This window comes from Eublepharis macularius, chromosome 11 (assembly GCF_028583425.1).
Source record: "Eublepharis macularius isolate TG4126 chromosome 11, MPM_Emac_v1.0, whole genome shotgun sequence".
In the NCBI taxonomy this organism is placed as follows: domain Eukaryota; kingdom Metazoa; phylum Chordata; class Lepidosauria; order Squamata; family Eublepharidae; genus Eublepharis; species Eublepharis macularius.
This window is the reverse complement of record NC_072800.1, coordinates 16,003,368-16,075,456: the sequence shown is the minus strand read 5'-3', so window position 1 is coordinate 16,075,456 and position 72,089 is coordinate 16,003,368. Positions and strand designations below refer to the sequence as shown.

At 43.0% G+C, this 72,089-nt stretch overlaps 1 long non-coding RNA gene across 2 annotated transcripts; it reads right to left on the bottom strand.

Moving 5' to 3' along the window:
* Positions 1-24,669: 24,669 nt before the first annotated feature.
* On the bottom strand, positions 24,670-56,112 carry LOC129337542 (uncharacterized). 2 transcript variants are annotated; one of them, XR_008597832.1, is made up of 4 exons: positions 55,998-56,112; positions 55,187-55,257; positions 27,149-27,206; positions 24,670-25,797 (listed from the first exon to the last, which is right to left on the bottom strand). It is a non-coding gene; the product is annotated as an uncharacterized LOC129337542 (long non-coding RNA). The 2 variants fall into 2 exon arrangements; XR_008597833.1 differs by having other exon boundaries at positions 24,670-25,794.
* Positions 56,113-72,089: the final 15,977 nt, after the last annotated feature.

The following is a 72,089-nucleotide window of genomic DNA, read 5'->3' as shown; positions in this document are numbered from 1 at the left end:
TTGAAGGGCAAGTGAACAGACTCACATGTATTCCTCCCTGTTCACTTGCGCTCCACTTGCGCTCCACTTGATCACTACGAGCCAAGCTACAAGTGACGAATGACACTTGAAGGGCAAGTGAACAGACTTACGTGTATTCCTCCCTGTTCACTTGTGCTCTTCTTGCGCTCCACTTGATCACTACGAGCCAAGCTACAAGTGACGAATGACACTTGAACGGCAAGTGAACAGACTCACGTGTATTCCTCCCTGTTCACTTGTGCTCCAGTTGCGCTCTACTTGAGCACTACGAGCCAAGCTACAAGTGACGAATGACACTTGAACAGCAAGTGAACAGACTCATGTGTATTCCTCCCTGTTCACTTGCGCTCCAATTGTGCTCCACTTTATCACGTAGTGGATCACTTGGAGCACAAGTGAACAGGGAGGAATACACATGACTCTGTTCACTTGCCATTCAAGTGCCATTCGTCACTTGTAGCTTAGCCCTGAGTCACTACAAAAACTCATCCTCCACAGGCAGTCCTCACAAGCATGTACCTTTCATTGTGAGGTCCCTGGACAGCCTCCAAACAGTCCTAAACAAAAGTGATTTTGGAGGGGAGGTCCAGTACTTTCGTCATCATAGCCTGAAATGGTATGCCTCCCTTTCAGTTTTTGTTGTTGGTGTTGTTGTTGCATTCTGCTGCTTTTGCAATGAGGCTTCTGCAGCTGAATGGATATCCAATAAGGAAGCTTTGGGAGAGGAACTGGGCACGGATAGGAGGAATCTTCAGAGCACTTTAACCGTTCATATGCCAAAGACGGGGGGAAGCCGCTTTGTCAACCTGCAGCAACAAAAAATACTAGAGAAATTGCTGCCCCTGTAAAGATGTGGAAAAGGTGATAATGAAACAGTATGCATAAGTTTTGTAAACGTAAACATGAGGAGGGTTGGGGGAAAGCCCTCAGAGTTCCAAGGGTGGACTGTGGACATGTGGAAACAGCCAAAGTCTGCCTCCATTTGGGATAAGTCTACCAATCGCTTTCCCTCAGCAGAGGGAGGAACCAGCTAGCAATTTTCTGTACCATTGATTTAACGTAATTTGTTTGAAATACTTTGATTTTATTGGCTGCCTCAAGCCTTCTAATGGAAAGACAAGATATAAAATAAATAAATAAATAAATTTTATTAAATGTGGTTTAGTGCCCTTCAAAACTTGTCAGCTGTTTTACCTGTGGAATTTGCTTTGAATTTTACTTTGTGTGAAGTCTGGAGATAACTGACGATGGATTCATCTCCTCCCCCTCCCTCTTAGTTTGTTTTATTGAAACTGTTTTTGGGTTTCCTTTGACATTTTTCAAATGTTCTTCCTCAAGAGAAGCCCTAATTTGCATGGAACGTTGCTTCAGGCAATTTCAGACAACGTAAGAGGCCCTTGCAATTCCTGAAACTCTTTATCCAAAGGAATCATAAACTACGGTAACTCAACACTTCTACGTGCCACTCAGCTCAACAATTCCAATTTCATTTTTCTCTGGTTTTGGATATATGGTTGCAGGTAGGGCCTGGTGTCCGTTATGCAGGGATCACATGGTAGAAATTGCATGCCCACCAAAGATAATATAAATAAAGTTGACAAGCGTATAAACTGTAAGATATAAGTGTCTAAATATGTGTACTGATACAGATGATATCCAGTTGCAGAATTCTTTGGAATTAGACTTGTTCTGACAGATAGGGACAGCTGGTCTCATTTGAAAAAGGTAACCACATATTGATATAAGATAGGTCACATTAGGGATTTCAGGTCCCCTGGTGGGGGTGGAGGCTCCCCTGCACCCACCCTCTGCCTCCAGCCACCACTCACCTGGCCGGCAGGGGGGAAAGGTGAGGGAACAGGCCTCCTGGGCGCGCTCCTGGTGAGGTGTGATGATGTCACTCCCAGGACTGACGTCATTGTGCTGCCCCAAGAGCACTCCCATGCTTCACAATGGGTCGATTTAGGCCCCAGGAAGTGACATCATCATGCAGGCCCAGGAGTGCATGCAAGAAAAGGTGAGTGCCAGATTCCCCCTCCTGCTGAGAAGGTAAGAGGATCTGGCAATCCTAGGCCATGGAGAGAACTGTATGCAAGAACGTCTTCATTCTTTTGTTTGTTGGGCCTAACATTGCAAAGTTGTATACAAATGGCCTGATTTGGGCACTGCTCATTCACAGGCGCTTTTCTGCTCCTATGAATGTCTAAGCCTCTCTGTATCCATTGAACAAAATGGTGAATATTGTTTCGCCTTCTGATGAAAAACCCTTGTGCTTCATGGGGTGATACTCTAGAGGGCCTCTGACTTTTAGAGGAGTTGAGGCCTACCACAGAAGCAAGGGGGTGAAAACCCCTACCACGTGTCACAGAGTTCTGAATCGTGGCCATGCCCCTCTTCCACAGTTAGCATGTGAGAGAGATCAGACTGAGTGACTCTCTCAAGATCACTCTGGGAGCTTCAAGACTAATGGATTGAACAGGGACTAGACGGAGAACTTCTTAGTTCAATTAACACTCTATACACTGTACCATTTTTCAGGTCCCCTGAACTTTGTCACCACCTGTCAAACAGAGTGGGTGAAAACGTTGCCAACTACAAGCATTAAAAAACAGATTTGGAAGTTACCAAGCCACCTGTGAAATTCTTATCCCTGTTCTTCAATGCTAGAACCTCCCATTTAGGGTTAGCAACCTCCAGGTGAGGTGCAGGATATCTCCTAGAATTACAACTGATTTCCAAACTACAGAGATTAGTTCCCCTAGAGAAAATGACTGCTTTGGAAGGCAGACTCTATGCCATTATAACCTCCTCTTCCAAATCCCTGCCCTCCCCAGGTTTCACCCCCCTAAATCTCCAGAAAATTCCCCAAATAGAGTTTGCAACCCTAATCCAACTTCACTTTGAAGCTGGCTTTAAGTGAAATTCAGTAGCCATTTGAGATATGAAAAACTTCCTGAAATGGCTGTCTGATCTTAGTGATATTCTTTTTTACTCCCTTCAGCATTCTGTATATTTTTTTACCTGCGCTGGACTGTCCAAATTCCCTTCGGATCACTTTTTTCAGTCCATAATCAAGAAAGAACATTACACCGCACGCCTTCTGAATAAAAAATAATGTAGGTCACTGTAGTCATCATTTAAGCTTTCCTAAGTACTTTCCCCTCCTGCTCTGGGGAAACCCCTCATGTGAACAAAGAAAGCCCACAGAAGGAAATTTAGATGACTCGTATCTCTGGGTTTTTTGTTACCTCAGCGAGTTATCTCAGGCAAATAACTTGAAAAGTCCCTGCAGTCAAAAATTTGAAATAAAAAATGATTAAGAATAAAGGCTTTAAAAATAATTAGTGATCAAGTTTCCATTTTAAGCCTTCCTCCTAATCATATTGGGAACATCTAAAGATGACTAAAAAAATATTGCAAAGCAGAAGTACACAAAGATTGATTCAGTGAGACGAGAACTATATTCTCATGGGTTGATTGCTTGCAGACTAGACTTGCCAACCATGATGACTGAGGCCCTAGATGGATGCTTTAGATATATGATCACAGCTCCTGTCTTTTGGTACTTGAGGAGGGAATTTTCATCTTCTCCCCTTACCACTTTTCCTACATGACTTTCCCTCCACACTAGGTTGGCCTCTGGGCTTGGAATTTCCATGAGATTTGGGGGTTGAACCAAGTAGGGCAAAGTTTGGAGAGGGAAGAGACCTCAGCAGGATATAATGTTATAGAGTCTACTCTCTAAAGCAGCTATTTTTTCAAAGGAACTGATCCCTGTAATCTGGAGATCAATTTTAATTCTAAGAGATCCCCTGGCTCTGCTTGGAAGTTTGTAACTCTACACCACTCACATTCCTGACAAATGTACACAAATGCTAGTTGCTTTCATAGGAAAAATATCTAGGTATAGATAAGTTATCTGTTGGTGAAAATACCAGTCCGAGTGGGAAGGAATTGTAGTATGAAAACTTAAGCTCCTGCACATCTAGGAACCTGATCCCAGTCCAAAGCTCTCTCCTCTGTTCGGTGCTATCAATACCAGTATAAAGATACAGAGGAGTTAGCCGTGTTAGTCTGTAGTAGCAAAATCAAAAAGAGTCCAGTAGCACCTTTAAGACTAACCAACTTTATTGTAGCATAAGCTTTCGAGAATCACAGTTCTCTTTGTCAGATCTGACAAAGAGAACTGTGATTCTCGAAAGCTTATGCTACAATAAAGTTGGTTAGTCTTAAAGGTGCTACTGGACTCTTTTTGAGTATAAAGAAAGAGACTAAATTGGAAGCGCCATCTCAGGAACATGATGAACATGAATATCTATGGCAGAGGGACTCATTGGTTGGTTGGTTGATCAGCTGTTTAGAATATTTAGATGCCACTTCTCCAGAGATCTGCTCAAGGTAAAAACAGCACTATTTTTAAAAAATCATCAAACCACAACTATAAAAACTGCTGTTACAACCAGCAACACAACAAGCAATAAGCCTGCTAGAGCCGTTAAAAGCAACCCAAACCAACATTTATCAGCATAAAATAATATGCATAAAACAACCCTCAGGCTAGGGGGAGGTTATAAAAAGATAGAAACCTGTTGTCTAAAGCTTGGTTAAGAGGAAATGCTTTGGCCTGACACTTAAAAACCAGTAAAGCAGGGGGCAGGTAAGCCTCAATGGGGAGAACTCAAAAGCATTATGTTACTTACGTTGCTCTTTGTCAAAGTCATTGCATGGCTTTTTTAAAAAATTGGTAGAAGAAACACACAAATATAGTAAGCATTAGTAGAAGACTGTGAGAGGTCTGGCTGTTTTGGACCCAACACCCGACATCACCTATCCTGGCTGTTTGGGACCCAATCCTGGCCATTCAGGGCCAAAATTGGGCCCAAAATGGCAAAAGGGGGCTGAAAATGGCAAAAAGGGGCCCGAAATGGTCAGAATCAGGCCACTGCTGAGTGGGAGAGTGATCCACCACCCATCAGCGGCCCAATCCGGGCTGTTTTGGCCCCAATCTAGGCCAAAACAGGCCCCAAATGGCAGAGAGTTAGGTGGGCGGGGCCACTTGTCATGTGACCTCTTTGGGGAACTGCTGGAACTGCGTTCCTGCGCATTACCCCTCAAAATGAGCCCTGGTGAGCCTTAGTAGAAGACTGTGAGGGGTCTCGTCTCAATCTGGCTTCAAGGTAGGCTTATGTGTCATCCCACCAAATCTTTCGGCCTTTAAAATAGATCTTCTGAATATTCCATTTACCGCAGGCACAATTTTCATTATACTTTTTTTTTCTTGTCAGCTGCCTTGAATCTGTAGGAGAAAGAATCGCTGTATCCTTTTACGAAATTACCCATCTCTGCCTTTCTGCCTCTATGATGCTTGCAACCAAGCTGCAGGTGTGTAGCAAAAGTCATATGTTGCATTATGAACTGTTTGACCTTCCAGATGCCTCTGGCTCCTTGTGGGGTGGCACACAGCCGTTTATTTGTTTCAGAATAATTATGCCCATTCATTTATGAAAGCCCCAAAGATGAGTCACAAAGCAATGAGTCACTTTTCTTATGAATCTACCAGCTACTCTTTCTGACAGATGGAGCTCTTACATAATAAAAGCTCCATCAGTTGACATGGAAAACACTCCCAGGTAAAATGGACAGTTCATTGAGAGAATTTCTGAAGCTTTGGTTGAGGGAGGTCCAACTATACAGATGAGATCTTAGGGGTGGAGGTGGAGGACCCCCCGCCTTCTCCCCTCCCCCCAGCAGGAGGGGGAAAGGGAGGAGGTAGGTTGGGAGCTTGGGAGCATGTGGCAGAATGGTGCAGAGACGTGCTCCGGAGGCCTTCCAAAGGCTGTATTTGGGGTCAGTTTCACCCCCAAAGAGACACTGTTGCTTCCAGTTTCAACTGGAAGTGACATCATCAGAGGGTCTCCATAGTGCACACAAGAGATGCATGCATCAGGGCCTGCCCGCTGCCTCCCATCCCCCAGTTTCCAGGTAAGGGCGGCTGGTACCACTAAGAGATCTAGAGATGGGGTTATGGATACTCGGAGCTAAAAAAAAGGTCACAGTTTTGCATCTTGACAAGCAAAATGCACCTCAAGAGAAACTGGGTTCTGCAACTTGCCTAAATTATGCAAATGACCAGTATTTCTCCTGTTTTGTATAAATTATTATGCTTTGGCTAGTCGTGGGGAGGGCTAAAGAGTTATGCAAGAATCTCAGATCCCCCACCCACTCATCTGCAGAAATCTAGAGCCAGGAAGTGTGGCTCAAAGAATGAGTTATGAACTGAGGAAGTGTCAGTCTCAAGATGTAGTCCTTCACAAATCATTCTGGTCAATCCTTGCCTTAGCCGGGTGCTTACAAATATGCTGTTAACCAGTCTGGGAGCCATTTTTTTGGGCAGAGGGATAGGGTAGAAAAACACCCACACAGATAACTAATTAATATGTGGCCTTAGTCAAGTCAGCCATCTGTCCCGTTTTCAATAGGAGGATAATTCCAGCATGTAACTCGCTGTACGGAATGTTGAGCACCTGAGAGAGAATTGAACTCAGGGCCAAGCTACAAGTGATGAATGACACTTGAATGGCAAGTGGATTGAGTGGAGGGCAAGTGAACAGGGAGAAATACACTTGCCATTCAAGTGTCATTCGTCACTTGTAGCTTAGCCCACAGGATTCTGTAAATTCTGGATTTTGTCATTCCTGCTGACTTCTATCACCAGGCATTTCTGGCATAGGTTCATGCACTCCTTTGAAGCTACAAGGGGAGAGGGGGTAGAAAAACTGAGATTTTCTGAGAGCTGAATTCTTTGTTTACAATCCATGCTTTTTCTGCACATTTTTCTGTACAGATTTTCATCAGTCATACAGCCCTGCTTGATACAAAATGGATCCTCACAAGTAAATGGCATGTTCATAGCTGCTCATTCAATTGTTTCTTCAGGTGCTAGCTAGGTACCCAAAGAGGACCAATAGTCATAAATAGAGATGGGCACGAACCGCATTACGAACTTCAAAAACCCATGAAATTAGTGATCACGCGATCGCGATCCGGTGGTTCGTGATTGTCCACGGCCAACGCACCAGCATTTAGGAGAGGCCTGGTTTGGTGCATTCGGCTGTGGTTTGGGAAGCCAGACACTCAGGCGCCAGCAATCAATTCCCCTGGCAACGGAGCTGGGGGAATGCCTGAACTCTATGTGCACTCCTTCTGTTGCCCTGGAAACCCGAATGGAAGCCCAGCTTACCTTGATCATCAGGTCTTCCTTCCAACCATGGAGCTGCAAAGTGGTTACAAGTTGGGAGAAGGGGAGGGAGGGGGAGGGGGTGTCCTGTAGCCACGGGCACTCCAATCTCATCCCTGCAAACCCTGATAGGCAGCTCTGATGGCCAAACACAGACCTCCTGCGTTGCTCAACGGGACCTGTGCTTATAAATAACCATGGGCTCCCAGGCTGGGTTTCACTTTCAGTGAGCAGTGGAGTGAGACAGAGCTCTTGCTTGCCACTTGCTAGCCTTTGGGGAGAGAGACTGAGAGTATAATTGAGCTTGGATTTTTGTGGGAGTTTCCTGGGGGCCTTGGATTGGAGAGGGTATAACTCCAAGATCCCTTTTGCAATCTGGTCCAAACTTGGGTGATGCTGTATCAAGAGGGCATGGTCTTCAGTTGAATAACATCAAAGAAAAGGAGAATCCACTCCAAGAAGACAATATAAGATCATTTATATCAACCAATGTACAGTCCGAGAATCTTTCTCAACAATTAAATTGCAACCCTAGAAATTACATTGTATTCCATTCTATTTTTGTGCACACGATCTTCATTACCGCAACACCCCTTCGGTGCAGTTTCCCAACTGTTGAGCTACCCCTGAGGGGGTGAGCTCCCGGCGGGAAGATGGCAATGGGTTTGCCGGCCTTGGTGTTTTCCCGTTTCGCAGCACCTTGCTTCTTCACCAGCCTTTACTGTGTGCAGTATCCTCGTTTCCTTTCAAATTCATTGTGTCCTTTTTTGCATTATTTCACAGTGGTGAAATAAGAAAAAGTACAGCTGCATACAGTTTGATGGCTATAGGAGAGCCTGCAAAAGACTCCCCGGGAATATGGGCTCTCTAAGTGCCACAGGGGCTGTTCCGCTCCCCACGAACCGTGAACTGTGAACCAGTTCAGCAACAGAAAATGTTCATTGCAGTTCGCAACTTCGGGATCGTCGTTGGTACTGAACCGTGAACTGCTGGTTCATTAAATTTTTTTTGGTTCGTGCCCATGTCTAGTCATAAATACTATATAATGAAAATAAAGGAGTTTCAATGACTAAATGCCCAAAGAGGGAGAGGGACAATCAATAATTAAAGCATGCAAGAACACACGGTATGCAATCAAAGAGTATATTGCCTACACACTTATAACATGCCCTCAGAGTTCTGCAATGCAGTGCTGGCCTAATAACTGATTTCAATGTAAAATTCAAGGAATAGCAGAATTAAAATGGCAAATGATCCTGTACAGAAGATGTCTGTAGAAGGGAGCTCTGACTCGCAAAAGCTTACACTCTGAAAATCTTCTTGGTCTCTAAGGTGCTACTAGATTCAAAGCTTGCTGAGCTACTGCAGACCAACCTACTTAAATTGTAACAGCAGAGAATAAGCTTGCCATTCCCCTACCCAGGGCGGGGGATCACCTTCTCCCACTTCCCACCTCCTGTCCCTACTTACCAGGCCAGCAGGGGGGGCAGGCCCCCCCTGGGTGACCCCTGGGGGGGGCAGCACACCCCGAGGCGGCTCTGTGTGCTCCTGCACCATGCAGCAGCACACTCCTGCATCATGCAGTGGGCCCATTTGGGGGGGGGGCATTCAGCCCTTTGGCGAGTGCAGGAGCACTCCTGGGCCACTCCTTGACCCATGTGTTGATGTCACTTCCTGGAAGTGACATCATCGTGCCAGCCAGGAGCATGCACGCACAAGAAGGAGATGAGGGGAAGAAGGGGAGGTAAGAGCCAGCGTCTCCTGCCGGGATAGTGACGGGACATGGCAACCCTAGCAGAGAATGTGATTGTGCTTGGAACAAGATTTTAAACAAGCATAAGGAGGGATCCATGTTCCTGGACGAGGTGGCAGATATGGACCAATTTGCATATAAGCACAGGATGCTCAGAAGGAAAACATATTCTTGAAGACGGAAAAATGCTCATGGAGAAAAGCTCAGCCCCAAAGAAAAGGGACATTCATGCCATGGCTCAGTGGTAGAACATCTGCTCTGCATGTCGAAGGACCCAGTTTCAATCCCAGGCATCTCCAGTAAAACGGATCAGATGCTATGTGATGTGAAAGACTGTGGGGAGCTCCTGTCCATAGGAGTAGACAATAATGTCCTTGATATACGCAAGCATAGATAATGGCTGCTTCCACACACGTTGGGTAATCCACTTTCAATACTCTTTAGTGAACATTTGAAACTGATTTTCCATGTGTGAAACAAAAAATCCATGTCCAAAGGATTGCTAAAGTGCATTGAAAGTGCATTATTCAACGTGTGTGGAAATGGCCAATGTTTTGTTTCCATAACAATGGAAATCAACGGTATACCGACCGATTATTAACACAGTTTTGGACTCAGCAATGGCTGAAGGACCAGCTGCAGGAGCTCCTCCCACTGACTCAATCGCGCACAAACACACTGTCAATTGTTTCGAGTTTTAGAGCAAAAAATATTGTCCAGGGACATGAGTAAAGACAATCCTACAATACCAAAGATAGAAAGCCCGCTTAGGAAGAGACAGTTTATAGAGAGAGATTTTTCTCCCATCCCAGTCAAGAAGGACAATCGTGAAGGTAAGTTTAGCAGTCTCAAAGGATTGGTACTTCGTTGCAAATTTATCAGAGCCATTCTTGAACACACTTACTTTTCAGTGGTGCGACTTTTTTTCGAGCTATTTAGGAGGCTCTGCTGGGGCGACCGGTGGATGTGTGAGGTCCCCTGATAGCAATTCTATTAGTTACCTTTCTTGTTCTGTGTTCTTTCTGAAGGAGGTTAGGGATGGAGACTTACATGAACCAATATGGCCACATTTCCTAAGCTGTCTTTCACAGCCTATGGCTACTTTAGTATATCATAAGAACGTTTCTTAAGAAAAGGCAACCTTCCATCCCGTTTTGATGAGAACTTCGTTGATGAAGCTCCAGCTGTCCATGGAACTATACAGCTTGGCTGGATTCAGAAAGCAGAGAGGATGAGGGAGAAAATCTGTTGCCGATGGCAGGTTGACTACTGGATCACCGAAATGCTCTCTAGGTCCAATGTAGTACGTTACAGAGCTCTTTAAATGTCAGCAATCAAGCAGAACTTTTTGGCCAGTTTAAGCAGATTCCAGATGACCTTGTTATGATGGAGGGAAAAAATGAAATGTGCAATCCCACCGGGCAGAGAATCACATGCTAGATACTCAGTTATGAATCATGCAACTTGATTTAATAGACAAACGATTTAGATTTCATAAGTTTCCACACACAAAAAGAGGTTTTGTGATATTTATGATCCAACAAAACACTAAATTTTCGGCTGCATGATTGACTTGCCGATCAACCAGGCAGCTGTTAGGCCAACACACTGTTTGCCAAAGCGCTCTCCAGCCAGTGACATTTGCACTCGCGGAATTTGTGTGCCGGAGTTTCCAAGAGAGCTCAACAGGCACTCATTTGCTGGCATCCACTCGTCATCCCAGAGCCCTCTGAGCCATTTGGAAGAGACCTCATGTTTTCCCTCTTGCCTATCAATCCAGCCTTTCAGACAATGAGTAAACACACTTCCTCTATTTTTAGCTTTGTTTTAGACTCCATTATAGGGGAAACATTTCTCAAGCACTGTACCAACTCGGTGAAAATGCACATGAATGGCATGCATTCTTTCAGCAACACTCTTAAGAGTGATGTTTGATTCTCACAAATGTCGTGATAGACCTGAAAAGAATACAAGAGCTGATAATCTCATTTGAGTGGGCATAAACATCCCCAAACCAGAGCAAAACCCTTTGGCAAGAATGATGTACGGGTATGTCTTTCCTTGAAGCTACTTCACCGTTCTCCACTAGGAATTCCAAGGTTGCATATTTATTTATTTACATTATTTATAGTCCATTTTTCTCACAGAGACTCAAGGTTTATTACACAATGTAAGTCAATACAATCAACAGGATGAGAGTTCTGGACTGTAATAGGATTAGGACTGCAGAAATCTGAAACAAAGTGTTAAGTATTAAACATAACATGTTAACCAATTCAGAAAATGGCATTACATAAGCAGAGACAATGCAGTGAGAGCAAGATTATACATACAGCAATAGATAATACGTACTATATGTAGTAGTATTGTCCACAGTCTTGTTCCCTTGATTAAAGCATTTTTCTGATCCATTCCATTATAATATAGGCCTATTGTATGCCCAAGTGAGCCTGATCTCGTCAGATCTCGGAAGCTAAGCAGAGTCCGCCTTGGTTAGTAATTGGATGGGAGACCTCCAAAGAAGACCAGGGTTGCAGAGGCAGGAAATGGCAAACCACATTTGTTAGTCTCTTGCTATGAAAATCCCACCAGGGGTTGCCATAAGTCAACTATGACTTGAAGGCAGGATTTCATTTTCATTGCATTTATAAAATTGCCCTCCTGAACAATTCTGTTTATATAGTTTGTGGAATGCCCGAAGCGTGGGAACCTTTCTGATCTCCACAGGCATTTCACAAGGTGGGGGGCACTACAGAGAATGCATGAGTATGAGCAGTAGTTGACCTTGCCCATTTGCAAAGTAGCACTTGAGGAATGTTCTCTTCAGATGAACAAGGCTGCTGTGAGTGAAGCACAGGGAGAGAGGCGATTCTGCAGATACAAATTTCCGAGGCCACAAAGAGCTTTGTATGTGATAGACTGTAGAGATGGTCACGAACCAGAAAAAAACTGAACCGTGCTGTTCATGAACCACGAACTTTCTCGAACTTGCCCTGGTTCATGAATCGGTTCATTTTGGTTCGTGAAGATGTAACTTCCGGGCCAGCAAATCACCACTTCCGGGCCAGCAGAAGGTCTGCAGGAAGTCCATCCCCTGTTGCCTAGGAAACTGATTGATCGGTGCCAGGCTGTCTGCAGTGATGAACCAAAAAATGAACCAAACGAACCAGCCTAAAGTTTGTGGTGGTTCATCAGAAATGGGCTCTGACGAACCGCTGGTTCGTGAACCATGAACTGGCCTGGTTCATGCTGAATTTTGTTCATATTTCAGTTCGTGCCCATCTCTAATAGACAGTACCTCGAAATGAACCCAGTAATTGTGATATGCATTAACATCCCATACTCTCTTTTCACATTATATTCATATTTATTGACTGATGTCCAGTGTTTGTGTGCTAATTAATGTCTTCTGTTTGATAGCTGATATTTGACTATTGACTTGCAATGGTACTCAACATCTGACACCTTTTGCAAATAAGACAAAGCTTAAGTATGATGGGGAAAAAAGAGGCTGCAAAGTTACCTTGTTTCCCCGTGGCAGTTCTGATCATATCGTTGCTATACCAAGCTAAGCTTGTACTGTGAAAAAATATTTTACCCACTGATTGCCCATTGAAGATAACAAAATAACATTTTATGCATGCCTTTAGGGAGCATGAAAATTCAGAACAGCTCCACTGAAGCTGATTATTGCACTGTGGAGAAGGTTGCTTGGAGATGCGTAGCGCTTGTTGGTTCATGTCTTTCATGGCTACGAGTGGAGGCATTCCAGTCCTGCATTAATGACATTCTGGACTAGTCCAAACACTTCAATACCCACTTAAAACTATATTAAGGTGTGCATCGAACTGTATGCAGCTGTACTTTTTCTTATTGCTTAATCAGCACATAGACAGAAATGGAGAGAAAGTGGGCACTTAGTTCTGCTTAGAGGGCAGATTTTCTGCAAATGGAAACCTGACATCTACATTTTTCCATCCCGGCCTTCATATTTATACATTTCAGGGCTTTGTATTAAGATAAATGATGACACATTTTAGATTTAAAAGATAGTTTAAAGGTAGGGGAAGATCACGGGAAAGGCTTCCTTCACTGGAGGAAAGCTCCTTTACTAGTGGAACAGATCTGTTGGCTCCAGCCCTTGCTTATTGTTTAATTTACCTTCTACTTACATTGTACAAATTTTGGGACGCACGTACAAATTTAAAAAAGAGGAATATGTACCATTTTATTGGCATCTGTTTCTGAAAAGGGGCATAGAAATCATGCTCCTAAAAATCTGGATCAACATTTTTAGAACTGTTGAAAGTGTGACTTATTTATTCTTGGAATATGTGAGTATAAAGTGCCATCAAGTCACAGCCAATGTATGGTAATGATTTTCAAGGCAAGAGGTGAGCAGAGCTGGTTTGCCATTGGCTGCCTCTATGTAGTGACCCTGGACTCCGTTGGTGGTTTCCCTTCCAATTACTAACCAGGGTTGACCCTGCTTAGCTTCCAAGATCTGACTAGACCTAGATAGCCCGTGCTGCAATCAATTCATTTTCAACAGAATTAATCAGCAATTGATAGAGGCTTTGATAAAATAAAGAATAACCCCTTCTCTTTCCTGTCAGCATACATTGTTTCATTTGGAAAGGTGTTCATAATTTTTTCATGCATAAAGGACAATTATAATGATTGTGGCAAACAAAAATTAAACCGGTATATGACACATCCAAGATTCTTTGTGTCTTGGGCCTTAGGAAACTGGTTCCAAATTTTAGAACAGCTATGGAATAACTACGAGCTTTGTGCAAGATATTATCCTTTTGTATCAGTTTTTCATGTTTAAAATGAAAGTAGTAATTACTTACCTCGGAGTGATGTTTTGAGGATGACTGAAGAAAGGATCTACTGGTAGGACCCATGCTATTGGGATCAGATAAACCACAACATCAAGTACTACAGCATCAAGTATTACAAGTAATACAACATCAAGTATTACAAGAAGGTCATAATAGCTAGTAGTGTCCCCTCTTCTCCGCTGCTTACAATGTAATGCTGTGTGCATCAGATGCTGCTCTGACTGCCTACCCCCACAACTTGCACAACATGCTTCTGTCACATCCTGGTTTTCAGGTGGATGTGACATCACATGTCACAGAACCTTTTTTTCAGCCAAGGGATTTTCTCCTGCTGCTCAGAGGAGCAGGGGTGGGAGTGAGGGCCCAGACATTGGGAAACCTTCCACTATAAGCAGGCAAATGGTTTGCAATCCCTGGTTTGCATTTGGGTATTAAAAGTGGTGTTAATATGCCCTGACCTGGATAGCCCAGATGAGCCTGATCTCATCAGATCTCAGAAGCTAAGCAGGGTTGGCTTTGGTTAGTACTTGGATGGGAGACCTCCAAGGAAGACCAGGGTTGCTGAGGCAGGCAATGGCAAACCATCTCTGTTAGTCTCTTGCCATGAAAACTCCACCAGGGGTCGCCATAAGTCATCTATGACTTGATGGCATTCTCTACTACTAGTAGTACGTTATAGATGAGCAAATCAAAAACATCAGATTTGGATTTGGTACTATCATGTTAGAAACTTACAGTGAGTACTTTAATATCACAATAAATGCTAATTGAATTCATTGTGCACTTCTCCCTAGGAAGCCTCCCTCCCATACTGCAGGCATGTGAGCCCTTGTAGAAGCCATTAATATTCTCACTTGCAAAGTATGCTTGTAATCGGCATGTAAGTGAGCATTCCCCCCCCCCTTTTCCAGGATCCTCATGCAAAAAGCAGGGTTCCCGAGTTTCTTTATAAAAGCAGAGCTTGTGAACAAAAAGAACGACACCTTACCTCCTCTTGTGCCATATTTCCTAGCACTTTTCTTCCACCGCTGCTGACTTCCTATTTCAGGCCCTCACTGGGACAAGATATTCTTCAAACAGCAGAGTGCAGCAACTGAAGCTGGAGTGTCCTATCACTCATACTGCAAGTGTATACATCTCACATGAGTAGATAGATTCAGGGATTCCTGAATGAAGCAGATTTTTGAGACCCAATCTGTTTTCAGGCTTGGTCATCATGGGCCTGGAACTGGTGGATGACCAGCACTGGGAGATGGGCAGGGGGAGTTTGACCCACTTTAATTCTCCTCAACCTCCTGTTTTTGATACCATTGATCATTATATCCAGGGCTTTTTTTCTGGGAAAAGAGGTGGTGGAACTCAGTGGGTTGCCCTCGGAGAAAATGGTCATGTGGCTGGTGGCCCCGCCCCCTAATCTCCAGACAGAGGGGAGTTTAGATTGCCCTCCACACTGCTCCAGTGGTGCAGAGGGCAATCTAAACTCCCCTCTGTCTGGAGATCAGGGGGTGGGGCCACTGACCATGTGACCATTTTCAAGAGGTTCCGGAAATCCGTTCCACTGTGTTCCAGCTGAAAAAAAGCCCTGGTTATATCCTTTTGGACTAAGAGGAACTGTTTTGCAGTAGTTTTGGACCTACCTTGAAGGTAGTTTTCAGATTGTGGCTCTGGAGGACAGCTGCCCATCCCTTGACTTCTTGCCTGTGGGGTCCCGCAAGGCCCTGTCTTGTCTCTCATGCTTTTTAACAACTACGTAAAGCCACTGAGAGATGTCATCTGGAGATTTGAGTTGTCACCAATATGTGGATGACACTCATCTATATCTCACACTTCCAACAGATTCCAGGGATGTTGAGGAAACCGTGGACAGACGCTTGGAGGCAATTATGGGATGGATGAAGACTGAGAACCTGAAACTTAATCCTGGCAAAACGGAGGAGCTACTGGTGGTGGAAAGGGGTTGTTTTTTGGGGGGGGGGTAGCTATACTGGCTCCCAGTTTGCTTTCAGGCCCAGTACAAGGTGCTGGTATTGAACTTTAAAACTCTACATGGCTTGGGACCAGCTTACCTTAAGGACCACCTTCTCCCATCTGAACCTACCCGTTCATTCCAGTCATCTTCAGGGGCCCTGCTTCACATGTCCCTGCCATCTGAGTCTAGATGTGTGGCTATCTGAGAAAGGGCCTTCTTGGTTGTGGCACCAAAGCTTTGAAACTCCCGTCCCCAAGAGATTTGCCTCAGTCATTGTCTTTTCACAGCAGGTGAAGACTTTTTTTTTTGTTTCATTTGGCACGCCCCCAGTAAACTCTTATTGTCCCTCCTCTTTGCTTTTCTATGTGTTGGTTTATATGTCTATGTTTTTATTATATTTATATATACATTTTAAATATTATTTTAATATTTTAAATGTTTTAATATCTGTTGTTCATTGCTTTGGAGAACCTATTTTGGTGGAAAGGTGGCATATAATTAGACAGACAGACAGAGACAGGGCTTTTTTTCTGGGAAAAGAGGTGGTGGAACTCAGCGGGTTGCCAGCACAGGGGGCAACTCTTGGCAGGAGGTGGTGCCCCTGGTACCACATGTGTGCACGCAAAGTGCACACGTGATCCTGGGGCCAATGATGTCACTTTGGGTAAGCTGGAACAAGGGGGGAGTTTTTAAAAGTTTAAATCACCCTCGGTGAAAATGGTCACATGGCTGGTGGCCCCACCCCCTGATCTCCAGACAGAAGGGAGTTTAGATTGCCTTCGGCACGGAGGGCAATCTAAACTCCCCTCTGTCTGGAGATCAGGGGGCGGGGCCACCAGGCATGAGACCATTTTCAAGAGGTTCTGGAACTCCATTCCACCGTGTTCTAGATGAAAAAAAGCCCTGGATAGAGGGACGACAAATTTTACCCCTCCCATGGCTATAATGCCATAACTATAATGCTTTTTAATGCAAAGAAAATATTTGAGAGGTCTCAGAACTTGATTCTGCACTTGTCTGTCATATAGAGAGAGGGTCTGAACCTTTACTGATCACTCTCATATCTCCCAGAAGTGTGTGTATATATGGTTTTTCCTTTAGTATTACAGTGGAGGCAGCTGTAGCCTCTACATCTATCTTCTCCCAGTCTGCAGGGCAGATAGACTATCCATTGGCTCTCTTGGATCCTCAGGGGGATCATGAAACACAAAGGAGATGCCTGCTGCCTTCTCAGTAGCTGGATGCAACGGGTAGGCAGCTTTGGACCAGCTGAAGTAAATGTATTGTTGAGTCTTATCAGTATGAAGATATGAAGAAAAAATCTATACCAGTCTTGCAATCCTCATCCCTTCCCCCCCCCAAAAATCCTGAGAAGGAACCTCCACATTCGTCTGTATCTTTCTTGTAAATTTATCCCACCTTCATCAAAGAAGCTCAGAATGGATTCCCCCTCTGCCACTCTATCCTCATAACACTCAGAGTGGGATTAGGATGAGAGAGTAACTCAGGCTACTTCCGCACACATTGGATAATACACTTTCAATGCTCTGTAGCGATCATTTGGAACTAGGTTTTTGTGCGTGAAACAAAAAATCCACTTCCAAAGGATTGCTAAAGTGCATTGAAAGTGCATTATCCAACGTGTGTGGAAACAGCCTCAATGAAAGTCACCAATGAGGTAATTGGCTAAATGGGATTTAAATCCAAGTCTTCTTGGTCTTAGTTCAGCACTCTAACCAAAGGTACAAAAAGCTGCTATCACATGTAGCCAAAGGCCATTATAAACAGACAGCACAGAAAATAAGACGTAAAATCACTGCACCTCACTGACTATCAAATTCGGTCTTCACTTTTGGCACCAACTAGAGGCAACCAGAAATATACTCTCCCTTTCCTCCATCTAAGAAATTGTTGCTAATCTTCTCAAAATTGCTCAGATGTTTGCCAGATGTTTGCTTCAGGTGAAATTTCAGTCGTAACTCTCACCAGAATATGGGAATCAAATGTTTGTTGTTGCCTGCATCTTACCTGCCAAGACTTGTCCCAAGTATAAAATCATTATCACAGCAAGAATGAGTCTGTGAGAAACACAGATCATAAGGTATGCAAAACCTGCTGTTCTATCCACATGCATTTACATTAAATGAGGGATTGATTTTAACTGAGCAATTTCCATTGGGGATTGTCCCTGGGAGCTTATGTATGCAAAGCCGAGTTGTGGCCTCTCCCCATCTGATGAAATTAGAACTCAAGCTTGGAAGTGGTGAAGAGAGACCTCAGGTCAGAGTTGACTTATTGGCAACCCTTGGTGGGACTTCAGGGCAAGAGAATAGCAAAGGTGGCTTGCCATTGCCTGCCTCTGCAACCTTGGTCTTCCTTGGAGGTCTCCCATCCAATTACTATCCAAGGCCGACCCTGCTTAGCTTCTGAGATCTTATGAGATCAGGCTAACTTGGGCTATTTAGGTCAGGGCAGAAATCAAGCTTACATGGCAATTACTAATGGTGTGCAGCAAGAAAAATATCCATATAATTTCAGATTTGAACTAAGGTGGAGGGGAGATTTTTACCATGATTGCTTATGTCTAGGTAGGATATTACCAGTTTGGGAGCCAAGTCCATGTAGTTTTTCAGGTTCTGGAATTTTGGGACCATTATGTTCAATGGAGAATCTATTCAAGGATCTGGAGCAGCTGTTAATAATAATAATGGTACCAAATTTGCACAGAACACAGTCCCACCTCTAATCTAAAGACCCCTTAAGTTTCAAGCAGATTGAACAAAGGGGGGGGGGAGATTTTACTGGGCCCCCAAATAGGTTCATTTCTGCTCAACTATGCTTCTCTCTACTGATTCCTAAAAAGGTGGCAGCCGAGCAGGAGAGCTCCAACCAGCCATCATTTAAAAAAAAACCTGTCTGCATTAATTTCATTTTCCTACTCATACAGTGACTGATTGAGAATAAAACTTTTTTTGCCTTTCTGCTGAAAATTCTGCATTTGCCATGCTTCCTTTTTATGGCTGTTTGTTTACTAAAGTGATGAAAGAGATTGGCAACTTTCCCACTATTTCCTAAGGAGGAATGGGGGGGGGTTGCTGGGGAGGCTTTTTTTAAACCAAATCACACTAACATTTCAGGGGAGTGACTACTGCCAGTCCACGGAAGACCAACCCATTTTCAAGCAAATTATACAAAATATTCCAATTCTACAGACCACTGAACAAGGTTCCCCTAGGCTTTCTACTTTCAGATGGAGAACTCCACAAAGAAGAGGGGAAGGAGAAGGCAGCTCTCCACATATCATGACTGGCTGGGATTGACTGGGAATGCTCTGTGCTCCTCCATTGTAAGGATCTGATTGGAAGAGAGAAAAGCCATTGTCCAAGAAATCACTAGAATCAAAGAAAACACCAATCTCATGCTTCATGATAGGCAAGCATCTGAATTTTTTTTTTAAAAAAAATGGATGAGCGGGTGGGAGGAGTCTTTCATAATTCTCAAGCATCCTGGATTTGTGTTACTATTCTAGAAAATGACAATAATGACCTGAAACAGATCTTTCTATGTATATCTTCAGCTTGGGAATTTCACAATGCACACCCCTAGAAGTTAGCTACCAACACCATAGGACCCACAAGGCACTTTATTAATAGGGAAACTTGCAAACACTGTATGCCTAGGATACTGGAATATTTATTCATTTATTTATTTATTTGTTTCAAATTTCTATTCCACCTTCCCTGCGAGTGGGCTCAGGGCAGATAACAACATATTAAAATACAATAAAAATTCATCTACATTAAAACATCAGTGTATTAATACACATTTAATATGTTGGCAAGTTGCTGAGTAATATATAAGGAGAGCTTCCATTTTTTTCCAAAAATTAAGTACTCCATTGTTGAAAAAGCTCATTTCTGAATCCAAACAAATGTTATCCATTCAAAAAAAAAATCTAAGTACTACCCAAGCAGCCCTTTAAAAAAAAATCCAAATTTAATACAAGAAATGATAAAACCATACTGTACAAACAAGAAAGGGATTAAAACTAAGCCATAAAAGACATTATCAAAACCACTCTTGGCAAATTTTTAAAAAGCAGCCCTTGGGGGAAATGGCAATAATGGAGAAAAACAGCCATCCATTCAATGACAAAAAGGTTTTATAAGAATTTTTATCATAATTAGCGTCATAATTTTATAAGGATGCCAAGGTCACTGAGACCTTGAGTTATCTGCGACAACTTGGGTGTGACTTTACAAATTATTGATAACAAATGCAGTTTATTTTGTTCTCTAGACAATTCCCACATTTGAGTCAGGACATTTTCTTCTGTTTTCATTGCTTTTGGCAGGTCAAGTTTCATGCATCATGCATTGATTCACAGGTCTCATCTGGTGGTTTCAGTTGGGAGAGAATTAGTTTTCTTAAACAATAATTAATGCAGGGGCAACCCAATATTTCCAGGCAATGTGGAATCCATGTTTTGAGCTGCATCTTTCAATGAAGCTTACAGGTTAATTAATTTTTGCATTAAGATATGATCTCTAAAATGAAAACTGTACACAGCATCTCCAACTACAGCTTTGAAAATTCCCAGAGATGCAGGGAAGGTGCTTGGGAAAGAGAGTAGTTTGGGGATGAAGCCTAATCAGTATGTGGTGCCAGAGAGTCCATCTTTTAAAGCTGCCATTTCCACCAGGGGGACAGATCTCTGTAAAGTGGAGATCAGTTGCAATTCCAGGGCATCTCCTGGTCCTACCTGAAGATGGCTACCCAATCTCCTATATACAAGGGGGGGGAAGGGGGGGAACTCAACCCAGAAAAGTGAGTAGGATGAGAGGGTCAAAATGGCACTACAAAAGTATAACAAAATTACATATATGTATTATAGAGTGTACACAAAACCAACGATTAAAAATTTTAAAAAGATAAAAGTCTGAATGTCAGACCGCAAGTAAGTACATACACAATTATAGTATTTCATACATGAAGATGGACTGCCCAATGACCAATAACAGTTACACCCAAATAAATAGTATCTCATTGACACTTGATGGACTACCTGAAAACAAATGGAACATATACGTTTCAGCTCCTAGAAGGCCTTCCTCAGAGGTCAATGTATTATTGCGATAAGCCACACACATCCAGGAGTAAATACATCCAATAATAGTTATACTAAAATCAAAAATTAAAAGCCAGGTGTTGCTGTCTGCAACTGTCAAAGAGAGGAAAACAAAATTATTATATATTCAAAACCTGTTAACATGTTTTTTTATGGAATTTATAAGCCAAAGTTTTAACCATTATTACCTTACATGATGTTTGGTTACTAGGATTTATACACAGAATCATGAATTGTTTCTCATAGTTACTATGAGAAACGCGTATGGTCCATTTGTTTTTAGGTAGTCCATCAAGTGTCTATGAGATACTATTTATTTGGATGTAACCAGGGCTTTTTTTCTGGGAAAAGAGGTGGTGGAACTCTCAAGAAGGAAAAGAGGGAGAAACACATGGAAAAAAAGTGTTGCTGCTTTCAAATGCCCCACTGCTTTTTTCAGCTGAGGGGGAGGAGGAGGAGCTGTCCCGCCTCCCTTTCCCCTCGGCTGGAAAAGCTGCCATCATTTTAAAACACCTTTTTCAGCTGATGGGAGGGTCCCTCCTCCCCTTCCCCTCAGCTGAAAAAAGCAAGCAGGCGTTTGAAAGCAGTGTTTCTGCTTTCAAGGCCCACTGCTTTTTTCAGCTGACGGGGGATCTCCTCCCATCAGCTGAAAGCAGCAGGATTTGAAAGCAACACTTTTCTTGCCACTTGCAAGTGACAAGAAAAGTGTTGCTCTTTGTACGAAGCTAAAGAACTGGATGCCTTGGGCTGCGCATGGGAGGAAGCAGAATCAGGGGGTAGGGCCATTGGACATGTGATTACTTTGAAGAGGTGCCGGAAGTGCATTCCACTGTGTTCCTGCTGAAAAAAAGCCCTGGATGTAACTGTTATTGGTCATTGGGCAATCCATTTTTGTGTATGAAATATTACAATTGTGTGTGTACTTACCTGCGGTCTGATATTCAGACTTTTATCTTTTTAAAAATGTTAATTGTTGTTTTTGTGTACACTTTATAATAAATATATGTAATATTGTTATACCCTATCTCCTATACCAACTATCTGTGCTGGAGGCAGGGCACCATTGGTCTGGAAAGCCTTTGTGTTGTTTGCCCTCTGACATAACTGTGATGTACTATCATCACTGGAATGGTGCTGAATTCATAAACAGGGGAGCTGTAGCTGTGAGAGCCAGTTTGATGTAGTGGTTAAGAGCGGCAGGACTTTAATCTAGAGAACCAGGTTTGATCCCTCACTGCTCCACTTGAATCCAGCTGGGTGACCTTGGGTCAATCACAGCTCTCTCAGAGCTCTCCCACCTCACAGGGTGATTGTCATGCTGATAATAATAACATACTTTGTAAACCACTCTGAGTGAGCATTAAGTTGTCCTTAAGGGCGGTATATAAATACAATATTGTTGTTGTTGTTTTTGTTGTTGTTGTTCCTTTTCTAATATTCAGTACCAGGTCTGTGTTTTGAGGGCATGTGTACACCTCCTCCTTTTTCAGTTTATGAAGACATGGAACACTATTTAAGTTGTCCATGAGTCGCTGCTCCTCACCTCATGGTCGCCTGGTCAAGAAATGCCGCATTACTAATGCTCCTCCCTATGAAAATCTCTTGCAAATAAAACAGTTCATCAAGAATAGAGAAAATATTAAAGATGGGTAGTTGTATTAGTCTGTCAGTAGCAGTAGAAAAGAGCAAGAACATCAGAAGAAGTGAGCTGTGACTCACGAAAGCTCCTACCCTCCCATAAATTTTGTTAGTCTTATAGGTGCTACTGGACACTTTCTTTTTTCTAGAGGAAATATTGTGTAGCATGACTTACCTGAAAGCTATATTTTAAATGTTATATGGTTATCTCATTTTGATAGTCCTTGTAGAGTGTATCTTTAATTTTCTTTTAATTGTAACTTTTGGTCCCCTCCTCCTATTTCTTTCTGTACCCCTACATGTTTGAAAAAATAAAAATAAAAAAGAATAAAGTTTCTATTATGGGCCTTTGTATATTGTGCTAGTTTTCCACTGACAGGAAATCATAAGTGACCTTTAAAAAATAATCCTCCTCCTGGCAGTTTGAAGGGGTGCAGCCCATTCTACCACTTCGGCACTCACCAGGTTCCCACTTCATTCTGCCTCGTTGGTAAACTGGGCATCAGTTTCCAAATAAGTGTTGGATTGATAAAATGATCCGATGGTAGGCGTGCTTTGTGTGTCTTCATAATACTGTACCGAATGCAACCATAAAGGTAAATTTCAAAGCGCTGTGTATTGTGAAAACAAGAACAAAACATTTTTATCTTTTTAAAATTTTAAAATAGCAAAATTTAAATTTAAAAAATTTAAAATAGCAGATGGACAGATGCTACCACCTATCACAGTCATTTTGGGTTGGAACTCACAATTGCAGTAGAACTACGGCTGCCACCAAAAAGGATGTCTTTAAGATCAAACCTTAAGACCGTGGCCTGAGATTTCTGCCCTCCGCCCTTCTGTCTTTTCCGATTTTTGTACATTTCTGCTTGGTGAACTGCTCTGGTAAACTTGAGAGTTTGCACAATATTTTTGTGCTAATTTGTTTGGTTCCATAGAAAGAGTGTTACATGGATTTTGTTCTTGGTTTTGGATTCTGTGAGGACCAATGTGGCTGTACAACTTTTTCTATATATTATGAACAGTCACATTTATAAGACTAACAAAATTAGTGGTAGGGTATGAGATTTCATGAGCCACAGCTGTGCTGTGTCTTTGCCCTTCCAGTGTTCCCTTCCTTCTCTCTCTTCCTTCCCCATCTCCCCTCCACCTCCTTTGAGAGCATATCTTATCACATGGGGGACATTGCATCACCCTTCTACCTTCTCATATAGCTGAACCTTCTTAGGTTAAACTGCCTTTTATCTTTACTGCAGATTGATGTAACATTGGAAACCAAGCCTCAAGTTGGTTTGTGATTGGGTTTGGAGAACCTGGAGGGTCAATTAAAAGCATGTTAGGGTATAATTTTCTAATTTGGTACATTTTTTCCTTAGAATGCAACAATAAACAAAGAGCAGAGTATGGATGCAGTCCTGGATCTACTGCAATATTTGTAGTTTATCACACAATACTAGAGGTAAATTCTGATCCAGTATTTTACCTAGAATAATTCTAGCACTGAATAATGGACTATATTATATTACAAATTTTCCTCCCCCCTTCTTCTTTTGTTACAGATCTAGATAAAACTCTTAATAGTAACTCTTCAACATTTCAAGTAAGAGCTCTTTTTAACAGGATGCCTTTTAAGCTCAACAGCCAATCAGAAGACTCCCCTCCTGGCCCTGCTCTCTTTCTCAAAAAAACTTGGCAGGTACCAGGAAAGGTGAAGGTGGGTGCCATGACACCCATGGGCACCATGTTGGGGACTTCTACCATAACAGAAAGGTTTTTTAAACAATATAGTTACATGTTTTTAATCTGCTTTCCTGTCAGGAAACAGGGTAGCAACCAAAGGAGCTTTACTTTTCCAACAATCCTGCTGAGATGGCAGCATGACCAAGATCATCCTGAGAAAGTCATAACTGAGAGCCAAGCTACAAGTGACGCCTGACACCGGTTGAACACTTGTCAGCTTCCCTCAAGTTTTGATGGGAAATGTAGGCGTCCTGGTTTTACAGCTTGGCTCTCCATTACAGCTGCAAGACCAGGATGCCTACATTTCCCATCAAAACTTGAGGGAAGCTGACAAGTGTCCAACCTGTGTCAGGCGTCACTTGTAGCTTGGCTCTGAGAAGGTATTTGGGTGCAGTTGTCCCAGATCTAAATCCAGCAAGCAGCTCTTCTCATTACACGGCCATACAGCCCCTAAAATTCCTCCAGGAGTATGAAACCAGCTTAAATTTAAATCTAATATAGACGTGAATAAACCGTCTTAAAATTAAATCTATAATATGGATGTGAATAGTCCAAACTGCTTATTTACAGAGTGTAATCCTTAATTTAGCAGGCAGGCTGGTATAAATGTGGTTCTATGAAAAGTGTACAAATTCCCAAGTTGAACACAGAGAATTTACTCCTGTCATGAAAACCATTTTGTTTACAGTAGCAAAAGGCTTGAGGAATGCTTGGCCTTGCTCGGCTAGCCAATCAAGTGATAAGGCTTCATTTGTATTCTATTTTGAGTCATGTTTAAGAGGAAAAACACAAAAATAATCATCCAGATAAGAGATAGTTAGAAACATAATGTGGTGTTTTATCAAATGGTTCCGCAGAGATAATCCATTTCAATGTACAGCTGGGACATCCAGTCCTTCAAAATGATACTGTTATACATGTCAAATTGTAAACACTTGGATTTGGAAATAGAAGCTCTCCTTGCATAGGCAAACACCAGGTCCCAACCTTAAAAAATTCTATTTTTATTATTATTTCCATGTTCGATTGTTGGGCTTTTAAAATAAAACAAGATAAAATAAAATACTCCTGTAGACTAGGGGAGGACTTTTTGCATTAAAGAGACAGTGAAACCTAGAAAACTTAGTTCCTGACAGACGATATATGCATAACTTTGTGCTAGTTCAGCCATGCATGGCCCTCACTTGCAAATTTCAAGAGGCTACCACAAATCAAACACCTCTACATATAGAACTTAAGATCACATACAGTCTCTGATATGCAATACTTCTCAGTAGGGTCTAGTTGGCTCAAAGATTCAATTCTGAAACAGCACTTTGCATTTCTTGCTCTCAGTGTCAAAATTGAGCAATGTCTGCAAGTTGTAGCTCCCCGTATGATGATGAGAATAACTGGATGCCAAATTTTGTTCTAACGTCTGCAATATGGAAAAATGGTGCTTCTTCCTCATCGGTGTATTCCCTGCTAAAAAAAATGTTTATTTCAGATCTGGATTCTGGGACTGGGGAGGGGCGTTGCTTTCATTACTTCAAGTTTCCAAAACCTTGTTAATATTTCAGGATTTTCTAGGTACTTTTGGAGTCCTGTAAATTTGGGTACTTTTTTCCAATTCCCGCCCCACATTTCCACCGTCCTCAGGCAGCAGGAGCACAGAAGGATGGAGAGGGGTCTGGCCCTGCCAAACAGCTGTTAGTAAGTCTGGCTCTCTACAACCCACAGGAAATAATGGCTTCACATGAAACAATAGCTGGTAGACCTGGCCACTCCACTACAAGGTGTTCGTTGGCATCGACTGTTCGGTGGGATGTGTGGTCCCTTTAGAGGGATGGAGACAGCTGTTTGGCGGGCTAGCTACCTCTCTCTCCCTCCCCACTCCTGCACCCATCCTGAAACCAAAACACTTCCAAAATTCCATGATATAAATTTTCATTGCTCTCAGAATTTCAGGAGACTTGAGGGGGGAAGGTCATTTCAGATATCCCCGAGCCAACCTGAAACAGCTAAATTGGGGATTAATTTTGGCGCAGGTATATCCAAATGCACACCCTTACAAATTACGAGTTCCTGACACGTTTTCCAAATCACAGTAGTTTACACATTCTTTGAAGAAGAATGAAAAAAAGCTTCTTGACTTCTTGAAGCAACATCTCCTTTTCTTGCCTTCCTCTTGTTACTGTAACAATTCTTTTCTTGGAATAGATCAAAGGTCTACCGCACTGTCCCCAAGAATGACGGACAGTTGCTCCTAAGAAAGCTCAGAATCATGGCATAATGGAAGATGACTATCCCCTGTGGTTTGCGCCCATCATCTAGAATTTATTAGAATGTCAGATAATGATGTGGGAGATCCAGATCAGAGATGGGCATGAACCGCGAAAATGGCAGTTCATTGGGTTCATGGTTCGTTGCATTTCCCAAACTATGAACCACGAACTGGCATGAAATTGCCTGGTTCATGAACCGGTTTGATTCGTGTATATGTCACTTCCAGGGCAGCAGAAGGTCGGCAGAAAACACATTCCCCCCTCCCCATTGCCTAAGAAACTGATTGATCAGCACCAGGCTGTCTGCAGTGATGAACGAAAAAATGAACCAAATGAACTGGCCCAAAAATCATCGCAGTCCATTGTGGTTCATCAGAAATGCCCTCCGACGAACCGCCGGTTTGCAAACCAAAAAACCTGACCTGGTTGGTGACAAACTTTGGTTCGTATTTAGGTTCAAGCCCACCTCTAATCCAGATTCAAAGCCACTGTCTGCTATAGAGGCTCAGTGGATAATCATGGGCAATTCACACGCTCTCAGCATAACCTACCTTACAGGGCTGTAGTGAGGATAAAATAGAGGAGAATGATGTAAGCTTCTTTGGGTTCCTAGTCAGGAGGAAAGAAGGAAAATAAAATAAAATATGGCCAATAGCTTTCAACAGATCTATTTCCATAAAGTTGTCACAGCAAATGGCCATCACCATACATCGGGAGAACAAATTTCATTTTAGTAACTTATTGTCTAAAGAAACACGTGGGATGCCACCCAATTCTAATATTTTGAGAGAGAAAAGGAGGAGAACCTGTAACTGTTAATCTGCAACTGTTTATGTGAGGCTTCCTAGATAGTTTTAAAAAACCACAAGAATTATTTTAAACACATTTTCCAGTTTTATTTTGCATTTCAAGATGATGCTTTTGGTGTTTTCAACTGGAGGACAGATGTTTCATTATCACTCACTCATTTCTACAGACCATTTGGAGACATTTCAACAGGCACTCCTTTTCAGTGGAAAGAAGTTTTGAGAGTCAAAAGCCAACAAGTCCATGGATGACCTTAGGAAGTTGGCATCAAGGGACCATTTCTGAGGTTGGGTTAATGAAATACATTTTACAGAATATGCTATGCACTTCTGTGTTTAGGAGAACTCTTGTACAAGCAGTACAACTTGAGCACACATGTGGCCAGATTTGGGTCCACTGGCACCTTAGAGACTAACAAAATTTTCAGGGCATGAGCTGTCAAGAGTTCAAGCTCCCTTCTTCAGATACAGATGCTTACATACGGCTGCCTTATACTGAATCAAACTTTTGGTCCATCAAGGTCAGCAGCGTTTACTTAGACAGGCAGCACCTGTCCAGTGTCTCAGGCAGAGATCTTTTCACATCACCTACTGGCTGGTCCTTTAATTAGAGATTTTGGGGAATTAAGCAGGGGCCTTCTGCAAGCCACGCAGATGCTCTGCCACAGCCCCTCCCCAACCAGTACTGTAACCAGCAGTACATTACAGGTTAACCCAAATCCATGTCCATATGCTGAGAATTTTTAATTCTTTCTAGATATGTCCGAGTGATGGAAGGCCACTGATACCCTTCCTTAAGCGAATCAGAGATCAAAACCAAGAGACCAATCACTTTTGAATGGATGTAATTAACAAACAAAGACCTAATATGAAAAATCTGTTGCCCTCATTAATGACCCAGAATCTTTTGGAAACTCAGTAAAATCTACACATGTTGAAGTTACTCTTCAGCAAGAATGACACAGCTGTATTCCAAATTAAGCAGAGCATCTCAAGCAAGCAAGCGCAAAAGCACCAATCAATGTGTGTGGCATCAGACAATAAATCTTTATCCAGGCAGAGAAAAACTTAGTAACGAAACAACAAAAAAGTTGTCTTGAGCTTGGCAAAAAGCAAGGCAAAGCAACTGAACGAAAAACAAAAGGATCTTTTGTCAGCCGGTCCAAAGAACATTTTGTTTTCATTCAGCATGCATTCTCCCTTTTTTCCTTTGTCAAGAGGACAGTCACATGGACATGTGTTTTTGGATGTTCTCAGACTTCAGCCCGGCTAGTGGAAGGGGTGTGTGTGTGGTTTCTCAAGGAAGTTCAGATGCTTTTCAGATGTTGCGCTTATACTTTGAAAATTATGCAAGGTCATTCCTTTGACTCTCTCTAGTGGCATCCAGCTGCAAAGAGAATATAAATCAGCAACGCCTCTGTGTAAAAGCATGAGAAGCAAGTGTGGAAGGCACTCCAGCCTCTGCATTAACTGGGCAATCGTTGTCACCCCCTACAGGCTACATTACCTGTGTTGAAACCGACATGCATAGAGAAAGATTCGGCAGCTGCTTAGCACAATTGCTGGCTCATTACCATGAAATCACATGAGGGACTGTAGCTTAGAGTCTTTCTATGCGAGACATCTGGCCCATGAAGAACACGTGTCGCGAGAAGCAATGTTAGCCAGGAAAGGTAGTTTAAAAAGACAGAGTTGGTGGCATGGCAAAGGCTTTCCTCTACAGTGGAGCTGTGTGAAGGGGCTGTGAAATGCCAGAAGGGAAACTTCAGCCCATTAGAACCTCTCCAGGTCCAAGCCCGGCTCTGTAAGGCAGCTCCAGCCCATTCCCATTCCTCGATGCCCTCTGGTTGGGATCCCACACAGTTTTAGACTGGAGAAATTGACAGAGCCTTTGGGGAGATGAAGATGAAATTAACAAGCCCTCTGAGGAGCAATCTCCGCCGGCTCTGTCTTTTTAAACTACGCTTCCCAGCTAACATTGCATCTCCTTATACTTGACAAATGTGCATCTCTCGTGTAGAGAGACTCTCAGTTGCAAAGTATCTGCTTGGCATGCAGAAGGTCCCAGGTTCAGTCCTGAGAGTCTGAGACCCTGGGGAGCTGCTGCCAGTTTGAGCAGACAGTCCTGGCTTTGATGGATCAATGATCTGATTCAGCATAAGGAACACTCATGTGTCAATGAGTGCCCAAGCTACACAAGTAGAAAGTGTACACACTTATGCTCTCCCTGCTTGCCCCCATGATTGCAATCATTTGAAAAGCAGCGCTTCAGACCAGAAGGGCAGAGCCACGCTGTGCATGCAGACTTTGTGCTACAAGCTGGCAATCATGTGTAAACAGGGTCAGGGCCAGTGGACTTGACTCCACTCACCCTCTTCATGCATTGATTTTGAAGCATGCAATACTGTCTGTGGAGGGCCCACGCCATGCAGTTAATAAAACAGCAGATGAGAAAATAAGGTGACAGAAAGCTGAAATGGCAGGATAGACTTCATTCATTCCAACTGTAGCTGGCGATTTACAGTTCTGAATGTTTAATCGCATTAAAAAAAAACCTGTATGCAAACTAAAAAATAGCACAACAGCAAGAACGCATATAACTGGGTTGCCGATTCTGGCTTGGGAAATTCCTGGTGATTTGCGGGCAGTGCTGCACACTGTGTAATTTGGGGAGGGGACAGACCTCAGCAGGTTAGTGCTATAGGGTCTGCTCCCAAAGCTGCCATTTTTTCCAGGAGAACTGATCTATGCATTCTTGAGATCAGCTTTGATTCTGGGAAGACTTCAGGCTCTACCTTGAGGTTGGTTACTCTACAACCAATCCCTTGATTTGTTTGCTGTGCTAGTTTTCTACTTACAGGGAGCTTTGAACATAGGGAAGCGTTCCAAAATGAAACCTTATTCTATTGCTTTGTCAAAATGGATCCTTATTCTATTACCTATGTGAACCTTAATAGGGAAGCTTGCAGCTCCCAAGAGGCTGCCACAAAGTTACTGAATGCAAACAATGAAAACAAATTTAACTTGGTTGTTGTGGGTTTTCCGGGCTGTATTGCCGTGGTCTTGGCATTGTAGTTCCTGACGTTTCGCCAGCAGCTGTGGCTGGCATCTTCAGAGGTGTAGCACCAAAAGACAGAGATCTCTCAGTGTCTCTGTCTTTTGGTGCTACACCTCTGAAGATGCCAGCCACAGCTGCTGGTGAAACGTCAGGAACTACAATGCCAAGACCACGGCAATACAGCCCGGAAAACCCACAACAACCATCGCTCTCCGGCCGTGAAAGCCTTCGACAATACATCAAATTTAACTTGGTTTCTCTGGTGGTCAGTGCAGAAGTAAAATTGCAGAGGTTTGGCAGCCATAGCAGGGTCTTTCGTTCCAAGCCTTCAGTGTACTGTCAGTTTCACAATCCTTTATTTATTTATTTAGATTCAAATTCAGAGCAGATTACTGACAGAAGATATAAAATCTACAGGGTAGCATAAAAATATAAAAACATTAGTATAAAAATTCATTTAAATAGCAGCACCAGTATCAACCCTCCATTATCAACAAATCTGTGGGGCAGGGTGGCCAATTGGTAAAGGCAGCAAAACCAGAGGGGCATATGCCCTCCCTATGGCAGGTGCCCACTTGGATGGCTCGCCTGCCTCAGCCACCATATGCCTGGTGGGACATCTCTGTATTACAGGGCCAACAGAATAATAACGAATCCTGCTATGCCCGGGTGTCCGTGGACAGAGAGTTCCACCAGGTTGGTACCGGGAGGACCAAGAAAGCCCTGGTCCTAGTTGAGGCAAGGCGAACCTCCTTGCGGCCACAGTTCGCCGGTAGATGTCTATTTGCTGAGTGGAGCACCCTCTGGGGAACATATAGTGAGAGGTGGTCCCACAGGTATGCCGGTCCCAGTCTGCTAAGTGACTTAAAGATTAAAATCAGGACATTGAACCTGATCCAGACTTCAACTGGGAGCCAGTGTAGCTGATACAAGATGTTGGGGTTCAATCTGTTGCCCATAGTGATCAACTCTGCCGCTGCCCCCTTTCACGCTTCACCAGCTTCACAGAGCAGCTCCTAGGCTGCTCCACCTGTCTCTTCCTCCATCACCCCTACCTGTTTTTCTAGTTTCCAGATGGTCCCTCCAGATTCAGCCTTATCGTTATGCAAACGAAAGATGAGAACATTCTGTTTTTGATTCAGTTTGGAGCATTATTGATCAAGCAGTCAACTTTCGGCAAAACATAAAACCAATTAATTGCCTTTGGACACAGACCTTTGGAGCCAGTTACAATGAATAGCTGTTAACTGGAGAGGCGGGGACCATTTCTTACGACCACCACAACTTCTTAGTTTTGACATTCTCCCCCCCCACCCTTATACACTTACAAGCAGACAAATTGTTTCGAACTGGTGAACTTAGGCCCAGGTTGTGTTAGCATTCACAGTCACGTGCTCTGTTTCACTGATTTCATAAACACTGTGGTCAAATGGGCAAGTTTCAATGGGAGAGTACAGGCTTTGCACCCGGAAATGTGCACCCATGTTCTATCAGCTGATCTGAAAAGCCGTTACCTGAGACCCCCAAGAGCCCATGCCAAAACAAGCAATGTTGAGCTAGACAGACCATTGATCTGACTCGGGGCCAAGCTACACATGACGAATGACACTTGAATGGCAAGTGTATTTCTCCCTGTTCACTTGCCCTCCACTCAATCCACTTGCTGTTCAAGTGTCATTCGTCATGTGTAGCTTGGCCCTCGGTGGTACATAAGGCAGCTTCAAGTGTTCATGAATGATAATACCACATTATTTTAGAAGATACAGGCGGAGGAGCCATGAGAACTTGTCATGGAGTGGACATCCCTTTCCTCCTGCCTTCGCTTCCTGCCCTCTTGCTCCTCTCCATAATTTCATTGCTTTTTTTTCTCTTTGTCTATTCTCCCTCATTGAGGAGGGGTTGCAGCTCAGTGGAAGAGCCTCTGGCTGTTTTCACATGTCCCGTCATGACTCCGGTTTGTGGTGCAAATCATGCCACAAACTGGAGTCATGACAGGAAATTGCCCCAGGAAGATGCTGTCGTTCCGGGAGTTTTGCACAATTTTGTGCGGCCGGTAAGACCTGTGAAAACAGCCTCTGTTCACATGCAGAAGGTCAGGGTCAATCCTAGCATCTCCATTTAAAAAGGACTAGGCAGTGGGTGACATGAAAGACCTTCACCGGAGATCCAGGAGAGTGGCTGCTAGTCAGAGTAGACAGTACTGACCTTGATAGACCAATAGTCTGATGGTTCACCTTCTCAGCAGCAAGAGGCAGACACATAGCACGAAGGACATGGAATGAAAAATGCATCCTCTATTCTCCATGCTCTAAACCGTCACTGCTGAAAGTCAGCTGATGGGGCTGTGTTGAAGTGGAAAGCATCTCAGAGTCGAACTAGATGAGATGTCAGACACATGGAGGACATGTCAGTTTCCTGCAAGTTTCCATGAGAAGTGTAGTGAGAAAGAACCTCTGCCAGGGAGAAGAAAGAAAGAATCCCTCTTCTCCCTGGCAGAGGTTCTTTCTCTAGGCATCTCGTCTAGTCTGCTCGGTTCCTCTTGCTGCTGCTGGCACGCTTGGCTCCCTCTAGCTGCTGCGTGCATTTAGGGGAGCAAGGGGAGTGGTGAGAGGGAGCCAAGCACGCTGGCAGGGGCAGAGGGAACTGAGCATGCTGGCAGTGGTGAGATGCAGCCCACTCCCCTTGCTCCACTAAATGCACTCGGCACGCACAAAAACTTGTGGAAGTCACCTCATTTCCCGCATACCCCTTCCCCCACTATTCCCCTTTCTGTCCTCCTGGCAGCCTCCATATCCTCTTCCCATTCACTGCTTCTTTTTCTCCTTTCCATCCACCAGAAGACCGACCTTTTATCTGCCCCCAACTCCAAATATTTTTATTAACTTAATTTATGCTGCTCCTTTCTCCCCCATGGGGAACTAAAACAGCTTACACCATTCCCCTCTCCTCCATTTTTCCCTCACAACAACCTCTGAAGTAAGTTGGGCTATGTGTGTACGACTGGCCCAGGGTCACCCAGTTAGCTTCCACAACAGAATGGGGATTCGAACCTGGGTCTCCCAGATTGTAGTCTAAAACGGTAACCGCTAGACATCTCTGGCTTTTGTGCCGTGGCTGCTGCTGAATTGGAATGTAAGCGAACAATCAAAAAGGTTGCCCCCGTTCAAAATGCAATCTGAAAGGAAAAACCCACGTGGGTTGTAATCAATACTATGTACAATATTTAACCCACAGTTTAAATATTTAATCAACAGTTTGTGTATTCACATGTTCATCGTACCTGCTTGTATCAATCAAACAGAAACTTATACAGAATAAACCTTCAAAGTAAAGTAACCAGTGTCCATACAGTATCTTCCTGAACACAACTCAAGCAATTCAAACACAAGTGTGTAAACAGTACAAGCAGGGGCAAAAATACCCCTCCGTAAGTCCCACTCCGGTGCAGAAGTCACTCGCTCAAGTGAAAGAGACGCGCCCAATCTGGGGCCGGCTGAAGCACAGATTTCGTCCAATGCCTCGTCAGGGGCGTCAGGCTCCGTTGTGTTTTACTTTCAGAGGTGTGCGTCCTTTATATCTGAAAATAAACAACCCTTTATACAAACCAAACTATGAAACCTCAGCAAATTCACTTACAAATAGTTCAGGCACTTACATGTACATTCACCTTGTAATATTCCTAAGCCATAAACCCTTAGTAGAGTTACAGCGTGTTTTCACTGGTAAAGTGTGGCGGCAGTCAATTCTCTTGCGCGCCTCTTGTGGACTCGGCCAAACACTTTTAAGGACCATATTGGATTGGAATGAGCAGGCAAACCTATCAGTGGTTGCTGCCGGGCTTGGCCCCATAAGTCTTCTCTCAAAAGCCAAAATAGCTCTGGAAAGAGACCTTCTTCTGCCTTTCATTGACAGAAACCAAATTTTCAGGCTGGGAATATTATCGCTTCCTAGGAACCTCCACAGTGGTGACTACAGACAGCATTCATTTCTTAAAGGTACTGATGTGGCTTCTGTTATTTGGGGAGGGGGGTTAACCAAAATATGTCCATTGGATTTCCGATTTTTCTGCAAACTTGGGGCTTTTCTCAGGTTTGTAGAAAGATCTGTCTTGTTTGTTCTTGGCTTCCGGATTTAAATATCCATACATGGGCCATGTCGAGATTTAGATATATTCAGGGTTTTTTTCTGGAAAAAGAGGTGGTGGAACTCAGTGGGTTGCCCTCGGAGAAAATGGTCATGTGGCTGGTGGCCCCGCCCTCTGATCTCCAGACAGAGGGGGGTTTCGATTGCCCGGAGGGTGCGGAGGGCAATCTAAACTTCCCTCTGTCTGGAGATCAGGGGGCGGGGCCACCAGCCATGTGACCATTTTCAAGAGGTTCCGGAACTCTGTTCCACTGCGTTCCAGCAGAAAAAAAGCCCTGGATATATTGATGATGATGTAATTAGTAAAGTCACTGTACTACAAAGGTCTCTGAAACTTAATACATGTATTCTGTTAGTCTCTTGATTTCTCTGTTTTTCATTTCCTCCATCATTGTCTGATCATTGAGCATAATAGGATGCTTAGAGAGTAAGGGTTTTGTTTAAGGAAGATATTCATTAAAATAAATAAAAGTTTCTGACTTTAAAAAAAGTCTTATTCAACTTAAATTTCTGAAGCTAGCAATTCATTTTTAAAAAATCAAAATGTATGCAGAAGTGTGGCTTTGTGACTGCATTATATACATTTCCATTAACCAGTTGTGGAAAATCAGTCTTTTCTTTATGAATATCTTCGAAGCCCTGTCTGAAAATATGGTAACTCCATCTAGGTGGTAAGATTCTATTTATATGCCACAAAACGTGTAGCTGTTTCTGATATCATATTTTTTGTGTTTTTATATATTACAGTGTTTCTGATGTTGACTATATTCACATATTTCTGGGTCTGGGGGGTTGATTAAATAATGTCTATATATTTCAGTTTGGATTGCCTTTTCCTCCTTGGATACAGAAGTAACCCAATCTTTCTTACCCCCCAACACCCATTCTTGTTTCTTCCTTGCTTTTATTTTATTTGTCACTCAACTTATCCAATGTATATTGTAGTTTATTGTAAATTGTTGTCAAGTAGTTGATGAAGCTCACATTGTTGTCAGTCTTCAGGAAGCCGTTGTATCATATCAGGACAAGGCCAGTGAAAACCAGAAATGTAATAAATATTTTATTTTGTTGTGCTCTCTCCCCCTCTCTAGCCACTATAATTAGCAGCAGTGACTTTCAGCTTGATTACAGTATCAAAAAGGAGAAACCGCGTTTTAATTTAAGTTGCCTCCAGCTGAGATTCAGGAAGAAAACTTGTTGAAGATGGCACTAAAATGTTGTTTTCTGACCTTTCTCTTTTCATAAACTATATTCTTTGATAACGCTACTTATGCCTGTACATAAACTACTCTTAGAGTATATATCACATATCTGTGCTGCTAAGCCTCGTTCTCTTATGAAGTAACCATGGTATTAGACTTGTAGCTATAGTTGCCAGCAGGGCTGGTGCCAGGGCTTCTGGCGCCTGAGGCAAGATACCTACTTGCACCCCTCACCCCGTGTATGCACTCCTGCCCTGCACGATGATGTCATTTGTGACATCATCACACAGGAGCTTCCCCCTCACCTGAGGCAGGCAGCAGCAGCAAAGGGGCAGGGAGGCGAGTGGGGACACAGCCTGCTTCTGGGTTGGGGGGTTGTCAGGGGCCGGTACTGTGCCTCCTTCAGAGTTCAGCGCTCAAGGCAGCTGCCAGCAGCGCCTCCATGAACACGCTGGACCTGGTTGCCAGGCTGAGCTTAGCAACCAATAGGAAGGTTGGGGTGGGGGTGTGAAGTTGGTAACATCAATATGTCACCTCCAAGTACAATCTAGGAATTACTGGAAACACTATGGTAACCTCTGTGGTTTTGCCATAGAATTTCTAGAGATCCCTAGAGTTACCATTGTTTCTTTTAACTGGAAGTGATTTCTGGCCCAGAGGCTGGTGGGGGATATTTGCTTATTTTCCAATGTACATAATTGCCAGGAGATTGCCTGCCATAAGCAGCCATATGGTAAGCCTAACTCGTACCTCTTGAGTCATAGAAATCTCCACCTGGAGGAAAGTTCTCTCTTTACCAAGCAACAAAATTTCTCTACATTTTTCACTTAGGACACTAGATACCAGGGATTTTTAGTTTTGTATTCTCCTTGAAATCTTGGAAGGAATTTGTCACCACTGTTATTCCCACGGGATATCATGATTGCCAGTGCTTGAAAACAAAGTTCTGGTTCCTGATAGAGCCTTGGGAGCTGAGCAAAGGGGGAAGCTACGAGGCATAGATTTCAGCAGGTCAGAGCCCAGTGATAAAGGAATGGAGCCCATGTAACTAGGTGATGATAAACCCAGTATATAATAAATGTAGCTATCTCATCTGTTTACAAACCCTCTGAATATAAGCAATACAAGCTACCCAACACTGAGCAACACTGACGAAGGAGGGGCAGACTAATTTGTGCTGCCTAAACGTTTTCAGAAGTCTGTTATCACAGCAGTGTGGGGAGGTCCCTGGTAGGAAAGCTCTCAGAATAATGCAGCAATGGCTGAGAGGTCCCTCAGTCCCATTGTGTTCCATAGGAGACTGCTACGCATGTATTTAATCCTCCTACAGAAATCAAGGGGACCCACATCATTTCGACTAGATGTTGCAGAGAATTTCTTTCTCGGTGCAAACTTGTGCATGGCAGCAGCCAAAATATGACCTTATGTTCATTCCGAATAGAAGCTGCTGGCTGAACTTTGCTTGTGTTTGTTTAAAATTAAAGCTACAGGAAATAAACTGAACCTTAACCTCTTAAAAGTTTAGCAAATGTGCATATTTGATATGCAGATGTTTGTTGTTTGTCTTCTGTTTTTGGGGCCAGCCAGCTTCTTTAAAGAAATGTATTATCTAGTTCACCAAAAATCCCTTTGGTGGACTAAAAAATGCAATTAAAAAGAGAGAGAAAGAAGTTCACTTTATCTAAATATGAGCTGTGAGTATTTAACGGGGAAAGACAGAACTGTAAAGCTTTTAAAATATATACAGTTTTACAGGGAAAATGAACCCGTATTTAACTTTTGCTCAGTCTTGTCATTGGCCAAACTACAGTTGCAAGATGATAAAATGCAAGGTGCAAGACCTTTCTCACTGTTGTATGGCTGAGTAGAGTTACTCCGATCTAAGCTGATTTCAGTGGGCTAAGGCTAGAGTCACTCTATATTGCATAGTTGGTGTAGTAGTAGCACTTTCTAGTGAGACCAGAAATTCTCAGGCAAGAGCATGAGGCAAAAGATATGCTGTACTGCTGGAAGAAAGGTGGATTGCTGTTCTTCTCTGGCTTATCCCTGGTGGCAGAGAGTGCCCTCTAGTCATCGCTGACATGGCAAGTGACTAACAGAGGTGGTTTGCCATTGCCTGCCTCTGCAAATTTGGTTTTCGCTGGAGGTCTCCCATCCAGTTACTAACCAAGGCCGACCCTGCTTAGCTTCTGAGATCTAACAAGATCAGGCTCACCTGGGCTATCCAGGTCAGGGTCCTAGCAGCAGTACCTATAGAAAAAGAATGGAGAGGAGAGGAGGGTTGTCAACAGGTCTGGAGAAAGAAGTCCTGTCCCTTTGTTAGATGCTTAATGTGTAGAAATGGGCACTTTAATTTTTTTTTATGGCATGGAGATAAATAACATCACTTGTCATTTGCTGGAGAGCAAACCTGTATCAAAAGGGATAGGGTTGCCAGACATGGCCTGGCAACCAACAGGAGATGGGTCAGGCAGAGACTTACATGGTGGTGGTGGGGACTGGCAATCCTAGCAGCAGCATGGCACTGCAGGAGAGACCCAGAAGGGATGTCATTATGCTGGGGGTGATGCTTTGTGCCAAACTCTATGGTTTAATCCTGGCACTGGTTGTTTTGGAAGTGATGTAAAGAATGCTGATCCTCATGATATGCCCACCATTTTCCTCCCGCTGCACAGCTGAGCAGTGGTGGGTGATGCCAGCAGGTAAGTGGGACCACTTTAAAAGTTGGCAATTAGAGAGGGTTTCCCTTGCTTGCTTAAGCTTCATCCCTTTAACCAGGGCTTTTTTAAAACTGGAACGTGGTGGAATGGAGTTCTGGCACCTCTTGAAAATGGTCACATGGCCGGTGGCGCCGCCCCCTGATCTCCAGACAGAAGGGAATTTAGATTGCCCTTCGCACTGCTGGCAATCTAAACTCCCTTCTGTCTGGAGATCAGGGGGCAGGGCCACCAGCCATGTGACCATTTTTGCCGAGGGCAATTTAAACTTTAAAAAACTCCCGCCTTGTTCCAGCTGACCCCAAGTGACGTCATTGTGTGGTCTTGTGTTGGCAATCCACTGAGTTCCACCACCTCTTTTCCCAGAAAAAAAGCCCTGCCTTTAACCAATTGTTATATGTAAGAGGTAACAGAGAAGTCACACAGTTCCTGTTGTCTGATTTTAGAAGAGGAAACTATTGAAGAGCTCAGAAGTTGTGTTGCTTCCAGATACTTTCCCAGGAAGTGGCTTATGGCCCTGCTATTAGCGGGAAAAGGAGGTGCAGTAGAGATTAAGGTGGAAAGTTCCCCCTCCCCACAAAAAAACACACTTTAGAAAATTGTGTTAAAAACACATAAAATTGGGGTGCATTCTCTACTCCAAGCCAAATGCCACTATTTCTTAAGGTAGTGAGATGTCCTACTCTCAAAATTGGTTTTGATGCCCGCATGTTTCACAACACCTAGAGCCTGTTTCAAACACTTAAAGCCTAGATACACATTTTCACATGTTTCTTTTCAGTTGTCCCCCCTCCAAATTCTAATTATGAATAACTCAAGCCAGTTCTGTATAATATTATCTGTTTTCTGTGGCTGTGCCCCAATGACAAATCCAGTTGGTATTTGTGGAGTTGTTTTGTACCCCGGCTGCCCTTTTATTTACAGAAAGGAAATGGTAAATGATAAGTGGCTGTATTTGGGGGGATTTTTTTTACAAATGTCCAGTGACAATGCCCTAAAGAGAAGAAGTCATAGAGCTGTTGCCTGGGAATTCTGCCAAAAACATGCAACTGGGGAGGAATTTCATTCCAGAGTATTGGCAAATGACTGGAGGATTCTGAATCTCTACAATGAAGATTCCAGATTGCCAATTGGGCAACACTCTCCGGTACAGTGATGAAAAGTTTGGAAAGGACTATTTCAGTTTTCCTTTGTACTAAGGTTATCGTACTGAAAACAGGCTTAGCGCTCTGACCCACAAACTCCAGCATTAGAATTATTAGATATCTTCCCAAAGGATGAAAATTCTTGCTTCATAAAGAATTTACCTTAAAGCATTGGTATCTGACTGATTAATAGGGTCATCAAGCAGATCTCTGGAGATACAATCTCAAAAAAAATCCCCTAAGTAAATATTGCCTTAGAAATCTATCCATCTCAGATTTCATCTTGATCCAATCCAAACTGCTGGAAAAGCTGCGGGGAGGAAGGAAGCTTCGCTCACTGTTGGTGGGAGTGTCCCTTCGTTAGAAATTTTTGGAATAAGGTTCTACGGGAAATTAAATATATAACGGGATATGAGATTCCCGTTTCACCAGAGATTATTTTCCTAGATCAGTGGGATAAATATCAAGTCCCCATTTCCCCGATAAGAAAAGATCTTATAGGCACCCTGCTATTAGCTCCAAAAAGTGCAGTAGCCACACTATGGAAAACAAAATCCATCCCCTGAATTGATAACTGGTATTCAAAAATGTGAGACCATTTTATTTCTGAAAAACTATGATAAATTATATCAGGCAGAACATTTCCCAAACACAACGCACTTTACTGATAAATGGTATCTGTTCTTTGATTACTTAGAAAATAATAGTTCTCTACCTGGATTAAAAATCTTTAGTATATACGTAAATGTGTAAGATACCTATATATTGTAACACCAAGTTTGTTATTGTAAATATATTCTCCCTGAAAATAACCAGATATGTTTTCTTGTATTTTAGAGTTGTACATTGCTTATTTTAATTATTGTTATTGTTAATATTATTGTTGTTATTGCTATATATTTGTATCTTATTGTAGTTATAGACTACAGTTTCAATAAAAAAATTTTAAAAAGAAATTATCCATCTGGCATGCTAAACACTGAGACCCTATTTTGAGAAGCAAAATATGTCCTCAGATATGTCAAGCAAAAGGACCAGTGAGGTGACATTCTTCTCACAGTGTTTTCATATCCATGCCTGGGCTGTTTCCAGATGGCGTGATGTCACGCAAAACTCGCGCGAGAAAACGCGATATTTCACGTTTTCCCCGCAAGATGGCGCAACGTTCCGGAGGCAGGTAAGCCATCTGGAAATGGCCCTGGTCTCTTTCCCATCATGCCACCCTTGTCCCATTGTAGGAATATGTGCACATTGTGACTGTTCTTCTTGAGTGTGTTTTGTTTCCCTTAAGGATGCTGGTTAACCTAAGACTTAACATGACATATGTAGGACAATTTCTTTTGAAATATTTATTTATTTTATTTACATTATTTATAGTCTGCCATTGACTCAAGGCAGATTACACAGTGTAAGTCAACACAATCAACAGCTTGGACATTCAATTAACAATACAACATGTAGCATTTTGGTTTTCTGCTGTTGAATCTACCTTGGCCCTTTATTATACCTCCTCCTTACATTACCTTAAACTTTTACCTCAGGAGGGCCTTGGTCACAACCGGGGCATTTTTTCTGGGGAAAGAGGTGGTAGAAGTCAGTGGTTGAACTCAGGACCCCACAATGACATCACTTTGGGTCAGCTGGAACAAGGGGAGAGTTTTTTAAAGTCTAAATCGCCCTCGGCAAGAATGGACACATGGCCGGTGGCCCCGCCTCCTGATGTCCAGACAGAGGGGACTGCCCTCCGCGCTGCTCCAGCAGCGTGGAGGGCAATCTACACTCCCCTCTGTCTGGAGATCAGGGGGCGGGGCCACCAGCCATGTGACCATTTTCAAGAGGTTCCGGAACTCCGTTCCACCATGTTCCAGCTGAAAAAAAGCCATGAAACACCCCTTGTACTTCCCCCACCCCCACCCACACACAGAGCTTCTAGTATTCTCTACTTTACCCAGGCTTTTACCTTGAGAACACCTTCCCTTTGTGGTTTACCTCCCACTACTACCATCACCTCTGGCTTTTTGCCCCCTTTGTGTGACCTATGTATTGCTGCCTCCCTCAGCATTGCCAAAAAGTTTCTGCTGCTACCAAGGCTAGAGTGTTTGACTTAGATTTGAGAAACCCAGGTTCAAATCCACACTCTGCCATGGAAACTTACTGGGTGACTTTGAGCCAGTCACATATCCTCAACCTAACATACCACATAGGGTTGTTGTCAGGATAAAACAGAGGAGAGAGGAGAATTGTATAACCCCCTGGGGTCTTCATCGGAGAGAAAGTTAGGGTATAAATGAAGTAATAAATCAAGTAGATGCCGAAGGGTTGTTGGCTGCAGCATTATCCCCGCCCCTGATGGCCTTACGCATGACTAGTATCTTCAAGGACAAATGACAAAGGCTTTGCTTGCTTCCTTTGTAAGGAGTGCAGCCTTGGGACACCAACCAAAGAGCCAGAGGTTGATCTTGTTGGGCCCCTTCCCCTCCCACCCTATACACACACTTACAATAGACAGTCCACGTGCTTTTCAGAGTGGAGGTTCAGATTTCTATTTTTCCCGAAGTGAAAAAAAGATACACATGTCATTTAAATCCTAAGAGAGCAAGAATTCCGGTCATAGCTTTGTAGAACTAGGTCAAGCCTCGTGACAGGACGAGAACTCCTGTCCGATTTCTGGTACTTCCTGTTTCCAGCTGGGCTGCAAATAGCACAGGATCCTGTCTTTTATCACTGCCTTTTGGCAGTTTTCCTTGTGGTCACAGCCAGAATACCCTCCCCTCCACCGATGGAGATGGAGAGGAGGCTTTTTCAGAGCATATTGAAAAATTAATTTCAGCCTGCTCTTCATATCCCAGTTCATATTTTCCCACAGTACTTCAGAGGCAAGCTTCAGTATCCGCTTCATTCATACAGTTCTATGCATGGAGACGCAGAGGAAGGAAGAGAAACAGTTACTATATGTAGATCGGATAGATACACTGGGCTTTTTATTAGGGATCGGATTACCTGCTCTGAATTGGGAAACTCCTGGAGATTTGGGGGTGCTCCATGGGGAGAGACTTCAGTTTCTCCTAGACTCTATAGTCCACCATAGAATCTGAAGCTGTCATTTCCTCCAGAGGATTCAGTCTCCGTAGTCTGGAGATCAGTTGAAATTCTGGAAGAAATCCCAGTCCCACCTAGAGGTGGTAACCCTAATTAGTGAGCAATCAAACATAGAAGAAAAAGGGATGTAATAAACAGATACTGGCGGACCGCCTTTAGCTGTAAGCTGATCTGTGACTTGCTAAAATAAGCACCTCTCACTAGCCATGTATGAGTTATCCATTGGGACTAAATAGACATCCTATTTTGCTGCTACAAGGTTAACCAGGTCTCTTGCTTTGGCTGTAGACCTGCTTTGGCCCCGCCACTCTTGCTGCAGCAGCTAAATTGGGGGGGGGGGCTCAACAAATGAGGCACTTTGTTGGCATGTTGCTGTCGGGTTTTCCTGAAATTCTATGGCTTTACTTCCAGGTTTGTGCCCAGTAGATTGGCAACCCTACCGTCAACTTGAGACTGGAAATATGTGGGGGGTGGGAGCTGTCAAGGATATGGCAAGCCAAAATTCAAGCCAGGTGTGCTGCCTGGGTTGGTCACAAGTCTTTTCGTCTTGGGGATGAATTCCAATGGAGGAGAAGCAAAGCAGGGAGCTTTGTGTCATCCCTACCAGCTGACTAACAAAGAGCAAAGCTACAAGTGACTTTCTTCACATGGAGAACACTAGATTTTTCTCGCAAGGTTACCTGGGAAGTGAAGTCCGAATGGCCCTTCCCCTCTCTGTTAGAATCGCTGCCTGAACAGCCACAGGTGCCTTCTGGCTTGTCCACAGACACAGGCCATGAACATGGGCTTTGTTTACCTCTCTGCGTGTGAAGACCTCTCTCTGTGGCTGTTTAAGGCGCAAACTTCCCCCTTTCTTTGTAACCTGAAACAGTCTCTCTTCCCCAAAGCAAACAACCCAGTCCTACCTCCCAATGGCGCCCTCACCTGGATAATCCAGGTGAGCCTGATCACTTCACACACATACATTTAAGAGGCCTTTGGGCAAATGGGTGGACACTGAATACCCCTAATTTTTGCAGACCTCAGAAGCTAAGCAGAGTCGGCCTTGGTTAATAATTGGATGGGAGATCTCCCACGAAGACTAGGATTGCGGAGGCAGACAATAGCAAACCATCTCTGTTAGTCTCTTGCCCACAGGAGGTCATCATAAATCAACTCTGACTTGAGGGCACTGTCTACCACACCTCCTGATGGCAGCCATTTTGTGATTAGGCCCTGCTTCTATGGTTGCCATTTTATGAAGGGTGCCCCACAAAGTTGGGGATCCCTACTTAAGAGAGTCACTGCCAGTAACACCCTACATGTAGAAAGTAATCCCCTCAGGGAGAACGCTAGAGGCTTGCATTCCTGTTCAGTGGTTTGCTTATATATAGGAACATTCTAAAACATAACCACCTGCCTGCAGTCTGAAGTACAATTAATACCTAAGGTTGATATTCACAAGAAGCAGGTTGGTACCAGAAAATACATAGATGGGCACCACAGCACCCACAGGCAACCACACTGGAAACAGCTACTCTCAAGTGTTGCTCAGTGAAATGTATTCTAACAATTGTGAACTATAAATACGTCTTGTAACTGGAAATATCAGGGACCGAAGCCAGGAGTATCTGCATACAAAGTGTACATTCTACTACTGGGCTAAAAGTATTTGTGAATTGTCAAGGTTCATTCATTAGACTCCATGCCTGGGTAGGGATTTGGCCCTGTGCTTACTATCAACCGCATCACAGCAGCCAATCAGAGGCAATCTGTGAGGACCAGTTCTCCAGTCAACATAGGCTGTTTCCACATGTCCTTAAAGGGTCGGCCCACTCACCGAATGTTGCCCCGAATGCTGCCAGCTTTCCCCCTTCACTCAACACATCTCCGCCTTTTCTGAGAATGCACTTTCCCATGGTTCCTGAAAAGGCGCCGACAAAATGGAAGCCAAACAGCCTGCTACCATTTTGAAATTGGAGACATGAGGAATGAAGGGGGAAAGCCAGAAGCATTCGATGAGTGGACTGTCCTTTTAAGGACGTGTGGAAACGGCCTTGCTACGAGTAGTTGGAAACGTCCTTTTTTAAAGATGGATAGTATGTCAGACATTCACATTACCTGAACATTTTGTTGATCTTGCAGAACATTAAAATGTGGAATGAGTAGCAGAAAGGAATATTACCTCATGCCAGGGAAGTGCTAGCACAGGGAGCAGATGGGGAGATCGGGGGGAGAAATTCCACAGAGTATTGGGACAGCCAAGGAAATATTCTGGAAGGATAAGTCACAGCTGGAAGAATGAAGGTTACTCCTAGGAGCCAACCAAGTGTCTGAAACTTATCCCAAGCAAGCATCTAGGAGTATGAGAACAGCAGCTATTTCAAATACATATTTTATCAATAATATACCTGAATTCTAAAGACTAGAGAAGCTGAAGAAGCCAAAGCAAAGCTGGGTGAACAAAACCTACTAAACTTGAAATAAATCAAAACAGCTAAAAACACACATGCATTTAAGAGGCCTTTGGGCAACTGGGTGGACACCGAATACCCCCGATTTTTGCATAACTGAGAACAAAACACTGAAAAATGATATTTTAAAGTTATCATTCCAATATGCACCACTAGAAACCACTGGGACCATCCAAAGGAGATTTTGCACGTAGGTTTTCAAATACATTAACATGTTACAGCCCTTTGGAATGCAGTTCTGTAAAATAGGCCTCAATGGTTGGACAGCACGGACAGAGACATGATTTTTAAAGAACTCATTTCCAAGAACATAACAATGTTTCATATTTCAGTGTCTGCCAGTATTATAACTGCAATCTGTCATGAGTGAATATTAAATTTATTTGAATGCTATTTTCCATTCTCTTTCATGTACACCATGTGGCATTGTTTAGAAGTTTTGTGCCAAATTCCATTTATTCTTTCCAAACAAATCATTCTATTTATTCACTTTGACACATTGGTAAAATGCAACAAGGTTGGGGAAAAACAGAGACTGAGATCCAAAGTGCTATGCAGAAGGGCTGGGCGAAAGAGTTTGATCCAGTATAAGGGTGATATATGTCATTGTGCTTCCTGTTGGAGTCAGTGGAAGCAACTATTGGAGTGGGTTTCTAATACAACTAGAGTCACTTCTGGTGAAAATTCTACTCAAGGCTTTTTGTAAATCGAGTAGGATGCTTTAATATGAGATATACACCCAGGGTAGCAAAGCAGAGCCCGGCAACATGTGGGAGAGCTGTAGGTGGGGATACGGGGAGCTGCAATGCTGATTGCAACATCACATCACTTTCAGTTAAAAAGCCAGAAGTGACATAGTTAGCTCTAGGAATCACCAGAAACTCCATGGTGAAACAACAGAGTTTTCAGTGATTCCTAGAGCTACCCTATGTCACTTCTGGTTTGTTTGTTTTTTAATAGAAGTGATGTGACATCGCACTCAGTGCTGGGTTTTTTTACAATTTTTCTCCTGCTGCTGCTGTGAGGAGCAGCAGGAGATGGGAGAACATAGGACCCCTAAATACATATTTGAAAGTGCGATCATTGTTTCCTTGGGTTCCAATGGGAAACACACTTCTGAGTATAGCTTTCCCATCTTCCACAACCAGTTGAGGTGAAATAGTATGGGATTGTACCCTTCACTTAAGGAGCCTCTCACCCAAATTTCAACATACAAGAGAAAACATAGCCATTATATATATAATTAAAATTAACTCTTGCTAGGCAAGCATGGACAAGCATGAACTGGTGACTGACAAAGCTTTTTCTTCCTTCTCCCAGAACCATCAAGTGGCCAGTGGAAGTTTAGATTTTTTTAAAAAAAAAAAAAGAGCGTGCAAGCAAGAGAAGGGAAACCTTGTGGCCTTTCTCTGCCATCATTTGCTGGGTTCATGCATTTGATGAAGTCGTTGGCTTACGAAAAGCATGTGCCAACAAGTCACTTCTGATTTACGGTGACCTCCAACAGCCTTGCTCAGGTTTCACAAACTGAAGGCTGTGGCTTCCTTTCCAGTGTCAATCCATCACATGTTGGGTATTCCTCTTTTCCCACAGATACCCTTTTGGAATTTGCTGTGCTCTCTTTCTTGCAAAGTTTTTATCACAATTCAGCTGACTTCCCATATTCAGAGACTAGTCCGGAGAAAGTAAGTTTGACAGTAAGACACTAGCTGGGTGCCGTTTGGCACTCCTAAGCTGTTTTTGTTTTGAAACAGACACACTCCCTTACGTTCAAATGGGAAAGGGTTGTCTCCCCCGCCCCTGCCAATGGGGGAGATATATAGCAAGGAAAAGATGGGTCTATCTAGTGCTTCTACATGAAGTTACAGATCTTGAGAGACTTCAAACCCTGAATCAGCAGCCAAATCAGGAATATCCCAACCTGGAGTTGGCAACCCTAAATCTAGGTTTCTCCACTTTTGTGAATTGTGCCCCTGTAAAAAGTTCTTATTACCATGAATTTCTGCTGCCTCCATTATTATCAGTGGCAAACCGGCTTCTAATAGAAGTTGGCCCTGAAATAATTTCCTACTTTGTTTTTCCCCTCAGTTTTCATCTGTCCTCCTTAAAGGCTTGATATACCTTAAGAATCAATGTCATTCCAACATGTCTTACAGGTCCAAGTCCTGGCTCCTCCCAAAATATTGAAATAAAAATATTTATTTTGCTTTGTGTGTGTGTTCGTGCGCATGTGTGTGTGGGTGTGCGTGCATGAGTGAGGGGTGGTGGTAAATTTACAGTAATTGGAAGCATTCTGAATTTACAATTTGATTTGAATATTCAGACAGTCGTAGTCAAATTACATCATTACTCATATTTCCCAGTCTCCCTTCCTGACAGACACTTAAATCTGAGCCAAGAAATGAAATGATTATATTGGTGGTGCAAGGGAAGAGCACATTCTGCTGTCAAAGATATGATTTTATTTGCTGAAATAATGTAAAATAATAATGGCACATTCCAGCCACTGTTAAACATTTGTAAGTTCTGTTCAGGCATACGGAATAGAGGCAGCCGTGCATCTTACTCTCCTGAGGAGACTGGTGAAATTTAATGCAATTTGGGTTGTGCCCAGATTGTCTCAAATCTGAAATGTTCAGGACTGCTCTCAGCTGGTAGCATTTCAAGTTGATGCCATTCTTGCTTCCCACTTTCCTGAATGTAAGTTTACATTATTTTTTTTAACAATGAATGCTACATTGCCTGGAACCCAGGCCATTATTCAGCCAAAGTTAAAGACTTTCTGGCCCTATTGACTTCAATAACCTTACAACATGCTTATCACTACAGCTATATCCAATTTTCTGTGAATCCTGTTAATGACAGTGGGGCACCTCTGAGTAAGTGCACTGCACCTCTCAGTGAGATACTGAGCTGGGTATAATCTGCACCCTGTCTCATATAGCTACAAATGATTTCTCCTAAAAACTATATATAAGCATGAGCAGTGTTGTCCCTTCTTGGCAGATCTTTCCATAAACTTGAGAAGGCCTCAGGTTAGCAGAAAAATCACAAACCTAAAAGAAAATACATTGGGGTGGGGGGAGTTAATCACACCCAAATAGAAGCAGCTCCTGTACCTTTAAGAAAAAAATGCCCTCTGTGGTTCTCAAGTTGCTAGGCAGCCACAACAATATTGTTAGCCTTCAAACCTTGGCTTCTGTCAGAAAATGCTGGAAGGAGGGGGCAGGGCCCTTTCTCAGCTTCTTTTGGCTTTTGAGGGAAAAATCATTAGGCCCTACAGCAACTACTGGCAGGACCAGCTGCTCACTACTATCCAACAGCAGCTGCAGCATATGGTTAGAATTTCAAACTAGGTTCTGGGACACCCAGGTTTCAATCCCCACTCTGCCATAGAAGCTTACTGGGTTACCTTGGGCCAATCTCACGGTTAGCCTAATTTACCTCACAAGGTAGTTGTGTAGTGATAAAATGGAAGTAATATAAGCTGCTTTAGGTCCCCCTTGCAAAGGAAGGCAGGGGGTATATGAAGTAAATAAATAATAAATATAGCTGAAGATGTGGAACAGATAAAAAGTACGCAAGTTAGTTGGTTGGAAAGCAAGGAGGAAGCAGGGAAAGGAGATATGAGGGTTGCCAAGAGGAGGAAAAAAAGAAAATGTACAGGGAGGGGGATATAGGGGAAATTGAGATGCCTTCTGCGAGTTCTTGTGGGTTCCCTGCTGTGCAACTGGTTCAGCTACAGTTTTCTAGGGAAAAGGCTGCCAGGGGGAGAACTCATTTGCAGCTATGGAGTTGAATGTCATCAATATGCAGATGACACACAACTCTATATCTCGCTATCCAGGTCCCCAAAGGATGTAGTAGAAATCTTAGACTGCTGCCTGAAAGCTATGGTGAAATGGCTGAAAAATAACAAATTGAAATTGAACCCAGACAAGACTGAAGTGATGCTTGATGGGAAGGCAGAGATTTGAAAGACATTGTACTCCCCATATTTGATGGAGTTTTTCTGACCCTTGCAAACTTGGTTAAGAGCCTAGGAGTTATACTGGATCCAACACTACTACTAGAAAAACAAGTTAAGGCTGACACAAAAAATGCTTTCTACAATCTCACTCTAGCCTGGAGGATGGCTTCTTATCTTAACATGACCAACCTGGCCACCTGGATCCATGCTATGGAAACATCAAGGTTTGACTATTGTAATGCACTATGCATTGGTCTCCCATTTAAGTTAACTAGGAGGGTCCAATTGGTGCAAAATGCTGCAGCCCGACTATTAGCAGGAGTGAGCAGGAGTATGAACATCACTCCCATCCTATGGTCACTCCATTGGCTACCCATCAGTTACCGTTCTTAATTCAAGGTATTTGTTATTACTAGACAGGGGCACGAACAGAAAAAAAATGAACATGGTGTTCGTTGTTTGTTGCCATCCATGAATGGAAAACGAACATTGACTAACATGATCCTGTTCATGAACATGTTCATTGTTCATTGTTCGTGGGGGCCAGCAGGCTTTCCTCCAGCCATCAAGATCCCTACTGCACCTCTCACAGAAATCCTACCTGAGCAGACAGCAGGAAATGTACCAATAATAAATAATAGCTTGGCCCAGAGCCTGGCAGCAGCCCTGGAACCTGAAGGGGTAGATCCCTATCCCACTACACACAAATAAAATTCAAGCTCCAATGCACTCACCCTGTCTCTCTAACAGCAGCTGTCTCTCCCTGAAAGCCAGATCTGGGGGCCCCCCTCCCCCATGATATTTTCCTCTTGTAACAAATTTGGAGCTCCAGTCCACACTTGTAAGGAAGACCTGCTTATCAAGCTAAACTGGGCTTAGATTGGGGTTTCCAGGGCAACAGCAGGAGTTCAGACAGAGTTCAAACAATCCCTGCCTGAGTTGCCATGGAAATTGATTGCAGGTGCCAGACTGTCTGGCTTGATGAACAGCAATGAACAAGGCTTTCAATGACCACCTGTTTGTTTAGAATGGGGACTCATGAACAGCTTGTTCGTAAACAGCAGATTGGGCTGTTCGTGGGTTTTTTTAGTTTGTATTACTGTTCATGCCCATCTCTAGTTATTACACACGAAGCTCTTCAAAGCATTGGCCCAGCATACCTACAAGATTGCCTCCCTCTCTATGTCCCTCCATGGCAGCTTCACTTATCTGAACATGGTCTCTTGCAGGTGCCAGCTTGCACATGGGTGAAATCAACTGCAGCCTGTACACAGGCTTTCTGTGTTGACCCCTATCCTGTGGAACAGTCTGCCTGAGGAGGTCAGGAGAGCCCCCACTCTCCTGGCTTTCTGCAAACAATGCAAAACCGAATTATTCAAACAGGTTTTTACTCAGCTAGGAAGGTGGTATTGTAGGGAGGGGGTCTCAGATGCTTTACTAATGAGTCAGGGACCATAGACTTTACCGCTATGTTGCCTTACATATTATCTGCTGCTTTAAATATGTACTCCTATATACTACCTGCGCTTCATGCTGTCTAATGTCACTCCTAGAATAGATTATGTTCTGTTTCAGCATTTCTTCTATTCTGTATTAGATCCTTGCAAATGCTATGTCTTTGTAAACGTGTATCTATGTACCCTATGATATTGTTTATGGAAATATATAAATATATATATTAAATAAATAAATAAAAGGAAGGAAACTGGAAACAAATGTAGATAAATTTTGGTTGGCGCGTGGTTAGGATGAAAGGAAGGGGTCAGGAAAAGGGGAGAGGCTATGTCAGGGAATGGAAGAGTGAAATAGTGGGGGAGAAGAAATGAGATGCCCCCCAACAAGTCCTTGAAAGTCCCCTGCTTTTGCGTGATCTGTTTCCTAATCTGTATCTGATTTATCAGGAAAGAGTCCCCATTGTTCAGCCTTCGATTTTGGAAGAGGGCGGGAGGGTTGCCCTCTTTAGTAACCATGCATTTCTCCAAGGGAAATGGCTAGTTATAGTTGATCTTGTCACAGAAGAACCCCAATATGTTTCTGAGGGTTTCCCAGAAGACCTTTCGAAAACTACTTTCTCAAGCCATTTTTACCAAGGAAAGTTTGTAGCATTGTGACTCCAATGCAGAATGACCTAACAATAATCTTCTCCTTAGAACTGTAACAATGTCTCATCACGTAGAGAACAAATACCGAAGGAAGGCGTTATGCTAAGCCAGCCTTACAAGTGCTGTATCATCACACAGAGTTCAGATAGAATAAGATTTGCTGTATGTTGAGGCCAAACCACTTCTCGTGGCTTGGGAGATTTACATGTTTATGACAACAGACCAACATCTCACACTTCAGGAACTCTGGGATTTGGAATCAGGAGACTCATAGATGTGATGTGATTGTAGGATTAGTACTTGTAGAAATAAAAATCAGATGTTTCTGGAAATGTGCCTTACAGAACATAATTTATTGGCTACCTGTATTTAAGTGAGGCCTAGATATGACTCGTGCCTCCAGCTGAGCAACTTTTGTCATGCATGAAATGAGCATGAAGGGAGCCAGCACCAGGGAGATCTGAATTCAAATTAGGGTTGCCAACTCCAGGATCACAAGAAATCAAAAGAAAATTGAGACTTGGAAGAGCAGCTATGAGGGAATTAGAAAAGATCCTTAAAGATAAAGGCTGTTTTCACACTGCTTACCAGCCACGGAACATCGTGCTGAGCTCCCGAAATGACAGTGTCTTCCTGGCATGATTTTGCCCCAGGAAGATGCTGTCGTTCTGGGAGCTCGGCACAATGTTCTGTGGCTGGTAAGCAGTGTAAAAATGGCCAAAGATGTCTCTCTGGGAACCAAGATCAAGATAATTCAAACTATGGTATTCCCCATTACTATATATGGATGTGAAAGTTGGATGGTAGAGAAACCTGCACGGAGAAAATTGATTCATTTGAAATGTGCTGCTGGAGAAGAGTTTTGTGGATACCATGGACAGCCAAAAAGACAAATAAGTGGGTACTAGATCAAATCAAGCCTGAATTCTCTCTAGAATTCTCTCTAAATGACAAAACAGAGGTTATTGTACTTTGGTCACATCATGAGAAGACAACATTCTCTGGAAAAGTGGCAGTAGGAAAAGAGGAAGACCTAAAAAGAGATGGCTTGACTCAATAAAAGAAGCCACATCCTCCAGTTTGCAGCATCTGAGCAAGTCTGTTAATGATATGACGTTTTGGAGGTCTTTCATTCATAGGGTTGCCATAGGTTGGAGGTGACTTGATGGCACATAACACACATCCACAACTCCAAGTTGGGAAATTTCTGGAGATTTGGGGGTGGCCTGTGGAGGGCAGTATTTGGAGAGGGGAGGGACCTCAGTGGAGTATAATGCCATAGAGTCCATCATCCAAAACAGCCATTTTCTGCAGTGGAACTTATCTCTGTAGACCGGAGATCAGTTATAATTCCAGAGGATCTCCAGGCACCATTGGGAGCCTGGCAACTCTAGAATCCAAACCATCAAAGGGAAAGTAAGAAACATCAGATGGAAAGTGTTACATTTGATTTTAATGTTTTGCTTTTTAATTACTTATCTATAATTTTTTCTCTGTGATTTGGGGATCTAAAAGGGGATAAACATTCTCAGCATACAGACCCTTCTGTATTTCCACATAAAAACATTATTAATATATGCATATGATGCCATTGCATGATATGATGATGCTATATGATGAGTCCATTGCTCAATGGTGCGGGAATATACTTTTTGATACATTGCAAAACACCCTCCTATTTTGGAAGGCAAAATGAACAAAGTTAACAATGAAGCAGAAATAAATTTCTTTCCCCAAATTTTCCTCTACAAATTGTGGTGCTGAGTAATCATTAGATTTTCTCTGAATATTGACATTTTTGCTGAACATTCATTGACTATTTGATATCAGTATTTAGTGATCAATTACATTTTATTTTAAATTTTGATTTGTTACTTTGTTTCCAATACAGGATATTTATCAGCATTTCACAGACATGGTGTTGTATTTAAAGGTAATGGTAGTCCACTGTGCAAGCACCGAGTCATTACTGACCCATGGCAGGAAGTCGCATCACGACGTTTTCTTGCCAGACTTTTTATGGGGTGGTTTGCCATTGCCTTCCCCAGTCATCTACACTTTATCCCAGGAAACTGGGTACTCATTTTACTGACCTCAGAAGGATGGAAGGCTGAGTCAACCTTGAGCCGGCTACCTGAACCCAGCTTCCACCAGGATCGAACTCAGGTCATGAGCAGAGCTTAGGCTGCAGTACTGCAGCTTACCACTCTGCACCATGGGGCTCCTTGGTGTGATATTTAGTTTTTGATAAATGACATAAAATGGCTTTAGCATTTGGCAGTGTTTGATAGATGACCTGCAACAGTTATTTCAGTTGATAGGTCATAGCTTAGCAAGTTTTAATTGATTGGGAAAATCAACACAATCCAGAGATATTAACATGTAATCCTTCGTAGAATTACTCCAGTTTAAAAACACATTAAAATCAATTTGTTTAGATTGGAACAACTCTGCATATGATTGCAGAGTGGAATATTCCGATTTTGAATCAAGAACCACAGATTTGGTTTTCACATCCAAAATTTCACAGACAACATTCTGTTCTGAAGAAGGAAGCTTTGACATTTGAAAGCTTATAGCCTGGAAATTTTTATGTATGAGCTTTCAAGAGTCAAAGAGAACTTTGACTCTTGAAACCGCATACCCTAGGGATCTAGATGGTCTTTAAGGTGCTACTGGACCCAACACGCTTCTGTATGGTCAGGGTTTCATAGTGCCATCTATGACAGTCAACAAATTGCCTAGGAAGAGCACATCAAATGTTCTGATGCCGATTCTGTGCCTTAAATAGATGCTCCCAGGTTAGAGAGAAGCAAGCACTTTGGAGGACACTAGTCAAGATTTTTGCCTGATGGGACATGGGGTAAATCCCAATGCAAAGATATACTACAGACCCTCCAGAATGGAGAAGCTATAGGTAATGGGCAGTCATTAGCCTTTGCAGCTTCCAGACCTCAACTCAGACCATTGGTCCTTTTAGCACACATTTGTCCATTTCAGGGGAAGGCAACTTTTTTTGGCCCAAGGGTCACAAAAATTCTTCTATCTGTGAAGACGTTTATCTACAGGCAAAACTGTATGTAGAAGGAGGGGAAGAGAATTTATTTATTTATTTATTTATTTATTTATTTATTTATTTATTTATTTATTTATTTATTTATGTCATTTATAGTCTGCCTTTCTCACTGAGACTTTAGACAGAGTACACAGTATGTGATTAGTACAATCAGTATCAAGGACATTTCCATAAACAATGCCACAGGGTAAATAAATACAAATTTAAAAGACATAGAATTAGCAAGACTCCAATACAGAGCAGAAAAATTATGCTGAAACAGAACATAATCAATTCTAGCACTATCATTAGACAATATGGCGCACAGGTGGTACATAAGAGTACATATTTAAAGCAACAGATAATATGAAAGGCAATATAGTGATGAAGTCTACAGTTCCTAACTCATTAGCTAAGCATCTGAGACCCCATCCCTACAGTACAGCCCTCCCATTTGAGTAAAAAGCCTTTTTGAATAGTTTGGTTTGCATCATTTGCAGAAAGCCAGGAGAGTGGGGGTTCTCCTGACCTCCTCAGGCAGGTCATTCCACAGGATAGGGGCCACCACAGAGAAAGCCCATGTATGGGCTGCTGTTAATTTTACCTTGCACCTGCAGGAGACCCTGTTCAGATGAACAAAGCTGCAATGGAGGAACATAGGGAGGGAGGCAGTCCCATAGGTATGACGGATCAAAGCCATGAAGAACTTTGTATGTACTTGGCCAGACATGCTAGAAGCAAGGAAAGTCCCATCGGCACTGCCAACATCTCACAGAGTTGCTTTGGTCATGGCTAGTGACTGTGCAAGTCTGGGAAGCAATGACAGGCATAAGATATACCTGTTGTCATCTCCTGCACCACTGGCTCCAGCAGGGCTTTGTTATTCGCTCTGAGTGGGCTTTAAGTTGTCCTGAAAGGTGATATATAAATTGAATATTGTTATTATTATTATTTTATTAAATGTAAGATAAATCATGGCAAAAAGTTGGTAACTAACAAATAAGAATAATGCTTGGGAAATATTTTAAACCTGCACTGGTAGTAGACTTTTTTTTTTTTTGCATTTAGTTTGGAAAGTCTTGGAAGTGCATTTAAGCAAAAGAACAACTATCATCTTTACCAGCCATTTAAATGGACAGAGCACAAGTCTTTGTCAGGCCCAAACAATGGCCAAAGAGCAGAAATTAACATGCTGTCACTAACATGTCAGACTGTAATATTAGCTGCCTGCAAAGAACCCAGTCAAAGGACCTTCGTCAATAGATAACTGAAAGTATTCATTTCTCTGAACTGAAACACAAATGTTAAATAAAGGTAATGAGATCAGTGTACTGAGCAAATCAAAATAGTAACCTCAAAGTCCAATCACTGAGACGCACAGGTCTAAACACATTTTCTGTTCAAATAGAAACCAACAAAAGACTCCAGCTTTTTACTCTGGAATGTATTCAGTGGCATCACTAAGTCAGATTGTCCCTTTAGCCATTTATATGATGCAATTGAGGCACAATGCCATTTGAGATGTGCCCAAGTTCATAGTGCTGTAGCTTTCTGTGCCAGTTCATTAGCTCACATAATATTTATAAATGTCGAGACTTGTATACGACAATTGAGTGGCTGAAAAAAATGAAGCATAGCAATAGTACTTACTTCCTGATATGTCATTTAATAATGAAAAAGGCTTTTGATTAAGTCGAGTGGATTGTAGACAAAGACAGACCAAGGTCCAGACAAGACAGCACACACAGCTGCCAATGGAACTGGTTTCCTGTTAAGCCACAGAACTAACATACAGGAAGAAGGAGATGTGATTTATTAGATTTGATGGATTACATCTTTGTTCCAGGACAAATTCACCTTTCCTGGAACTCAGTTTCCTGGAACTGAGATGTGTTTACTCAGGATACAAATCACCTTTTCTACCTCTGTTGCATCTGACTTATTAGGGAAATGGTAAAACTGGCTGTCTAAAAATGAGTGATGGTTGTATATAAAATGGCTACTGCAAGTCCTTTTCCTCTGCTCAGCTTTGCACAGTGTTCCAAATGCCAGTCTGTTTCTTCCAATCACCCCTTTTCTCCATTTAACACAGCCAATTAATCCAATGGTTGCGAGGAATATTAGGAGGACTGCTGTTTGTTTTTATAGCCTGCTGATAAGCCAGCTACGTGCCAAGGAGAAAGGGACCCCTGTACAAAAGAGGGGAACCCAGCAAGTGTACCTTCTGACATTTACATGGCAAGCTGTTCTTATGAAAATGCCTCCCAACACAATTATTACAGGTCAGGAATCCAGTCCTTGGGATCCAATCAACATATCAGCTGCTACCATCCTTCTGATGCTTTAGTTACGAGCTGAAACCTTAACTTTGAAAGCACAAGAACCAAAGAGGAAGGTCTTCATTACTTGTCAGATGCACTCCCTCAATTTTTGCAAGTTTAAACTTTCCTGAACTACAGTCATATTTAGCAATGAGATGATTTTCCTTGCTAGTGGTTGGGTCCTGTACAGGATCAAGGAAGTTTGGTGGTAGAATCATATAGAATTGATTATTAGGGTTGCCAGATTCTCACTGGTGGTGGACAAACTCTTGGTGGCTTGCCTCTCTGAGGAAAAGGAAGCTTGCCACCCAGCAATCACCTGCCACTGAGGCAGCCCAGGAAAATGGGTGCACACTCTTCCATGCTCTGCCTTGATGATATCACTTCTGGAAGAGACATTGTTGTGTGGGGGTGAAAGTACACATGCATGCTTTGTGCCAAAGCCAATTCCTTAGGAATTGTCCCAAAACAGCATTTGGGGCCAATTCTCAGCCCTGGACCACACACATGATTCCATCCCCTTCATGTGATGCTGTCACTTTGCCTACACACAAGGATCCCCAAAGTAAATACTGCAACCCATCCTCCTCCCAATCTCCTGCTGATTACCAGGAAGACTTGGCAACCCTATCGATGTGGGAAATCTTTGTGCTTTCTTTGATCTTGCTGCATGGATACTGAGATTATCTGCAACTTTGGTGGTAGCAGAAAGTGCCTTCAAGTCATAGCTGACTTGTGGTGATCCCTGGGGTTTTCAAGGCAAGAGACTAACAGAAGTGGTTTGCCATGGCTCTCGTCTGCAACCCTGGTCTTCATTGAGGGTCTCCCATCCAACTGCTAACCAAGGCTGACCTGGCTTAGTGTCTGAGATCTCATGAGATAGGGCTTGCCTGGGCTATCCAGGTCAGGGCATCTGCAACTTTCTTAGCTGTAAATTGTGCTTGATTTGCTGACTAGAGACTTTTGGTTGGATCCAGCATGAAATCTGGACTTGCTCTAGAGCTCTTGCACAGGCAGACACACAAGGAAAAGACTGCAGAAATTGCTTGTGCTAAGTCAAAACTCTTGTATCTCCACTTTAATTTCTGCTTGCACAAGATCTTGTGCATCCAGTTTCTGAGCAGTATGATAGAGGGAGGAAAGCAGAAGATTTCACACAAGATCTTGTGCAAGAAGAAGTGCATGAAGTTGTTTTATGTTTCCACTGTCACATTGCTGGATTCAAGCTATAGGATCCCCTAACTTGTACATAAGGTTGTGTTTCAGATATGTAGCACACAGGGAAAACATGGCATTTTTTGTTTCGTTCTTTATATGTCGTCTCTCATAGTTACTCTTGATGAACAGCTCTATATAGACTGGGATGTATTTGGTTCCCAGGCATACATTCTTGTCATAATTCTTGTGCTCTGGCACTGGTATGGGAATTCCTCCTGTGATTCCACCCTTCAAATGTTTCTGCTTCAGCCTGGCTATACTGCTATAGGAAAGCAATAAACATGCTCCACCATCGAAGCATGGCCATAGCACGACTTAAATTAGAAACATTATACAGATGGAATAGTCAAGAAGTCATAACTTTTCACGGAGTAAGGCAAAAAAAGCCCTGCTGCACTGCATGTTTGAAAAGCAAAGGCTCTCCAGGACATCTTGTTGATAAAAAGTCACCTGACCCTCAAAACTAGTTAGCCATGGTCTTTAAAGGGAATGGGGTGTTAAGTGGGCAGGGTAAGTAATTAAGAAACAATTACTTGGCCCGTTTCAACATTCTGCCCTTGTAACCTATCCCCTACTATCAATGCCGTTGTCTTTGCCAACTGATCCAGGGCCATTTCCATACTATTCACCTTCTTCCAGAACACTGTGGAACATCGTGAAGAAAACGCAGAAGTTAGCGTCTTCTCGTGCGAGTTCTGTGCAAAATTTGTACGAGTTTTGCACAAAACTCACGCCAGAAGACGCTATCTTCTGCAGTTTTTTGTGATGTTCTGCAGCGTTCCGGAAGAAGGTGAGTAGTGTGGAAACGACCCAGTTGAAACAGTGGAACGTCCCATTGCATTATCTAGTTTAGAAGGACATTCATCCCTTTTATGTTGCCCCTGTTTTGTCTAAGTTCCAATGCAGGTCCGACAAATTTTATACATCACTTCTTCTCTCAGATTGTTCTAACAAAACCACCTTCAAAGTAGCTAGATTCTGTGTCTTGTCTGGTTCAATAAGGAAGCAGGTGCTCAAAAGGTTTTGTTAATCATTCTGTATGACTGCAATTAGAGTATAATGAGGCTATCTGTTTTATTGTTTGTATACAGATTTCATATCTGTGTGTATATAGACTGAGCTGTTAAGTTGATGTTAGCTGCTTTTTCATCATAAGAAAACGGTGAAATGATTTTCCTCGTTTAAATGTTATGCTGAAGTGATCCCTCCTATCAACTCCCTTCTAAATAGAAATAGAAAGGAAACTAAAATGAAACTTTTCATTTGGTGAAAGAGGGAAAATAGTTTGGAATCAAGCACTATTACATAACATCAAAAAAATCTAAGCAATAATAATCCAAAGTATACAATGTAGCACTTGAAGATCGTCTTCAGATAACAGGGTGACATTGTTCCCTGGACTGTACAACTTCATATGACAGCTGTTCCAGGCCTGATATAAATATTAAGAGCCTGTTTAACAGAATTTTACTTTCTGCTCAATGTCCTTCAAGTTCTGGTGCCTGCTCGGTTGAAGAACATGCGCTGCCAGTGTGGATTTGAGCATAGCAACTACTTTCCTGACTAGGCCCTGAATGAAAAAAAATCAAGGAACATTATCAACCAGCCTTTGCAAACTGCAAAAAAGGAAATGTTCCTCTTCATCGTACATCCTCCTTATGGAAATTATCTGAGGAATTCCATTATTCTCTTAGTTCTACACATGTTACACTAGCAGCTAGTCTCACGTGGGAACAGTAACACTCAATCTGTCCTACTGCAACACGATGGTTATGGGAGCTCAAATGAAAGTAACAGTGCCCGAGATTTTTGTTTCAAAAATTGCAGTTACCACAAAAAGGAAACATCTGTTGTACAATTCCCTAGGAAGTCTTTTTCTTTTATAGCTTCTTTCTAGGAAATACTTGTTCAAACAGTACAATTATGTGAAGAATAATGAATTGCATGTTGCAGAAGGATCTTGCTTGGCTATGGCAATCCTCAGTTGTAGGGCTTAGCAAAATGAAACTTTCAAATGTGAGCTGCACATTGTCTACAAGAGACAATGGAGGAGGAATCGAGCAATGTGATATCAGGGGCGGAGGGGGAGGGAGACCAATAAAAGAGAGTTTTCTGGGTTTCGTTTGATTCTCATTTCTTTTTTCATCTCATCTTTGTTTTCTAAGAAAACACCCACGTTTCTCATGGATGGCTAATAAGAATTAGGTGCTGTCAAGTCACAATCAATTCATGGTGACCCCAGAACCACTGGGTTTTCAAGGCAAGTGAGGAGCAAAGATGGTTTGCCATTGCCTTCCTCTGCACACAAGGTAAGTGCCAGGGACTCCACTCTCCTGAAGGGAGGTGACGAGTAGAGATGGGCACAAACAGCAATACGAACAAAAAAAGGCCACGAACAGCCCAATCTGCTGTTCACAAACAAGCTGTTCGTGAGGCCCCATTCTAAATGAACAGGTGATCATTGCAAGCCTCCTTCATTGCTGTTTGTCACACCAGACAGTCTGACACCTGCAATCAATTCCCTTGGCAACTTAGGCAGGGATTGTCTGAACTCTGTCTGAACTCCTGCTGTTGCCCTGAAAACCCCAATCTAAGCCCAATTTAGCTTGATAAGCAGGTTTTCCTTTCAAGTGAGGAGTTCCAAATTTGTTACAAGAGAGCAAAGACCATGGGGGAGGGGGGGCTCCCAGCTCTGGCTTAGTTTGCAGACTGTGGAGAGGGAGAGACAGCTGCTGTTGGCATTTTGAGAGAGAGACAAAGAGAGTGCATTGCAGCTTGAATTTTCTTTGTGTGTGGTGGGATATGGCTCTACCCCTTCAGGTTCCAGGGCAGCTGCCAGGCTCTGGGGCCAAGCTATTATTTACTATTGGTACCTTTCCTGGTGCCTGCTCAGGTCGGTTTCTGGGAGTGGTGCAGTAGGGATCTTGACCAACTTGGATGATGGCTGGAGGAGAGCCTGCTGGCCCCCACGAACATCCAACCATGAACATGTTCATGAACAGATCATGCTCGTAAGTGTTCGTGAGTCCTTGTTCGTGGATGGCAACGAACAACGAACATCATGTTCATTGTTTTTTCTGTTCGTGCCCATCTCTAGTGACAAGTACCTGGAAACCCTAAACTGTAGATACAAACAAAACAAAGAGACAGCATACATAAAACAAAAATTACATTCAAGAAGTAAGAAAGAAATAATATAGTATAAAATGCTATACTGTACTTTGGCACAAGAAAACTTGCAAGTGATCTCTCTGCCCCTCCCTTCGAATGATTCCCTACAAACAGACACTTTCCAGAATGTGAAACCAATTCTTACTTGGTTCAAAGTCCCACTCCATGTGCCTCAGGATTGGACTACCTCACACATATATGTAATCTAAGTGGCTACAGTCTGCAATCAATCAAGAAGGCACAAATCTAACATGCAGAACAATTCTTATAGGACATACATTCAACCCTCTACTGCAGAAGTACCGATGCATCACACATTCATTTGAATGGACACTCAGCTGTACAGGGCTGGTACGCTTTATTTGTCATGGATCACAAGCTGAGTAGGCCTATGTTATTTTATGCCATTGAGAACTGAGGTCACAAAAAGGTATGATACATATCAAGCCAGAATCCATAGAAACTTAGGCAAGGAAAGGAATATGAGAAATGTTGGCTTTTCAAAATTCCTAAGTTGTTTCTCTGGAGGAGGATTCTTCAAATTCACACCGAATGTTGTATTAAATGAGCTCTGATGGGAACCTATGCAAGCCTTCTGGAAAATTTTACTGGTCTGATAAAAACTCTTTTGGATTTCCTTGAAATAACTCGGATGTCTCCTTTGAGAAAGAACCCCCAAATTTGCTTCAGATTTTGCTTTAGGGAACTTTTTGGTGGGAACTCCAGGTCTATTACGAATCCTTAGAAATCATCTCTCGGAATACATGCTTAAAGCCTGCATTATTCTGCATTTGATTGTAAGCCTGACATGAAGGATAGACATTGCAAGTAACTTGTATCCAACACTTAATTTTACTCCCCCCCCCCCATTTCACCTGTTTTCTTAAGCTTCCAAATGCAATGATGAGTACAGGCGAAAGACAAATCTCACTTGCCAGTGTAGACTGGGATCAGGCATTGACCTCTATTCTCTTATTCCTCTTAATTTCTATTTCAGAAAGTTCAAATTTAAAAGAAACGGAAGTTGTTCACATAACATCGTGGCTCGGTTTTATTAAGAATTGGTCCGGCTGCCTCAAATAAATGTTTCTATTTTAGATCATTCAAAACTGACCCTTTAATTACTATACATTCCTGCCTTTGTTTGCAAACCCAGACTTTATTTTTCAAGGAGAACAAAGGTATGCGGTGTCTTGATGTCCCTGGGAATAAGCTTTTATTGCACCCTTCCTTATTTATTTCTCACAGAACATTCATTAGGAAGGTTTTCTCAGCAGTAAAGTTGCACACTAAAAATGCACACTAGATATCTTGTTCCTAATGCCACCTCTATTGCCATATACACAGGGAAGTAAAACAGATCTGCACTCTGAAATGTGAATAATTTTTTTCCTATAAAATGGTTAGTCAAATTTGGTGTCTGTACGACTTGTATCTACACTTGTAAGATGCTTAATTCTTTCAGCAAGTGTTTCTGCCACATTTGCAGTGAAGGTGAGGGGATTAAGGGAAAGAACTGAAGAGACTCTTCATTTCCGATGAGCAGGGCTTTTTTTCTGGGAAAAGAGGTGGTGGAACTCAGCGGGTTGCCCTCGGAGAAAATGGTCACATGGCTGGTGGCCCCGCCCCCCTGATCTCCAGACAGAGGGGAGCTTAGATTGGGGCGGAGGGCAATCTCAACTCCCCTCTGTCTGGAGATCAGGAGGCGGGGCCACCAGCCATGTGACCATTTTCAAGAGGTTCCGGAACTCCGTTCCCCCTGAAAAAAAGCCCTGCCAGTGAGAAGGTGCTCCAGAGGTAAGTCCATCTTTCTTTGATTTTAGCCTACGTATTTTCACATTGGCTTTCACCAGTTGCTAAAATCTTAACTCAAGTCCCTGTGTGTAAAACTTGCTCTGTGATGGCTAGAAGATATTCAGCTGACAAAACACCAGCATGTTCAGCTAAGAGCCCCTGGGCGACAGGCTAATAGTTTCTATATGCGAATTGCTGCAGCACATGTAGAAGTGAATGGATTGTACCCATTGTTTTACACGTGGGCACATGAAAGTGCCTTATACTGAGTAAAGGTATATTATGGTCAATGTTGTCTCTTTGGCTGGCAGTGCCTCTCCAAAGTAAAGGTCTTTCACAATGCCTAGTACTACTAAATCACTGTTACCGGAATGGCTCAGGCCAGCCTGATCTCATCAGATCAAGAAGCTAAGCAGGATTGGCCCTGGTTAGTGCTTGGATGGGAGACCATGAAAGAAGTCCAAGGTTGCTATGCAGAGGCAGGCAATGGCCAACCAACTCTGCCCCTGCCTTGAAAAATCCACGGCTGTGACTTGAGGGCAGTTTATGTTGGAGAAGCAACAGCCTGCTAAGACTCTAGTTACTGTAAATACTGCTGAAAAAGTAGTCCACTTGTACTCTAGGGGGAGCCGTGGAGCATTCTCTAGTGTTTAGGGTTTATTGAATGTTTTCTCTTGTAATTTTTCTCTTCTTGTTTTTCTATCTCTGCTGCATGTTTCTATGTGTTAGTGCTTGTGCTTTGAATGCTTGTGCATCCAGTGGCTTGCAGTCATTGTCATCTGCAAAAATCCTGTTTCAGTAAACTCATTGAAAGCAAAGCGTGGATTGGATTATTTTCCTGAACTTTGCCAGCACTTTACACCCAGACTAGTAGATCTTGTAACTGAAAGTGCTGGGGATTGAACCTGGAAACGTCAGCATGCAAAGGGGATGCTCTACCACTGAACCATGGCGTCCATATAGGGATCCCAGACCCCTGGTGGGGGCGGGAGATCCCCGGCCCCCACTCCCCACACCCCACCCCCACTTACCTGAGCAGCGGGGGTGCACGCACCTTCCTTGTGCGCTCCCCCACGGTGCGGCGTGCACCCAAGTGTCGCAGCTGCCAGGATCAGGCCCATTTTGGCCTGGATCAGGGCCGCTGTGGAGCACGGGAGCACTCTTGCACTCTGCAGAGCTCAAAATGGGCCCGATCTATGGCAAACCGGGCCCGTTTTCAGCAGCTGCAGAGCACAGGAGTGTTCCTGCGCTCTGCAGCGCCCCAAAATGGGCTCGTTCTGCCACAGATCAGGCCCATTTTGAGGCATTGTGGAGTGCAGGAATGCTCCTGCACTGCACAGCACCTCAAAAATGGGCCAGATCCATGGCAGAACAACCCATTTCCAGTGCTGCGGAGCGCAGGAGTGCTCTGCAGTGCCCGAAAACAGGCCTGCCCAGGTGCCACACGATGATGTCACTCCTAAAGTGACATCATTGTGCCTGTGGGGGTGCGTGTGTGTGCTCTGTGCACGAGCACCCCCCTCTCCCCAAAGGTAAGTGCCAGGCCCCTGTCCCCCGCCAGCAGGTTGAGGGGGCCTGGCAACCCTACCTCCATATCAAGTGGGCAATTGTAGACATGGAATATAAATGCTTCAAATAAATTAGTAAATACGTAACTTAAGATGGGAACTCCAGAGCTCTTCAACTGAGTGATTTTTTTTGCTCTATTTTCCTACCTTTCCACCTTGATGCAACCTTGGCCGATTCCAGACGGCCCTCTGCAATCCAAAACGTTGCGTGTTGTCGCGCGTCATCACGCGGAAAACGCGAAATATCGCGTTTTCTCGCGCGAGTTTTGCACGACCTCGCGCAAAACTCGCACGAGAAAACGCGATATTTCGCATTTTTCGCACGATGACGCGCAACGTTTTGGATTGCAGAGGGCCGTCTGGAATCGGCCCTGTATTTCAAGAGTATATTTTCCATCCTGTTTGACACAGCAATGACCCCATCTGACGGGACGCTAGCAAGATCCAACAACCCTGAGAAAAGAAAAAGGCTCCAGAACTCCAAATAGAATTCAGTGAACCTCGAAGAACGGGGCATCCTTGAGTGTGACCTGACTAGGCCAGACGACGGACAACATGACGTGTAAAGTTCTTGGTCATGTGCCAGTGTTACTAAAGGTTAACACTGGCTAGACTATTCCAGCACCATCCACAATCTAGTAGTTTAATCAGATACAGTATGTATATATGTCTGTGTATGAATAAAGGAAAACCAGATTGTTGACTCAAAACTGGTTAAATGGCCATTCATTCTCCTCTGGGTAACCCTGGGAATGGTAGTTTTGTGAGGGGGTAAATGGTTTCCTTAACAGAGAATTCTTTGCACATCATCTAATTAAAATACCCACAATTCTTTGGGGGGGGATTACATTTATATAATTTAAAACCCATAGAGGTATGTGGTGTAGATGTGTAACTGTTTCTATGTCATTCAAAAAGGAGTGTGTGGAAACTTGGGAAAAAACAGATATTACATACCTGGTGACCCTGTGAACTATTTAAATTGCTCTGTGGCAAAGATCCTATATCAGAGAAAGCCATTGCTCTTTACAGCCTCATCAATAGCTACAGATAATTTGCCACCCAGCCTGGCCTACATGATATTGTGTGGAAGATACTGGGAATAGCTTGTTTATGGCTGATTCTTGCTAGCTGCTCCTGCCTGTTCGACTGCACTGACCTGCAAAGTGTAAAAGAGAATTTCAGCCCTCACATAAGATTTCATGATGCACCTGTTTGACTGCAGAAGTTTGACTGTGATGACGATCCATGAGCAGATCTGTAGGGCTGTTTGGTTCGGCACTGAATGACTCGAATAACGGCCGAACAGGTTTGCATTCCCACCCTCCCTCAATTATACATGCTGAAAATGTTGTCGATCCAAACAGATTGGCAAACTATTAACATTCCTGTGAACTACTTAGATGAACACTGAATAGTAGCCTTTAAAAACAACAACAGTGGTGCCTTCCAGGGAGATAGAAGTTCCTAGCAACACCATCCGTGGACCCAGCGACATCAACCATGCCATCTTGGGTTCATACTCCCACTGATTCTCTAATGTGATTTATGCCATCATGTGTCAGCAATGGAGCCTATTTTGGGCAGAATGTTCAAGCCTGTTTGCAGATGTTCAGCAGGCTGCTTCAATTCCTTTCCTCCTAACAGTACAGTGTGGCATGATCCCCTTTTCGCACCTGCAAGTTCATGTACAGCCAGATGGAGTTCTGTTTCCCTGCCCCAATCTTCCTTGCACTGCTGCTCTGCTCAACAAGTAATTTTTTGCAACAGACTGTTAAATCCATCATCAATCAGTGCCATGTTTCTTTTAAAACCCTACCATTCCATGTTGTCCTCCTGTCTAGGGCTGCTGAACTGCTTCAGTGAGAAGCATTGCTGTACATGCGCATGCCAGCTTTGCCCTCATATAGATCCTACTGACCAGTGAAATAAAGGCATCCACAATCCAAACACTAAACAGTGAAAAACATCATAAGCATTCAGATAAGCATTCCCAGTCCATGAGCCGCTTCACTACAATGGTAGACTATATAGTATATAGTAGATTAATAGTCCAGTCTCCTTGTTGCAGGTGTGAATCGTTTATGGAGATGTAGCATGTCCAGATGACATTTCCAGCCAGCTGGGTGGCTGGACTATTAATTTGGTCTCAGCATACTTTGTTTATTTACCTTTTTGACTTATGGACCAGTGATTCTCGGATTGAACTCAAAAAGAGTCCAGTAGCACCTTTAAGACTAACCAATTTTATTGTAGCATAAGCTTTCGAGAATCAAGTTCTCTTCGTCAGATGCCTGATACAGAGACTGGTCAAATACAGAACTATATATTCTGCTATTGTAGTGAAGCAGCTTATGGACTGGGAATGCTTATCTGAATGCTTATGATATTTCTCACTGTTTAGTGTTTGGATTGTGGGTGCCTTTATTTCATTGTTCAATAATTTTCTGTTTATTATTTTGGCTCCATTATTTTGAATATAATTGGGTTTACTAATTTGAGTCACTATTGTTTACTATTTCACTCCATGTATGAAGTTTTCTGTTTGTAGTTGTTTTGCTTTGAGTGTTGGAGGAGCCTCTTTCTTTATATATTATCTCATATAGATTCCAGCAACACCATCAGCGGACCCAACAACATCAGCCATGCCATCTCGGGTTCCTACTCCTGCTCATCCTCCAATGTGATTTCTGCCGTCGCAGGTCATCAATGCCCTTCCACCCTCTACATTGGACAGACTGGGCAGTCCTTTCAACAAAGATTCAATGGACATAAGTCTGACATCAGAAACCACAAGAATCAAAAACCAGCGGGGGGACATTTTAACCTTCCAGGACATTCAGTAGCTGACCTGAAAGTAGCAGTTATCCTGCAGAGGAATTTCAAAGGGAGGTTAGAAAGAGAGACTGCTGAACTGCAACTGATAACAAAGCTCAAGGCAATGCATCCACCTGGACTGAATCAAGACCTAGGCTTCCTGTCTTCCATTGCTGATTTCTCCACACCCACAACCCCTCTGCCTATCCCACCCTACCCAATCATGTCTGCTATTGTCATTCATTATCATTCAACTTCTGAAATCACTGCACTCTCCAAGATGTAAGGACAGATGGACTCACATTCTAGCTGTATCTGAAGAAGGGAGCTTTGACTCATGAAAGCTCATACCCCACCACAAATGTTGTGGCTTTTATAGGTGCTACTGGACTCTTGCTCTTTCTACTAAGAAAAAAACCCAGTGTTTATTGAAGGCTGCCTTATATGATTTGTGACCAATTTCACTGTCTGTTTAAAGAACAGGAGATGCCAACATGATTTTTATTTATATACATGTCAAGAAAAGAATAAGAGCTGAAATCTATACAGAATTTAAGCACACGAATAGAACGAATTGAGTTGACATGCTCATGACGCTCAGTCGTCACGTCCCCTGGTCCCACAACAATACATACCTCAAGATTTAAATAACTAAGAGTTAGATCCCAAAAGTTATCTGTTTATTATTTCATGGTGTCAAGAGGTAAAAGTACATTGAGTACATTGACTTGGAACATTTTGATGGCAATGCACATTTTTTTTTCATCATCATAAACCGTATAGACAAATGGCAACCAGCTGGGAAAGGATTATTGCCAATATTTGATATTCTCTAGTGGATCAATCGTGGCCTTGACCGGTCATATTTCAACATTTAAAACTCTAATTTGTTTCTGTAGACTGATATATGTGGAAAATCTGGAGCATTTGATGTACTAATTAAAACGAGTGTCCGGGCAGTGGAATGTATCTGGTCACGTTGCAGCATGGAGACCTTTTTTTCCCCCTTTGCGAGACTAAAATATGTGCACAAAATGGATTATTTGATGCCTTAATTAAAATGAGGGTCCAGGAAGGAAAAACAGCAGCAACAGACTATTCCTATAAATGCAGTGAAAAAGATGATGTGGGTAACTATATGCCGCACGCAATTTCCGATTAAAATAAAGTGGAAAGGTACTGTGTTGCATGGTGCATGGATGGTAAATTATGTTACATTGTATTGTCAAAGGCTTTCACGGCCGGAGAACGATGGTTGTTGTGGGTTTTCCGGGCTGTATTGCCGTGGTCTTGGCATTGTAGTTCCTGACGTTTCGCCAGCAGCTGTGGCTGGCATCTTCAGAGGTGTAGCACCAAAAGACAGAGATCTCTCAGTGTCACAGTGTGGAAAAGATGTAGGTCATTTGTATCTACTCAGGAGGGGTGGGGTTGAGCTGAGTCATTCTGTAAGAGTTTCCCAGGGTGTGGAATGCTAATGGAGGGAGGCTTCACTGTATCCTGAGGAGGTTCTTTTGCATATGGATTGGTGCTTGATGTGCTAATCTTCTCTGCAGGGCTATTGTCGGGTGTGGAGTGTTTTGTTGGCCTGGTGTTTTTCAGAACTGGAGCCCATGCTCTGTTCATTCTTAAGGTTTCTTCTTTCCTGTTGAAGTTTTGCTTATGCTTGTGAATTTCAATGGCTTCCCTGTGCAGTCTGACAAAGTAGTTGGAAGTGTTGTCCAGTATTTTGGTGTCCTGGAATAAGATACTGTGCCCTGTTTGAGTTAGGCTATGTTCAGCCACTGCTGATTTTTCAGGCTGTCCAAGTCTGCAGTGTCTTTCATGTTCTTTTATTCTTGTCTGGATGCTACGCTTTGTGGTCCCGATGTAAACTTGTCCACAGCTGCAGGGTATACGGTATACTCCTGCAGAGGTGAGGGGGTCTCTGCTGTCTTTTGCTGATCGTAGCATCTGTTGTATTTTTCGGGTGGGTCTGAATACTGCTTGAAGGTTATGCTTTCCCATAAGCTTTCCCATCTGATCAGTAATTCCTTTGATATATGGCAAAAACACTTTTCCTGTAGGTGACTGTTTTTCCTTGGTTGTTAGATTCATCCTGGGTTTGATTGCTCTTCGGATTTCATTTCTGGAGTAGCCATTTGCCTGAAGTGCGTGGTTTAGATGATTAATTTCCTCATTGAGAAAGCGCGGCTCACATATCCGTCTTGCACGATCCACTAATGTTTTCATTATGCCTCTTTTCTGTCGGGGGTGGTGATTGGAGTTTTTGTGTAAGTACCGATCAGTGTGAGTTGGTTTCCTGTAGACCTTGTGACCTAACTGAAAGTTTGCTTTGCGGATGACCAAGGTATCCAGGAATGAGAGTTTTCCCTCACTTTCTTTCTCCATTGTGAATTGTATGTTCAGGTGGATGTTGTTGAGATGATTCAAAAACTCTCTCAATTCTTCCTCCCCATGGCTCCAAATGATGAATGTATCATCCACAAACCGGAACCATACACTGGGTTTGTGGGGTGCTGATTCTAGAGCTGTTTTTTCAAAATGTTCCATGTAGAAGTTTGCTATAACTGGGCTGAGTGGGCTCCCCATGGCCACCCCATCCATCTGTTCATAGAATTCGTTGTCCCATTGGAAGTAACTGGTTGTCAGACAATGATGGAATAAAGCTGTTACATCCTCTGGGAAAATCTGATTAATCAGTGCAATAGTGTCTTTTACTGGAACCTTGGTAAACAGGGATACAACATCAAAACTGACAAGTATGTCTTGTGGATTGAGTTTCAGAGAACTGATTTTGTTGATGAAATCTGCTGAATCTTTGATGTAAGACGAGGTTTTCCCGATGTGGTCCTGCAGGAGATCTGCCAGATGTCTAGCTAATTCATATGTCGGTGAACCAATGGCACTCACAATGGGTCGGAGTGGGACTGAATCTTTATGTATTTTGGGGAGTCCATATAGTCTAGGTGGCTGTGCTTCAGTCTTGCATAGTTTTCTGTGCGTGTCGGGATGTAGTGAGGAATTCTTGATCAGCGCATTTGTTAGCCTGGTGATTTTGCAAGTGGGATCTCGTTTTAGTTTTTTGTAGGTGGAGGGGTCCAGGAGTTCCTTAATCTTCTTTTTGTATTCCTCCGTTTTCATGATCACTGTAGCATTGCCTTTATCAGCTGGTAGAATGATGATGTCTGGATCTGCATTGAGGGTCTTGATGGCATTTCTCTCCTTGCGTGTTATATATGTTGCTCTCTTTGCCCTCCAGCTCTCCTTATTGAGAAGTTGATATAAAAAAAACAAATTTGTTGTAACAAATTTGGAGCTCCACACTTGAAAAGAAGACCTGCCTATCAAGCTAAACTGGGCTTAGATTGGGGTTTCCAGGGCAACAGCAGGAGTTCAGACAGAGTTCAGACAATCCCTGCCTAAGTTGCCAAGGGAATTGATTGCAGGGGCCAGACTGTCTGGCTTGACAAACAGCAATGAAGGAGGCTTGCAACGACCACCTGTTTGTTTAGAATGGGGCCTCACAAACAGCTTGTTCGTGAACAGCAGATTGGGCTGTTCGTGGCTTTTTTTTTGTTCGTACTGTTGTTCGTGCCCATCTCTAGTAGTAACTTGGGAAAGCCCAGCCAAAGTGCTGCTCACTATGAAATGCACTGGGAGATCTTAAGGCCCATCATTTGCTTATGGCCTAATCTTCCTCACAGGTTATTGGTAATAAATAAACACATTAGTTCTATCTAATGAAAAATTGCAGAGGAAAAGCAGTCTTTTACTCACTTCCTGTTCATGCTTTTGCATGATAACAGTGGTTACTTTGAAAAAAAATGATTCCTTTTGTTCACCAAACACTCTGTCTTGTGTCCAGCAAACGATTGTCATGAATTGATGGGGGAAATTTAACCGACTCCCCCTTCTGCTGCAGACTTGGGATTCCTTCCTCACGGTGTTCCTGAGAGGTCTCCTTTACCCCAGCAGTCACAGTTTAAGGGAATTTTGCACTGCAGCAGGAGAAGAAAAGTAGGGGAATTGATGGAGGAAAATCCCTGACTACCAATTTATCCAAGCCATTATTTCTCTTAATATAGCAAGAACAAACAGTTGCAACTTTGTCAAAGCCAATTGATGAGATTCTTGTGTGTGTGTGTGCGTGTGTGCGTGCGTGCGTGTGTGTCTGAGAAAAATTTCACATTGGTGCCGAAAAGGTTCAGCTATCTTAATTTACTGGTAAACCTTACAACAGCTAGTTCTTATGCATTGACAAACCATTTATATACATTTGTTTTCATTGACACAGACAAGGATCCAAAGAATTGCATGACTTGTTGTGAATGCTCAGGAGAACCTATGGTTTTTGTTCCTCAAACAGCAGACCCTCAATATTTTCTGGAAGAGCAGGTTTGGAACACTGAAGATTTTCAAAAACTCTTTTGTGATATGGCATGGAGGAGGGAGTATATGTGTCAACCACTGTAGTGCAGCTCCCTGAGTTGCCTCAATTGGCTCCAGGTAAGTAAGAGAGAGGCCCTGACTTGGATAGCCCAGGTGATCCTGATCTTGTCAGATCTTGGAAACTAAGCAACGTTGGCCTTGGTTAGTAATTGGATGGGAGACCTCTAATGAAAATCAGGGTTGCAGAGGCAGGCAACGGCAAACCAGCTTGGTTAGTCTCTTGCCATGAAGGCCCCACTAGGGATTGCCATGAGTCAGCCATAAACGTAAAGGCACTCTTCACTCCACTCCATGGGACATACAGTTCCTCTCCCACAGCATTTAATTACTGGACCCAACCATCTAATGACCCATGGGCAGAACTGCTTTCAGCTACTACCCAGATGCGAAAGAGCCTGCAAGGT